The 67,631-nt window shown below is 43.2% G+C and overlaps 2 protein-coding genes across 12 annotated transcripts; one reads left to right on the forward strand and one right to left on the reverse strand.

Moving 5' to 3' along the window:
• Nucleotides 1-1,965: 1,965 nt before the first annotated feature.
• Nucleotides 1,966-38,743, reverse strand: mtss1lb (MTSS I-BAR domain containing 2b). Of its 10 annotated transcripts, none has more exons than XM_061705099.1 (16): nucleotides 38,365-38,743; nucleotides 26,888-26,949; nucleotides 25,950-26,023; nucleotides 14,994-15,078; nucleotides 14,721-14,812; nucleotides 14,431-14,505; nucleotides 13,303-13,311; nucleotides 12,644-12,801; nucleotides 11,628-11,735; nucleotides 11,296-11,393; nucleotides 9,621-9,771; nucleotides 9,428-9,502; nucleotides 8,863-9,021; nucleotides 7,767-7,967; nucleotides 7,227-7,392; nucleotides 1,966-6,616 (listed from the first exon to the last, which is right to left on the reverse strand). In XM_061705099.1, the coding sequence occupies exons 1-16, from the start codon at nucleotides 38,449-38,451 to the stop codon at nucleotides 5,787-5,789; spliced, it is 2,430 nt and encodes an 809-aa protein (XP_061561083.1). In that variant the 5' UTR covers nucleotides 38,452-38,743; the 3' UTR covers nucleotides 1,966-5,786. The 10 variants fall into 10 exon arrangements, with proteins under 10 accessions (XP_061561083.1, XP_061561076.1, XP_061561052.1 ...); XM_061705092.1 differs by having other exon boundaries at nucleotides 9,621-9,897; XM_061705068.1 differs by lacking the exon at nucleotides 8,863-9,021.
• Nucleotides 38,744-42,924: 4,181 nt separating this feature from the next.
• On the forward strand, nucleotides 42,925-50,094 carry dhcr7 (7-dehydrocholesterol reductase). 2 transcript variants are annotated; one of them, XM_061705786.1, is made up of 8 exons: nucleotides 42,925-43,043; nucleotides 43,910-44,020; nucleotides 44,232-44,454; nucleotides 44,771-44,861; nucleotides 44,932-45,145; nucleotides 46,617-46,821; nucleotides 47,582-47,713; nucleotides 47,845-50,094. In XM_061705786.1, exons 2-8 carry the CDS (start codon nucleotides 43,923-43,925, stop codon nucleotides 48,307-48,309), a joined length of 1,428 nt encoding a protein of 475 aa, XP_061561770.1. In that variant the 5' UTR covers nucleotides 42,925-43,043; nucleotides 43,910-43,922; the 3' UTR covers nucleotides 48,310-50,094. The 2 variants fall into 2 exon arrangements, with proteins under 2 accessions (XP_061561770.1, XP_061561760.1); XM_061705776.1 differs by having other exon boundaries at nucleotides 43,921-44,020.
• The last annotated feature ends 17,537 nt before the right edge of the window (nucleotides 50,095-67,631 follow it).

Genomic DNA, 67,631 nt, shown 5'->3' on the forward strand with positions numbered 1-67,631 from the left:
TGCGTCGGGTTCCGTGATTTTTTGGCTAAAATATGTACCAACGTTGCAAACTGATGTGTGTAACAAAAACATTTTAAAATACTGCAACCGTTTTTTTGTTGTTTTTGTTGTTTTGTTTTGTTTTTTTATAAACCACTTTTTACAGTAACTGAACAAACTTGGACGCCGCCGATTTATCGGCGAACTGTCTTCTATGCTGCTAAATATGTGTAGCGAGTTATGATGAAATATGGAGACGTTTCCCGCTTGATGTCGAAAATTGAAACGTGTTTTGGTTGCGAGGCGGTAGAGATCGCCGGCTCATTTGCATGGCGGACGCGTCCGCGCAGCACTCGGAAATGTTTTTATTCAACACACACGCGCGTATCTGTGCAGTCACTTAAGTACAGCGTTGGGAGTAACTAATTACATGGAACTAGATTATGTCATTTCATTACTGGGAGAAAATGTGTCATCAAATGACAGTTGCTTTTGGAAACGTCGGTGATTAATTTGAGTTACATGTTACAATTTGAAACGCATAAAAGAACATTGACTTTTGAACAGGTCCGTCTTTATAATTTTGGACTTTTGTACGGAACATTCACTTATCTACTGTCATATGAAGCGATATTGTCAAAATTGTGCACATTTGTCATTAGGTCAACATGGTATAGGATAATGGTTTTCTGCATGCTGTACACATATAATGCGACAAACATTTTTAAATTATGTATACAGTAATCCCCCCTCCGTCGCTGTGGTTAAGTTCCATTTTTTAATTTTTTTTAATTTTTTTTAAATCTCCTTGAGCCTCCGAGCTGCCAGTCCTTTTATGCATTTGATCACATGTTGACAACACAGGGCCGCTGTTACTCCGCATTCATGACTAAATAATAAGCACATTTAGAAATGGAATATTCGCTCTCTCTCTTTTTTTAATTTTTTTTTTTATGAATACTTGTCTTTGGATCGAGGCTCAGCATTTCTTGTTCTTTTTACGTGATATGAATTGTACACGCATTTAGCTATATGCAACATTTTTTTCATGCACTGCTGTGTCATTATTCGTTTGTCTGATGACTCGTGTTCACTGTCGATTCACATCCACACTTCACGTAAACATCTGTCGAGTCTTACACGCACACACTACATTGGGGTGGGCATCAAAAGCCTGAGAACACCATCCCAACTTTGAAATACAGGGGTGGCAGCATCATGTTGTGGGGTGGCAACATAAGCGACATCTCAAGACATCTGCCAGCAAGTTAAAGCTTGGGTGCAAATGGGTTTTCCAAATGGGCATATCCAAAAATTTTCCAAAAGCATATCGCCACATTGGTTGCAAAGTGGCTTCAGGATAACGAAGTCAATGTTTTGGAGTGGCAGTTGCAAAGCCCTGATCTCAATCCTATTGAATATTTACAAAAAGGCATGTGTGAGCAAGGCGGCCTACAAACCTGGCTCAGGAGGAATGGGCCAAAATTCCTGCCAAGTATTGTGAGCACTAAGGAAATCCCTAATGTACCTAAAAAAGGGAAATTATTTTTATATAGTGTATATAAATATCAGGTTTCAATATAAACAGTAAAAAAAAAGAGAAAGAGAGAGAAATGGATAGATATGTATAAAATGCATTTGACGTATTTATCTATCATTATAAAAGCCGAAAGGTTTGTGATTGGTCGGGATGCTGCTGACACTTGAAAGTCTTTGTCGCCCTCTGCCGGTAGATTTTAGATTTTGAAGAGCAAAAGCAGAAAGAAAAAAAAAAAAGATCCATACCTGCAGTTTCATACTACTACCATAGCTCCTGAAATAATCGAATAATTATATATGGAAAAAAAGCATTTTTTTGGTAGTATTTTGACAATTGTTTTCGCCCCATTTTTTGTGCAAATAAATGCTCTAAATGACAATATTGTTGTCGATTCATATCTATCCATCTCTTTCCAGTATGGGAAACACGGACACGTGATGAATGCACACAGTTGAAGTACAACCTTTATTAATAGTGGAATCATCACAGTGCGTTTTTTGTTACATCAGCGAGTGACTAAGGTTAACCCAAAGAGGGGGGGATGGGGGGGGGGGGGGGGGGGAACAAAAGAAAAAGAATTAAAATCTCCGTTTTACAAAAAACAAAAGGGAAGACGTGAAATAAAAAGTGAGAGCTGCAGCAGAGGCGACTGAACCTTAGTTTTCCCTTCACAGACAAAGAAGACGAAGACCGTCTTCGCATACCCAAAAATGGAAGACATGAGACTATTTTGGAAATTACACATTTTAGTGGGTTTTAGACCTTTTTTTGTGTTGTTAGTGTACTATTGTGCATTGTGTATGCTGTTGTGTATAGTGTAAAAGTTTTTGTTTTTTTTAATTCAATTAATTCTGCTTAGAGGGTAAAGGCCGTAACCTTATATGGGGGGGGGGGGGGGGGGGGTGACCAGAAAATAACCAGAAAAGTCACAAAATTAATAATCATCAGTCACATTTTACAGCGTTTTGATCTTTTTGAACTTCCTTTACAAGTATATTAAATTTTTTTTAAAGACGCGTGCCAGCACACGTTGCATGTATGTCACTACAGTATTTGAATAATTATAATGATAATCTTTTTGTCTTTTTTTTTTTTTTTTTTTTTTTGCTGCTTCTACACACACTGGAATTCAATTAACGATTCACTTTCCTGTTAGACATGAATTACAACACAGTCAAGCATGTTTAAAAATATATTAGATATTAAATATTTGTGCCCCAGGAGCTTCAACACATGACAATTCTTGTTCGGCCATGAAATGCTATTAAAATGTTGACCTTTTGTGGGATTTATGTGCAATTTAAGGGGGTTTGTGGCGGTTTTAATTGAACTTGAACAAATTGTGAATGATTTAGGCTCACCTAATTTTAACCAACGACTTTTTATTTTCTTATTTTTATTATTGAAGTCTTATTTCAACTTGCGAAATGGCCAACAGTCGTGGTGATCTCCATGGAAACGTAGGGCAGTGTGATGTAAAAACGCTTCACAGGAACATTGTCAAAACCCAAACCTAAAGAGCCTCTTAAGAGCAAACACGTACAACAGCTCCCCCTGCTGGAGAATTCTCAGACTTCCTCTCTTTCAATTAAACCAGAGGCGCGTGTTAAATCAATAAATTAACGAAAAACGTGAAGAAGAAGAGTTCACTCGCCTCTGATCCCGCACGTCCTACATTATATTACACACAGCTCTTTTTTTTTGTACATTAAAAACACAAATCATGAAAGAATGAAAGAAAAGAGCACACACTCGTTTCGTCCCTCTTTCACTCTGTGGTGGCGTAAAGTCCTCATCATGTCCACTTTTCATTTTCATCATCATGTCCACACCTCGCTTACGTCATACCCTCCGTCACGCCCACGTCGCGTCTCCATCATGTGATCAAAGTCTGATCAAACGTCATCATGTGATCAAACTCTTCTGTCCTGAGCTGTTTGTTGTTTTTGTTGCATTTGTGCCGACAAACGTGTCTATCTAAAAAGTTACATTCGTTTCCTATTACAGGTGAATAAATGCTGATTTAAATGCTTTTCTTTTTCTTTTCAAGTGTATGTGTCGACAATTGTAACTGTGCTTTCTTTTCTTTCTTTTCTTTTTTTTTCGGCTGATCAAACTAAGTAACCAAAGTGATCGTCAAAAAAAAAAAAAAAAATTTTTTTTTTTTTTATTTATTTATATGTATGCACCTTTTGAGGATTTATGGTAGTCTTTCTTTAACCTGTGGTTTTTGATGGATTTTCATCATCTTATTTTGACTGGTGCAATTTTTGAGGGATTTACCGAAGTCTTCATTTACCTGTGCAATTTTGGAGGGATTTTCGGACTGCTATTTTAACTTATGCTACTTTTGAGGATTTATGGTAGTCTTTCTTTAACCTGTGGTTTTTGATGGATTTTCATCATCTTATTTTGACTGGTGCCACTTTTGAGGGATCTTAATTTTACCTGTGAAATTTTGTTGGGATTTTTTTCAGCATTAATTGAACCTGTAAAAATTTGAGGTATTTATGGTCGTGTAATTTTAACTTATGGAACTTTTGAGAAATTTATGGTAATATTTTAGTATAGTTATTTATGGTAGCATTTTCGGAGTCTTGTTTTTAAGCAACTTTGAATGTGCTCTCCAGTCTTATTTGAACCTGCACAGCAGTTTTTTAGGCTGCAACTCATGACAAGTATGTTGAAAGATGTTTTTGTTGAGGATACAGTATTTGTTTGGACATGAATACAACTTTTTTTTGTGTGGACATTACGTAGCACAACATGCTGTCGAGGTATTTAATCTCCACTTCACCTCATCTATCACCCTCATCACTTCCTCTCTCTTCTTCTTTTTCCTCTGTAAGACTTCCTCGTTAATTCTGAACACACGGCGCTAGTTCACCGCCATACTTCCGCAACGTCCTCGACCGCCGAGCAAGAAAATAAAACACACTTATTGCTGCGTTTATGACTCTCCTCTCTGGTTCTAGAAAATATATATGTATATTATATATATTATATATATATATATATATATGAATGTATCTGTAACGACCGCTCGCTTTTCACCACATGCCCTCTCAAGGCGGCGCACAAGGAGAACGACGTCACGATAGAAACGAGGAAGAAAGAACACGAGACACGCGAAAGAAGACGCCGCATTGGCTCGCCGGCTGTCCTGCAGTGGCGCGGACACACACACACACACACACACACACACACACACACACACACACACGCACACACAGACAAGTGTGGGGGACACCAGTACAGTTCAATGCCAACAAGCCGGCCGACCCGCCGAAGGGCGGCGCACGATGTTAGCTCCCCGCGCTGGTACCCAAGATTCAGTGGAGTCGAAACAACCGGGACGTCATGTGACACTCGGAACCCGCACCATCAGTCCATTTTCGGTCCCGACTGGAAAGCGTTTGAGCATTTATTTTTTAGTTCACTTCCAGGCCCATGTACTAGTATCGTACGTAAGACAATTAAGCGCCTGGTAAAACAGTTGTGGATGATGGGCAATGTTTTTTACCACTACTAATGCTACATTTGGTCTACTAGTACGCAAACACATTTTACGAGTAAACAACTGCTGCACTAGTAGCCCTATTAGGTCCCACTTGTTGGCATATGTCATGCTCTACTAGCCACCTTATCAAGGTTGTCCAGCTTAAGGTCCGTATGCTCTTTGTCTTCACTATTAGGAAAACGACATGGGAGTCGTGACGAGTAGCATATAGTGTAGTAGTCCTTCTAGTATGGACCTTAAGCTGGAGCTCAAGAATATCAAATAAATGCTAAAACAATGTGAAACTTGCCTACTAGTTGGGCCTAGTAGTGTCACTAGTTTAGCATAGTAGTACACTAATAAGGTTTAATTTCATACTAGGCCAAACGTGGCATGAGTAGTCGGAGAAATGTCACTAGATGCAGTGCGTTGGACTGTCGCACTAGTGAAGAAAAAGAGTGTACTAGTAGTACATGGACCTTAAGATGGATGTCAAGGATACAGAATAAATGTTCAAACACATTTCCATAAGCGTAGAGAAGAGAAACATGCATCCAACACACACACACACACACACACACACACACACACACACACACGAGTTATGGTGCTAACATGTTAGAATTTTATAGTGTCGGCTCTAACGGCGTCTTTTTACGTTTTGTGTATGTTTTCATTTGTCTTGTTTAATATGATGAGATTTCCCTACGAGTTAAAAGTTCCCGTGTGGACACCCGACACAGGATCCTCCCCTACCCTGCCTGCGGATCACAAGATGCGCGGTGCCGAGCGATCGTTTGAGACGGTCTTGCGGAGTCGAACGCCCCTGCGGATGGTGGTCAGCATGTCGCCGGACGATCCCTCCGCCCCCTCCTGGGTGTCACCGAGCCCCGCGGTGAGCGGCGTCGGGTCGTCCGGGAGGGCCGGGAAAGGGAACTGACCCTCGCCGAGGGCGTGGGCGCCGGCCACCAGCTCCCCAATTTTCTCCACCAGGCTGTGCCGGTTGGCGGCGATCATCTTTTCCTCTTCGGACCCGGAGCCGCCGCCCAGCCCCACGGTTCCGTGTTGCTGGCCGTAGACCTCGAGAGCCGCCCCGGAGCCCCAAGCGGTGTTCGGGAGGCTAAGGCGTTTGGGCGACGCCTTCACGTAGTTGAGCGCACCCTGGGCGTCGTCCACCATGAAGATGCACTCCTCGCTTCCCACCCGGATCGGCACGCCGCCGACCCCGGGTGAGTGGGCGTCTCCGGGAATGGTGGGCGTCTTGACAGGCACAATGGGGGGTCGGATGGGAATGGGGCCCGCGCTGGAGAGCGTGCGCCTCACGCCCGGTTTGGTGGAAGGCGTTCTACGGATGGTGGCGGTGCCCGGGGTCCCCGATCCTCCGGCCGCCCCGGCTCCGGGGGCGCTGACGTGACCCCCGGGACCCAGGACCCCGCTGGGCAAGCCGGCCGTGCTGGCGGGCCGCTTGGTCTGGATCATGCGGCGATAATTCTGGGCGATGTTGGAGTGGCGAGGGATGGTGGACGACTTGTCGAAGTCCGTCTGAGCGTCTGGGCCTTCGGGATCGCCGTTCACCGAGTAGCAGTCGTAATCGGAACCTGAAACGTGCAACGCAAAGAAAAGATTACGCAGATGTTCTTTTTCTCCAGCGCCTTTCACATTTGTGGTAGCCCGATTTTAGGATAGAAAACTTTTGAGGGATTTACGGCAGTATGATTTTAATGTACCCGACTTGTTGGGGGATTTACGCTCGTCTTATTTTAACCTTTGCTACTTCTGTGGGATTTTCAGTGTTATTAAAACGTACAAAACCTTTGAGAGATTTATGGATATATTTTGAACCGATACAACTTTTTTGGTCGTCTTATTTTAATTTGTGCAGTTTTTTAGGGATTTATCTGGGTCTTATTTCATAGCCTGCACAATTTTGGGGGTATTTTTGTATTCTTATTCTAACATGTGCAACATTTTAGAGGTTTCTGGTAGTCTTACTTTAAAGTGCTATTTTTATCAGTGTTATGTTATCCTACCTAACTCTGGGGAGGGTTTACGATAATCCTCTTTTTTCTCTTATCCCGTTCAGAGTCACGGAGGAGCCGGATTTATAAAACCACACCTCAGAGTGATTTTTCAAATGGAAAATACGTGTCTCGGCGCAAGAATAGTTAGGAAACGCCGGCTTAAGGTCAAGGAGAAAATGAGTCTCACCCTGAGAAGGGATGGTGTCCTCCGAGCAGGAAGGGGTGGTGGTCTCGGTGCTGTACCCGCTGGAGTACTGCAGCGAGTCCCTGCTGCTCTTCTGCTGCTCCGCGCTCAGGCCTCGGGTCAGAACCATGGTCAGGTCGCTGGCGGCCGGAGACGTCTCGTCCCCGTACTGGGAATCGCAGAGACACACATTTTGTGTCAAAATTTCGTTCAGTTTTTCATCTTTCGTTTGGCCATTTTTGGGTAGGGGAAGTGTACATTTGCTCGAGGAGACCGGTAGCATAGTTGCTAACGACTGCAACAGAAAGGGAAGGGCCCCTCGTCGGTCTAGACTGATGGGCCAACACACTAGTAAAGCATTCTGGGATATGTAATATTAGAGGCGCATGTGCTATATACTGGCGGGCCAGCTCTAATACACGTTTGATATGGTCTTGCGGGAAATACATCGTCGGGCAAATTTGGCCCCCGGGGCTGAGTTTGACATATATACTCTAAATTTTAATTACAGTAACACTGCAGGAACATCTCAATCTCTGTTACCTTGGCAGCGGAGGACATCTTGACCCTCTGGGCGTCGTCGGCGTGGGATGGGCCGGCGTAGCCTTGCGCACTGGGCGAGCCCTCGCTCTCCCGCAGCCTATCGAGCGGCGGCTCCTTCCTCCTCTGGACGACTGGGGCGGTGCCGGCGGCAACCACGGTGGCGGCCACGGGCGGATCGTAGGTACCTGCTTTGGACCAGTCCTGAAGAGTTTGGAGTGTGGTTATTAGCCGACAAGCGGTAGCAGGGCAAGGTTACAGCGAGACTTGGCCGCTATCCTGCAGTTTGACGCTCTTGGATGCGCGTGGCGCTAAGGGGGAGCGGTCGCTCGGTTGGTTTGACTGGTCAGCTCGCCCACATCCTGCTTGGCTTTCCATAACATCCAGGCGCGGGGGCTGACGCTAAGGGTGCTTTCACACTGGCTCTAATTTACCCACTTTGGTACGGTTCGTTCGTGGAGCTGCGAACAGAGCAAACTAGCTCCGATGTGGACTGATTCAAGAATCTGGTTTCGCATGTTAGCGGTTAGTTAGCAGTTAGTTCGCCCAATCAACATGAAACCGGACGGGCGTGTCTAGTATCCATGCCCGAAACTAAACGGGAAGTCGCTCATTTTGGTTTGAAGCAGCAACTTTGAAAAGATCTCAATCAGGAGCACTGCTTCGAATTTAGGGGGTGGGGGGGAAGAATCAGCCCCTGACATCAGTATCACCAAAGGACATGAAATTGGGCAGATGTGCCTGTCCTGAAAGGACGCATGAAGTCTCAAGGACCAAAGGCCGAATATTTTACAGGAAGTCGCTCCTTTTGGTTTGAAGTGGGAATTGGGTGGCTGCGTCTTGTCCATCCTGACAGGAAGCATGAAAAAGTCTCTAGCACTCACGTAAGAAATTGAACAGGAATTTGGACATTTTGGTGTGAATCAGCCATTTTTGCCTAACTGATTCTGACCAGGAAAAGCCAAGCACGCGCGTGAAAACACCCTTAGGAAGCAAAACAATGGAGAATCGAATGAGTGAAAAGAAAGAAATAATGACACTTGAAGCGAGCGGGGATGAACAAACCAAGGCGGAGATGAGCAGGCAATGGGGAACAAACCTTCCAGGCGGGAACCTTGTAGGATGTGGGAGAAGAGGAGCAGGAGCCGGAGGGCCGGCTAAAGGGTGGGGGCGCAGTGACGGGGAGTGTGACAGAGTGAGGCCTGGGCGAGCCTGAGTGAGAGAGAGCGGGGCGGAAGGTAGCGAAGGACGAGCCAAACTGCGGGAACGAGAGACAAGGTCACATGATCAAGAGGAAGAGGAGGAGGATGGGACGGGTGTGGGGGGGCGCTGCGAAGGACACGCGACTACAACTTGCTGCTGTCGTGCACCACAATGGGACAAAGTAGCGTCTACTTTGTGTTAGCATGAGATGAGTTAAAGCAGCCCCGCACATTCAAATTCATATTCCAGTGTTTCCTGAATAACCCACATTAACCCATTCGTGACCCATCTAGCGTATAAGCGTATGTTATATGTAGTAGTGTGTACCGGTGCATTTTATGGTGCGTCAGAATGTATTAGTGTGTTCTAGTGCACTGCAATATGTACTAGTGTGTGCTTGTCATTGTCATCATAACAATAGGGATAATAGCAATCATAGTGAGTGAGCTTTGCGGACTTACAGTGGTTGGCGAGTTGCATTCACTGACCGACTGACACGTTTCGGACGCCTCCGATGACGCCGAGCTGGACGACTTCTGCTACCCAAAGCACAAAGAGGACATCAAAATAAAAAAAGAGAGCTGCAAATTGGTGAAGCAAATACGAGTTGCTCCACAGTTCAAAACACAAATTCAGCAGGTGCCAGAAATATACCTGGCTGGTGATGTCTGAGGGCATGGGCGAGGGCGGCTTGGAGTAGATGTTGGCGTCCTGAGACACGAAGCCCGAGTCGTGGGACGAGACGCTGCTGAGGCGGTGGGCGGCGATGCCCCCCGCGGGCCCCCCCGGCTGGCACGGCAGGCTGCTGCGGTAGCGATACGAGGACGAGGACGAGGAGGTGGGCGAGTGGGGCAGCGAGCCGCCGCCCCCCAGCCCCCCCCCGCCGCCGCCGGACGAGCGGGAGGCGCTGCTGTGGGCGCTGTTGACGCTGCTGTTAGGGGGGCGGGGGGTGGGGGGGTGGGGGGCGGGTGTGTGTGTGACGGTGATGTCATCATGTTGATGATTGGCGAGTGTGTGGGGGTTAGTGAGTTAGCAGGGGCCATTTAAGAAGCACGACAAGCCAGAAAGAGGGCGACACACACAACGAACGCACAAAATACACAGAGTGATAAAAAGAGAGGAAGGTTTTGTGTGTGTGCGTGCATGTGCGTGTGCGTGTGTGTGTGTGGGTGTGTGTGTGTGTGTGTGTGTGTGCAAGGTTGGGCGGGGCGGAGGGGGGAGAGTGTCAGATCAGGGCATCGAGGTAACACACACAACAAATGGTACACAATCACACAAGAACACACATTTACCCACACTAGTACACTATAACACGCTTACCGTAATTTCTCGTGTATGAAAAAAAAGAAAAAAAAAATCAAAAAATCTTCAATAGTCAATCGTGCATATTATACATAGGTATAGTAAAAGTTAGGTTCACATTTAAAATGTAATAATTCATCTACTCCATCATTGTGTGTATTGAGGCTGTGATGTACTCTAGTGTATAGTTTATTACTGTGGCGCACCCGAGTGTTTAGATATAACAACGATGATGTCATTGTAAAAACATGGCGGCTCGCTATAGGATTTCCCAGCATGCCTAGCGCCTTTGTATTTTTGTTAAAATGCTGTTTTAAGTCAGTTAGTCCCCAATACCATAAATAGTTGTAATAATGTGAATGCTAATCGATCTTATGCGTGTTTATCTGCCCTTTTTGTTGTCTTAACTTTTTGTTGTTGTTTGTTTGTTTTTGTTGTTGTTTTTTTATCTTGCGCCAGGAGTAATACATACAGTACTAAAGAATAAAGTCAACCACAGTAATAATAACAATGCTGATCAGACTTATGTAGAAAAACAAATTAGGAGGGGATCACCACAAACATTTACTGCATGTACATTTCATGGGTGCGCATTATACATAGGAAGAAGGATTTTCCTGATTTTGGGGTGTGCATTATGCTCGAGAGCATATTATACATGAGAAATTACGGTATGTTATTTGACACACCTAATATACAGTGAGACACTATAATGTTAATGGACATTGTAAGACACACTAATACATATTGGCAATGCATTATTACACATTAATACAGGCTGACGCAAATACTGAGACACATTCAGATACAATAACGCACACTAATACACGTTGACACGCACACAAGGTCAGGGTTACACACAGCGCCTCTTTCAACAGGTTAAGACCTGTATTGATTTGGAACTATGTCAAGAATTGTCACCTCTCGTGATTTTGAACAATGTCTGACATCTGACGCAAGGCGTATTGATTTGGAAACTGTTCCGTGTTCGCGCGTGTACTGTGTGTGTGTGTGTGTGTGTGTGTACCTGCACATGCTGCTCTTGCGAGAGCTGGAGCTGCTCGGCGAAGAGGGCGGAGTTTGATAGGACCAGCTGTAGTCGGACCCCTTAAGGTCCTTGATCACCTGAGGACACACACGCACGCGTGGTCACTGTTCTGCACGTGTGTGCATGAGTCTACATGTACAGTATGTTTCATGTGCATGCGTGTGTGTGTGTTGCTATGTTTCATGTATCTGTGTATCTGTGTGTGTTTGTGTGGATGTTGTGTGTGCTAATTATGTGCATGTGTGTTTAATGTGTGGATGTTGTGTGTGTTTGTAAGTGTCTATGTAGGTGTGTGTGTGTGTGTGTGTCACCTGTTCACTGGCGGGGGGCAACTTGTGTGGGTCAGTGGTGAGCACAGTGAGGTCATCAATGATGGCCTGCAGGTGCGTGATCTCGCCCAACATGGCAATCTCGCCATTCTGACAACACGAACATGGACAACGTCTCACAACCGCCGCCAAGGCTTACACACACAACAACACAACAGAACTGACACACAATATAACACAACGACACGGAGTGATAGACACACTGACGTAGACACATGATATCACAGACACATGCAAAAACACACTGACATACACAGACACTCAATAACACACTTCGATACACATCAACATGTAATGGCACACAATAACACGTATTGACACAAACTAACACACAATAACACAAAAACACACTGACACAGACATACGCAAAACACTGGCACACACACAACATTAATGCACAATACCACACACAGTCACACACTGACGTACACTATAACACACAGACAATTTTAACAGCCATTAACGCACACTGATGTACACTATAACACACACAGACACACACCGACATACACTACAACGCAAACTCACATCGATATAAACTACAATACACGAATACACACTGTTATACACTCTATAACACACACAGACACATGCCGATGTACACAAGAAAACACAGACACCAAAACTCCACTTTATAGCACACACAGACACACACTGATATGCTGTACACTACGACACGTAGTTACACACTATAATACACACTGATTAACACTGACACACACACAGACACACTTATGTACACTACAACACACACTAACAAGCATTGAAACACACAGACACACATTTTAACACACGTTGACACAGACCCACACTTGTGTATAGTATAACACACATATATACACGCTGATTTACACAACAACACACAGACATTCAGAGACCCACTATAACGCTCGCAGTCACACACGGACGTAGACTTTAACACACACTGATATGTAATACAAACACAATACTGTACAAGTGTTACATAACAGTGTCCAGACAAAAAAGAAGCGTCTGACCACGACGGGCTGCAGGAAAGCGCTGAACGTGCAGAAGCGTCCCCGTTCCTCTACCAGGGCCCGCCGCACCGCCTGCTTCTCCATCTCCTCCATCAGCAGGCACATGTCGGTCACGTCCTGCATGGCGCTGTCCAGCTGAGGCTGCAGGTCGCCGCGCCCTGGCAAACACCACCAATCACAGCGGAGCACATTGGAGCGCGGCGCCAAACGTAGAAATGCTAACGGCCGCTGCTAACAGTGAACGCTCCAAAGTCAAACTGGTTCAAAGCATCTGCTGGATTCATCACCTCGATTGATTTTGACATGTGTAAATACACAAATTATGAATTTTTAACCCAGTGTAAGAACTTTGGAGGCTCCAGCGTACATCGGAACGGAGCGGCGAGCGCATGCAGACGCCGCGAAGGCCGAGATGCGTCCAAACGGGGTCTAAAAACAAAAGTGATGTGGTGATGCAGTAATATGGAGACAAGTTGAAGTTGTTAAAAGATGGGCGACATACATGCAAGTGGATGCTGAAATGCAAAATGCAAATACATGAAGTGAAAGTGTGCATGCATACATTGTGTGTGTGTGTGCGTGTGTGTGTGTGTGTGTGTTCATCTACATGTCTTATTCTAGTAGGGAGGGAAAAGTAAGCAAAGGAGGCCCACACTTACCCTGGATCTCTATTAGAGGCCAACCAGTGCGGTGCAATTTGTTTTTTTTTTTGGGGGGGGGTTGTTGGGAGAGAAAGAGTGAGCACAAACTGTCATTAAGTGTTAGTCAGCCATCATTACAAGTTAGAGGGGGGGAAAACAGGCAGCACGAGACTCAATTGTCGCGTTTACATGCTTTTATATTTGGTAGTACTTGTTTTCTGCCTGGCAACTGACACGGGAAAACAATTAGTGCAGGGGAGGAAAAAGCACCTCTGATGGCCACCAGATGTCGCCCTCTACCGCCATCTTTAATTCAAGACGTCATTGAAAGAGTCCCTGATGACTCATGCTAGCTAACCAAGGCCATTGTTTCAGTTAAAAAAGAAAAATAAATCTAAAGTAATTAGCGACCGCTGCAGCAAGGTACCTGTTCTAAGAGTAAGAGTTATTACATTCATTTATATACAACCCTAATTCCAATGAAGAATACAATGATTTGCAAATCATGTTCAACCTATGTTTAATTTAATACACTACAAAGACAATGTTTAAAGCTTTTTTGGAACGTGTTGCAGCCATACAATTCTAAGTTCATGATTATTTGCTATCAGTTTGAACATTAAATATCTATTTTGCAAATCAGTGTATTCTGTTTTTATTTATATTTAACACAACGTCCCAACTTCATTGGAATTGTGGTTGTACATTCATAATGTTAAAATATAAATAAAAATACTGATTTTATTTTAACCTAGATGTGCACATATCATATTGTATGCAATCTTTTTGTAGCTATTTTTCGAAGTGTGTTTAAAACTATATGAATAAATAATAAATTATTAGTAAATCATATATTTTCAAATGTGTTATTATTTTTACATTTCATAACTACTAAATATACAGTACTAATACTACTCTTAATAATAATAATAATAATATTAATGCATGTTTATAATAGATCAATTAATAAATGGTATAAATATTTATGAAGAATAATAAAAAAATATATATATATATTGTGTTCAGAAAATCACTATGCGCACTTCTCATTGTATTTAAAAAAAATTTTTATGTTTTGTATTGACGTAATCTTTCCGACATCGTGCGATTAGTAATGTCTGATCTGCTCGCACGGCAAAATCTCACCTTTGCGAGCTTTCTTCTGGAGCTTCATGGTGTCCGACGACTTCTTCTTGATCTCGTGTCGCGACCGCTTGTACTCTAACAAAGACATCCATTTCGTTAATTGCAAAACAGGAGTTCGCAACATTCAGGGATCCTCCCGCGACAATAAATGCAACCATTCGCTGATGGCCAAATGTCCCCATGGTCACTCATAGGAATCCATTCCCTACTATGCGAGTTTATGGCGTTCTTCCAGTCGTTGCGCTTTCTCATATTCAGATAAAGGTGCACCGTGACTTGAGTACGGGTACCTTTGGCGTGGTCCTTGTCCAGCTGGTTGGCCGTCTTCTTCCAGTCCTCGATCTTGTCCTGCAGAGGCGTGATCAGGCTCTCCATCAACGCGCTGCCAGGGAAACAAAAAACACGTCCGCTTTGGTTTGTAGTGGAAGGAGAAAACCTTGGTAGTAGTAGTGGAAGTAGCAAGTAATAATATTCAGCAATATTCAGTCATTGTTGTCATTGTAATAAGTAATAGTAGTTAGCGAGTTAGCGAGCTAATCAGCCAGGCTGTGGGCGGGGCTTACTTGGTGAACTGTCGGAGTTTGGCCTCGATGCTGCGATGCCTCATGCACATCCTGGTCAGTGCAGAGCCAATGTCTCTGGTCGCCCCTGGAGACGGGAAGACCATCACTCACAGGTAGTAGTAGTAGTAGTAGTACAGACACACAAGGACACACTAATACCCAATGCTACACTCAAGCTTCGTCTCGATGGTAACGAAAAGCTTGCTCTGCATTTGCAAGACACAAAGCCAAACGATTTTTACAATAGTGTGACAAGTGGATGTCAAGTGTCCTGGAATTCTTTGTGTATATTATCTGTGTATGCCACAAATTTGCCAGATCGGGAGTGTCTGTGTATGTGTGTGTGTGTGTGTGTGTGTGTATGCTAGCGGCTAACCTGCTAACGTAAACACAAGAGTTCTATTTCTGGAGGCGGCGTGGAAAAAGTCGCCTGGTCGAGCGCGTGTGTTTCCCAAACAAGGTGCTGCGAGTCCAGCAAAAGGCCCAAACGGACCAGAGTAATCGCTAATGCTGCTGCTAATGTACACAGTGGGGAAAAGTCTGGAACTCAGGAAAGCATGGACGATTTTAAAGGCTTTCCACAAGGTTTAGGAGTGTGTTTACGGGAATTTATGACTAAATAAAAACTTCAATCGAAACTAAATATATGAGTAATGGCCTGTCGAAAAGTGAGTATTTCATTTTTTTGGGCGCACCCTGTGTAAGGGCATGTGCACTTTTGAAATGTCAGTGTTGTCAAAAGTGTCAATAAACACGATCCTTAATTAAATAATGTTTAAAACATTGAACAATTTATAAACCTCATGACATGTGCCGCCATACTGCATGGATGGAATCGTTTATAACGTATAAGCACCGCGTGTTTGGCAATGTTCAGCATTTCTTAGCAGCAATTAAAGTTATTTTGTTTTTGGTTTTTAAAGTCGCTTGTCAGTTGCCCCTCCTTGAGCCGTCACCTTATCGTGGTGGAGAGGTTTGTGTGTCACAATGATCCTAAGAGCTAAGTTGTCTGGGGCTTTATGCCCCTGGCAGAGTCACCCATGTCAAACAGGTCCTAGGTGAGGGACCAAACAAAGCACGGCTCCAAAAACCCCTATGATGAATACATCATCAAGTCGATGATCGACTTTGTGGTTGTGTCATCTGACTTGCAGCCACATGTTTTGGACACTCGGGTAAAGAGAGGGGCGGAGCTGTCAACTGATGGTGAGTTCGCTCCGATGGTGGTGGAAGATGCCTGGTCCGACGTGGCAGGCCCAAACGTATTGTGAGGGTCTGCTGGGAATGTCTGGCGGAATCCCCTGTCAGAAGGAGTTTCAACTCCCATCTCCGACAGAACTTTGCTCATGTTCCGGGGGAGGCGGGGGACATCGAGTCCGAGTTGAACATGTTCCGCGCCACCATTGCTGAGGCGGCCGACCGGAGCTGTGGGCCTAAGGTGGTTGGTGCCTGTGGTGGCGGCAATCTCCGAACCCGTTGGTAGACACCAACGGTGAGGGATGCCGTCAAGCTGAAGAAGGAGTCTTATTGGGCCTTTTTGGCCTGTAGGAAAAAAAACAAAGCAAAAACTCGGGCATGGGAGAACTTCGGTGAGGCCATGGAGAAAGACGTCCGGACGGCTTCGAGGAAATTCTGGTCCACCATCCGGCGTCTCAGGAGGGGGAAGCAGTGCATCATCAACACTGTGTATAGTGGGGATGGGGCGCTGCTGACCTCGACTCGGGACTTGTGAGCCGGTGGGGAGAATACTTCAAAGACCTCCACAATTCCACTGACACGCCTTCCTATGAGGGAGCAGAGTCTGGGTTTTCTGAGGCGGGCTCTCCTATCTCTGGGGCTGAGGTCACCGAGGTGGTTAAAAAGCTCCTCGGTGACAAGGCCACAGGGGTGGATGAGATTCCCCCGGAGTTCCTCAAGGCTCTGGATGTTGTGGGGCTGTCCTGGTTGACACGCCTCTGCAACATCACGTGGACATTGGGGATAGTGCCTCTGGGTTGGCAGACTGGGGTGGTGGTCCCAACTACAGGGTGATCACACTCCTCAGACTCCCTGGTAAGGTCTATTCAGGGGTGCTGGAGAGGAGGCTCCGTCGGGAAGCTGAATTTCTGATACAGGAGGAGCAGTGTGGTTTTCGTCCTGGCCGTGGAACAGTGGACCAGCTCTACATCCTTGGCAGGGTCCTCGAGTGTGCATGGGAGTTCGCCCAACCAGTCTACATGTGTTTTGTGGACTTGGAGAAGGCGTTTGACCGTATCCCTCGGGGGGTCCTGTGGGGGATGCTTCGGGAGTATGGGGTACCGAACCCCCTGATACTGTCATGGTCTGTGTTTTGGTTTGGGTTGTGTTTAGTTTTGTTCCATGTTTTCCTGTGTTCCATGTTTGTCGTGTGCTCATTAAGTTGTTGTGTCCACCTGTTCTCGTCTGCTTTGTGTCGACCAATCAGCTCTCTCCAGCCACTCATGTCTTGTCCAGGTGTTCCTCGTTGTCTCGTCTATCTGTTTGTATTTAGTTCCCTGGTTTCTTTCAGTTCTTGTCGGTTCATTGTCGTTGTCACATGTCTCTGCCATGTCATAGTCGTCAGTTGTCTTTATCATTTTCCCTTTCTATTCCACGTCTTACTCACAGGTCATAGTTTGTTTCCAGTTTTAGATATTTGAGTGTTTCTTTGTTACTTTGATTTGATTGGTATCTGTTGTGGGACTTTGTTCAGTTTTCCCTTTTCTAAGATTAAATATTATTTTGAGACTCCTGCACTCCTGCCTTGCCTCCCTGCTTCCCTGCAATTGGGTCCACCATGTTCTTACCTTGTGTTACTCGCCCTCGCCCTAACCACGTACGTGACAGAATGAACCGACCAGAACAGGACCCAGCGGGAAGAAGATGGCGTCACCCTGGACACCAACAAACTGCCTCCCACCGTCCTCAGCCTGCCATCCATACCTACCCTCCTCCAGTAAGCCCTATCGTTCAGTCTTTTCTGTCCTTTTCATCGGGTCCCCCCACTTGTCCTAGTTATTCACCATGCCCTACTATTTTACATCCACATGTTTCTTTAGATTCTGATTTTTCTGATTGTGAAGATGGCCCCGATTTAGTTAACCTTCTGTCTGATTCTGACTCTGACACAGACTTAGATTTTTCTGGTTCCTTCCCTACTTTATCCCGTCCTCGTCAGTTTTTGTCACACCTCCACATTTCCAACCCCAGTGAGTCCAAAACCTTTCCCTCGGACCTTTTCTTGGGCACCTGTTTGGCCATCTACCCGGGACCGCCGCGTGGTGGCCAACGGAGGCGCCCAAGTAAAGGTCAAATTTTGACCCCTCGTTTTTTCCCTGTTCACAAGTCACTTAATTTTTCACCTGTTCCCACACGATGTTCCACGGCTCCAATTAAGTCACGTCCAGTCAAACCTGCCCCCAAGCCACCATGTTCAGTACCAGCCATTTTTCCTAGTTCACCTTCCCGAGACCTTGTGCACTCTTCCACTCCCGTACCCTCTACTCCCAAACCTCAATGGCGGCAGGCTTAGGAAGCGACTGCAGCTCCCGTTCCTGCTCCTCGGCAGCTGCGGCAGGCTCCCGTTCCTGCTCCTCGGCAGCTGCGGCAGGCTCCCGCTCCCACTCCTGCTCCTCGGCAGCTGCACCAGGTTCCCGCTCCTGCTCCTCGGCAGCTGCGCCAGGTTCCCGCTCCTGCTCCTCGGCAGCTGCGCCAGGTTCCCGCTCCTGCTCCTCGGCAGCTGCGCCAGGTTCCCGCTCCTGCGCCTCGGCAGCTGCGCCAGGTTCCCGCTCCGGCGGCGCTCGTCCAGTGGCCGCCACCCGTCCTTGCTCCGGCGGCGCTCGTCCAGCGGCCGCCACCCGTCCTTGCTCCGGCGGCGCTCGTCCAGCGGCCACCACCCATCCTCGCTCCGACGGCGCTCGTCCAGCGGTCGCCACCCAACCCTATTGCCTGGCCCCTGCATTACCATTGGCTTTGGCACCGTGGCCGTCCGCCTGAATGGCCCTGTAAAGACCCTGGTGCTTGGCATCCTGGACGACCTCCTGAACTGCTCAGCCAGGCACCTCACCCTGGGTGGCCTGGATGGCCACCAGACTGACCTGAGGGGTGGACTCTGTACCCTCCTCCAGGCCCCCTTCCGCCCACCCTGGGTTGGTGACTTTTTGGTTGTTGTTTGGGGAACGTCTGGGATCCGTTCCTTTAGAGGTGGGGTACTGTCATGGTCTGTGTTTTGGTTTGGGTTGTGTTTAGTTTTGTTCCATATTTTCCTGTGTTCCATGTTTGTCGTGTGCTCATTAAGTTGTTGTGTCCAACTGTTCTCGTCTGCTTTGTGTCGACCAATCAGCTCTCTCCAGCCACTCATGTCTTGTCCAGGTGTTCCTCGTTGTCTCGTCTATCTGTTTGTATTTAGTTCCCTGGTTTCTTTCAGTTCTTGTCGGTTCATTGTCGTTGTCACATGTCTCTGCCATGTCATAGTCGTCAGTTGTCTTTATCATTGTGGTATGTCATTGTCAGGTGTCATTTTCCCTTTCTATTCCACGTCTTACTCACAGGTCACAGTTTGTTTCCAGTTTTAGATATTTGAGTGTTTCTTTGTTACTTTGATTTGATTGGTATCTGTTGTGGGACTTTGTTCAGTTTTCCCTTTTCTAAGATTAAATATTATTTTGAGACTCCTGCACTCCTGCCTTGCCTCCCTGCTTCCCTGCAATTGGGTCCACCATGTTCTTACCTTGTGTTACTCGCCCTCGCCCTAACCACGTACGTGACAGATACAGGCTGTTCGGTCCCTGTACGACCGGAGTCAGAGTTTGGTCCGCTTATCCGGCAGTAAGTCGGACTTGCTTCCGGTGAGGGTTGGACTCCGCCAAGGCTGCCCTTTGTCACCAATTCTGTTCATAACTTTCATGTACAGAATTTCTAGGCGCAGCCGAGGCGTAGAGGGGGTCCGGTTTGGTGGCCTCAGTATTGCATCTCTGTTTTTTGCAGATGATGTGGTTCTGTTGGCTTCATCAAGCCGTGACCTCAAACTCTCACTGGAGCAGTTCGCAGCCGAGTGTGAAGCGGCTGGGATGAGAATCAGCACCTCCAAATCTGAGACCATGGTCCTCAGACGGAAAAGGGTGGCATGCCCTCTCCAGGTCGGGGATGAGATCCTGCCCCAAGTGGAGGAGTTGAAGTATCTTGGGGTCTTGTTCACGAGTGATGGAAGAATGGAACGGGAGATCGACAGGCAGATCGGTGCAGCGTCTGCAGTGATGCGGACTTGTGGTAAAGAAGGAGCTAAGCCGAAAGGTGAAACTCTTGATTTACAGTTCGATCTACGTTCCTACCCTCACCTATGGTCACGAGCTGTGGGTCGTGACCAAAAGAACGAGATCCCGGATACAAGCGGCCGAGATGAGTTTCCTCCGCAGGGTGTCGGGGTTTTCCCTTAGAGATAGGGCGAGAAGCTTGGTCATCCGGGAGGATCTCAGAGGAGAGCCGCTGCTCCTTCACATCGAGAGGAGCCAGATGAGGTGGCTGGGGCAGATGATTCGGATGCCTCCCGGACGCCTCCCCTGTGAGGCGTTCCGGGCACGTCCCACCGGGAGGAGACCCCAGGGACGACCCAGGACACGCAGGAGAGACTACGTCCTTCGGCTGGCCTGGGAACGCCTCGGGATCCCCCCCGGAAGAGATGGATGAAGTTGCTAGGGAGAGGGAAGTCTGGGCGTCCCTGCTAAAACTACTGCCCCCGCGACCCGACCTCTGATAAGCAGGAGAAAATGGATGTATGGAAGTTGCTTGTCACTATTTTTTTTTTTTAATAATTGCTTGAGGGGTCAGAGAAGTCCATAAATTGGCAACACTGACTGTGTTATTTTTTTTGTAAACGTGCTCCTCTCTGTTCATGGCCATGTTGTTAGTGGAAGCAACGCACGTCAACGGACGCACTTAGAACTACTGACGCTGCAAAAAAAAAATACAAAAATTAAAAAAAATTTCATCCTGTCTCCTTCTCATATTGGATATTGGATATTGTTTTTTTTTTGGTTTTTTTTTGCTCTTTGTTTTCCCCTGTAAGTTCTGCCGTGTTCCTGGTTCTCCTCCTTGCTCTCTCTCATTATTACACCTTTTTTTTTTTACTGTACTTAAACTGTTCACAAATGACCTCGATGAATTGATGGTGCGTATCAGTATCACTTCATCATACACACACGCGCACACAAGCACACACACACACACACACACACACACACACACATACACACACACACACACTGCGTTGTTGTGATCCCCAGAAAAGTGCTCCATTCATAATTAACAAATTCCTCCCTTGCGCCTCCCGTTCTACCCGGCAACCATTCAATAAAGAAGAGCCACCAACACACACACACACACAGACACACACACAAACACACACATGCAAGCCAATCAGGCCTGTACAAGTAGTCAGAATGGAAGTCAGCCCATAATGGTGATGACAGTTACTGTATGATGAAGTCAGCATAAATAAAAAAAGGAGAAGAGGAAGGAAAGAAGAAAAAACAAGAACACTAAAAAGAAAGATGAAGAAGAAGGAGGAGCGGAAACCAGAGAGGAGGAAACGAGAGGGCTTGTCTCACACATTTTAATGAGCTTGCGGAGAAAAAAAAAAAAAAACGGTACTGCAGCGACTGCCAAATGTGCGCGCGCGTGTGTTGATGTGTTAGTGCGTTTGTGTGTATGTACGTTTGATCTCGCTCTCGTTTATGATGGTCCTCTTCCTGTTTGGCTGCCATTAACATGCCTTTCAAAGTCAGCCGGAGATCAACAACAAGATGAGGAGACCCACGCACACACACGCCTCACATCTGGAATCTAGCACTGTGTGTGTGTGTGGGGTGGGGGGGGGTTACATTATCACGTTCCAATCGCCTTTGATGCAGAGAGTGTATGTCATTGAGTTGTAATGAAGATTCCGCAATGTGACTCCGCACAGAAGGAACATAATGGAGCAGGAGGTGTGTAGGGCTCTATACATACGCGCTATGGTTCTAATAACACAAATGCAGCGCTTGAAGGAGGACTCCGATCATTTTGTTTGGTTTTTACGTCATCACACAAGGGAATAGTGGCAACCTGGTGACTTGGATTTGGAAAGCCCTCGTCAAGACCTTGAATTTGAGGTGTGACTCGGTGGGGTTTGTTGCAGATGGATGGAACGGACAGAGCCCGGTCTAGATCAAAGTGACCCATCAAGTTACTGGAAAAGCCCGTTTTCGTTTATTACGTCATCACACGATGACATATTTATGACATACTTGAAAATCTGAAAAGCCCTCATTGAGCCCGTTAATTCTAGGTGTGACTCCGTGTGGTTTGTCGCCAATTGATTTTTCACATTGTTACGGGGGTAAGTTGGACCCAATTGGATCGCATTAAAGTCCATCGCCCTCAAAAACCAAAACAGCCAATTGGCTCTATCCATGCTGTGTGTCTGTTAACTATACAGTGGATCAAATAAAATACAGGAACATTTCTGATTTTTATCGGTTTGACCTTGCTGTGACCTTGACTAGACCTGGAAAACACCTCAAAATGTTCTGATGATAGAATACATAATTTATTCTTTTTACCATTTCAGTCATGATGTCGTCTTCTTCTTTTCCTTTCGGCTTGATGTAAGAATGCAAAATGGTACAGTCCTGTCATGTTATGTTATGTTATTCTCTGTTAATAATGTAATAGTTTTACATAATAATAAAATAACATTTAATAACATCATAGTTCTAATGAACCATGTTGGCATAAAACTGCTGAGAATCATGCTGTGCTGTCTGGAGTCATCACACACACGCACATACGCACACGCACGCACACGCACACACACACACACACACACACACATACAAACACTGACTTCAGGCTGAGGGGTCGTGGCGCGGTCACTTCCTGTCACATCGCATCCCTCAGCCCAATCTGCTGTTGCCATGGCAACAAGAACCCCCTAGCCCTCCAAAAAAATAATAATAATAACAGCCAACCATTTCCTAGTGGGTGACAACATTACCGCCCAATGCTCTCAATAGCACAAAAAGGCCAACCAATCAAATTGTAATGATTGTACATTTGATTGGTTGATACAAAACTGCCAATTTAGCAGATCGGAAAAAAGCTGTGCAATATGTAAAAACAAAATCTTTCTGTGTATGAAGTGCTGCCTCCACAAGTGAAAAATATTGTATCGTCCTTACAGGTGTTTGCTTTATTTATTTATTTTTTTTTTGCAGACTGGGCTCTGCTTCAGCAACGACCAAACGCTCGTCTCGTCGTGACGCCCTGGTTGCCATGGTAACTCACTATCGGCTGTTTTGGTGTTTTGACGAAGAGTCTGTGAGACGCGTTACTAAGATGCGTGGGAACTTCTTTAAACTGTGGCAGGGGGTGGGGGGGGGAGAATATGTGTCCTTTACACACACGCACATGCGCGCACAAACGTCTCATGCAATCACGGAGGTCACACGGCAACACGCGAATTGCATCTGCATGGACGCGTCATATGTAGCAATACAAGCAATACATATGGCATACAAATACACGCAACCATGCACACACGCATAAACATACATAAACACGCATACACACACAAACAGGATCACACACAATCACGCGCACAATCATGCAGACACATACCAACACACGCACACACATACACATACACACACGCACATACACGAGAATGATATTTGACATATTCATCATCAAGAATCATGCAGATGAATGTCTCCATGACAACAGCAACAATGATGTCATCATCATCGTCATCATCATCATCATCATCCTCACCATCCAGCCAGGCAGCGCTGAGTCACACACTGCAGTGTTCTAAATTTAGCATTGTGGGTAACGTAGTCTGGGCCCAGGACGCCGTCGGCGCCTTTTTCACACGCTCTGCGTGACACACAAACGCATCGTTGGCCCTCTCGAATAGCCGATCGCTTCCGTGGAGACAAGCGCGCTTTTTGGTTTTGAAGCTCAAAACAAGAACACGATCGCTTTCGAAGGCGATCGGGATCGGTTGTTGAGCTCGAAGGTCAAATGTTCCGTCGATCGATTCCATTCTTCAACAGAACCCTATTGATTTTGAATAGGGGTCCTTTTGACTCCTGTGCAAATGTCAAAAGGGCAAGAGCGTTGATTGACACACGCGCAGCCCTTCGTCAGTCACGCAGCCTCTCGTCTCATTGAACACGACTCGGTGTCGCAGAAGAACAACTCGCCGGGCTTTCCGATTCCCATGCTCACTAAAGCCCCCCCCCCCCCTCACTGTGTGTTCTCGTGTGTGCGCGTAACAGAGCGCGTCTTGTGCGGCTGACCCGCTGGACAATGCTGGATTGTGACATGAGGAAATGTCCTTCCGGATCTGCCAGCTACTCACTGACCAGACTCCCGTATTTGGGGAATTTTGAGGATCACATTATGAATTAATAAAAATATGACTACTTTACTTCAAATAATTATTATTTGATAATAATATAAGAACATGAGAAAATTATGAATGTAGACAAATGATAAATGAAAATATATTTGAACTAATTAAAACAAAATAAATATCAATTAAAAATAAAATTTTACTTTAATTAATCATGAATAATGATAATAATAAGGATATGAGGAGGGGGGAAGGATACAAATAAAAATAGAAAATTTGGGAAAATGTAGAATTATAGATTTTATGTAAAAATATGTTAAAATATTAATTTTAGTCCACTCGAAAGACACCGTCGTTGACCCCGGTGGAGCTCCTGCTGCTGACCAAAACAGCAGCAACTGCAGAAGCACTGACTCTCAGATCAATTACTCAATCCAATAATTATTTTAAAAATCCTGAGTCTTCAATTATATGAAAATAATACCCGTAATAAACATTCAAAAATAGGAAAAGAAATAGACATTTAAAGAATCCAAACTAATAAAAATATTAATAGATTCCTTTTACAAATTCAAGAAAAATATGAATGAATGAAAAAAATATGGAAAATAATTAATAGGAAAATCATAAAAAATTATAAATGTGCATTAATCTCAGTCCTCACGAAGACGCCATCGCTGAGCCGTCTGCTTACCAAAACAGCAGCACCTACAGAAATAATTCTCAGAGGAATTGCGGCATCGGACATCTTGCGTGTTTACACGCGTGCGCCATCTGCGCCCGAACAGCTGACTCCAACAACGTAAGATCTCCCAAAAAAGTATTTCCTGCTGTGCTCTCAGCAACAAGGCTATTTTTTTCCTCACTTCGCTTGTTGCCTGGCAACCATACCGGCACACGTGACCCAGCCCGGATGCGATTGGCCGAGGCCGCGATGTCGTGTCGGAGGCAGCGACACACACGCGCCGTGCATGTGTGTGCATATGTGTGTTCTTTGATATTATTCAGTTCAAACACCAACCATCATCGAGCATGACACTGTTTTTGTTTTTGTGCTTGTGTTTTGCTCCAAATACTTACACTTAGTTACTTAACTGCAGATAGGGGAGGCCTCGATTTGCGATACTACGTAGTAATCTGACAACTGTAGAAAATTAACCCAAAAGCAGCATTAAAACCACACTACGCAACAATGCACAACAATGCTGTGCTTTTATAAACTAGCTTCTCTCTGTTAGCAGCCATGTTGTTTGTGTAAACAGACCACAACAGCAACGCTAATACCCCTTAGCCCTTCTATGCCGTTTCCCATTTCATGTTCGCGTTAAGCTAGGGAACAACTTGACTCAAGATGACTTTGCCTCTCATTTTTGGGACCTGGTAGCTATCAGCAAAATTCGACTGCACATTCAGGGAGTGCCGAATACTGTACACACACAAAATTGCCAACGTTGCTTTAAGAAATGAGTGTAAACAGCACAAAGTAACTCAGGAGCAAAAACACTGCTAGTGCCACAACAAAATATGCACCACAAAAATAATATGGCGCATTTCGGTGGTTCTACCTCTGGTGTTGGTCGCCATGTCCGCCACCTTCTGAAAAGCATCCAGGAAGGCCACCGCTGCCAAAACCGTCGTTCTACAAAGCCACAGACGCACATTTAATTCACAACAGTGCACATTTAATCATTGAATACACCATTTTTTTTTTTTTTAATACAGCTCAGTGAACGGACAAGCAAGAAAAAAAAAGCGACCTCTGGTGTTCTTACTGGGAAACAAAATTTTGAGACACGACATAGTACTACTGTACAGTCTGTTATTGAAACATAGACAACATGATGCAATTAACAAGGGAGAAGCAGATTTTGTCCTGCAGGCTCTTGGCAAAAAAAAATTATTATACTGTTTTGGAACAGACTATTTCTATTTATGTGATTTCTTATGGGACAATAGTAGTGCACATTTAATGCAAGATTTTATGTTTACATAAACAGTCGAGCATGGTGCAAACAAACGGATAATTGGGTCGATTTTGAGCCCCGATTTTCCCCTTTTGATGAAAGTCAGCAAAGGGATGATTATCAGATGATCCTGTGGTGTGGGGTGTGTGAAAAGTGATTTTATTTTTATTTTTTTCCCTCAGTTTATCTGATTGGCAAACAGTCAGGTTGATGATCAGAAATGTTACCATGCTCAATAATTATGATCAAAGCAAATCCAGATGCGTGCGGGTGACTTGGAATTCGATGTGCCATAAAGCGAATTAGATGGGGAAGAGTTAGCCACTGTAATGTAAATTACCGGATAAGCTAACAGTTAGCCTAGTAGCTGCTTCTATTTCTTCTTCTTTGTACTTTTTGTCAGTCTGGATGCCTTGTGGCACAATGCTGCCTCTCACGGGTCAGTCTTGGTACTACCACAGACACGCAGTATGTCTAGTGTGCTTTGTTCCAAATCTGAACCGGAACAGTTTTCTGACTGACTCGATCGGTAAACTCACCTGAGCTGTGAATGGAGCTTTGTGGCCTTTGCGTTGAAGTCCTCCCACACGGGATATGAACACTGATAACACACACACGGACACACACAGACACACACAGTGACACGTTAAATATTCTGCATGACGCAGTATGTAAAATTATATCATGTTAAAAATGTATTTCTTTTTCTGGTATTGTCTTCAGCGTCTTCAAAATGGCTTACACACATCACACACACACGCACACACACGCGGATGTAACACACACCCACGAACACACATATACTCAAAACACTCACACAAGTGCTGTATATTTTAAGACGCACACGTACATATACCATGATGCACACAAATGTGCACATAAACTTGTATATATACCACACTCGCACATGCACACATGTACATATAATGTACACAAAACACACACAGACCAGCATGAAAGCGTTCCTAATGAAATTCCGCCCCCCCCCCCCCTCCTCCCCAGCTGCATCCCAGATTACGTTACACTTGATCCACGCTGACCTCTGAACCCCCATAAAATGCCTGCAAATTGACTCTGTGTGTGTGTGTGTCTTTATCAGATGGTGTCATCAACCTGGCCCCCAAATAACCTGGCCCCCAAATAAGACAAAATACAACGGGGAAACGTGACCTACGAAGGTGGAAGGGCGTTCGTAGAGTATGCGCGTGCGTGTGCAAAGGTGTGGGGGCGGGGCTTTCCATGGTGACGTCGCAGAGAGATCAAACACTTTGATCTCGCCCGTTTCATGTGGCATCATTTGGGCTGGGATCCGAGTTCTCCCTTGGCACCAAAACACATGTACTGGCACACGCGCACAACGCTTTCCCCCCTCCCCTCCTTATGGTTGTTTGAAGTACACCGCAGAGATTTAGTGTGGACAAGAGAGATAACGCCGAGTGACGCCCTCGTCCTGGGACAAGCGCGCGCACGCACACGCATGCCACCCTACAGCCCGTTAGCATATTTAACAATACGATACAATAAAACTTTATTGTCACTGTCTTGAAAAACAATAACAAAAAGACAGTTTTACCACTGGGGGGGGGGGTCGTCGAAAGTGCACACAAAGAAGAACAGAAAAAGCCACAATATTTCGTAGGCATCCGGAATCATCTGGGGCAAGACGGTGTAGCGGTGGATCTGCCTCACAGTCAAAAGGTTCTGGGATTGAATCTCCCCATGCTTCCTCACACATTTGTGGGGGGGAATGCATATTAGCATCATTGAAGATGAAATTGCCCATAGGTGTGCTTTCATGAAGAAGCGCTTTCCCCAAAAACAGTTTAACACCCACACTTTTCTCAATGAAGGTTTTAAACACCCACTCCTTCTCCCATGCAAGGTGTCAACAGCCACTGTTTCTTCCATGAAAGGTTTCAGCACCCACACTTTCCCTGTGGAAAGGTTTCAATACCCACACTTATCCAGATGAAAGTTTTCAACCCCACTTTCTTCCCCGCTGAAAGGTTCCAACACCCACTGTTTCCTCCAGGAAATGTTTCAACAGCCACCGTTTTCCTGAGAAAAGGTTTCAACACACACACTTTTCCCAACCACAGGATTTAACACCCACAATTTTTCCAATGAAGTGCTTTCAACACCCACAGTTTTTCCTGTTAAAAGGTTTCAACACTCACACTTTTCCTGAGGAAAGGTGTCAATACCTACACTTTTCCAGATGAAAGTTTTCAACACCCACTGTTTCCTCCATGAAAGGTATCAACACCCACACCTTTCCTAAGGAAATGTTTCAATACCCACACTTTTCCCGAAGACAGGTTTCAACACCCACAGTTTTTCCAATGAAGGGTTTCAACACCCACTCTTTTCCCAATTAATGGTTTAAACACCCACACTTTCCAAGACGAAAGGTTTCAACACCCACTGTTTCCTCCATACAAGGTATCAACACCCACACATTTCCTAAGGAAATGTTTCAATGCCCACACTTTTCCCGAAGACAGGTTTCAACACCCACTTTTTCCAATGAAGGGTTTCAACACCCACTCTTTTCCCAACGAATGGCTTAAACACCCACACTTTTCGAGACAAAAGGTTTCAACACCCACTCTTTTCCCTGAAGAAAAGCTTTTCCCGTGTTGAAAGTTTCAGCACCCATACTTTTATCGAATGAAGGGTTTCAATACACTTTTCAATGCAACCCACTGCTTTTATCTTACAAGTGCAAGCTGTATGTTTCTATACGTTCATATTTCTCCTTCCCTTCTTCCTCTACCTCCTCCCTTCCTGCCTTCCTCTCTCAAGGACACTTGTCTTGCTTCCTGTTTATCATTCTGCACCCTCCCTGTGCCTTACCCGACTTTTTCCACTGCAGCATTTTGCGTCGAAAACAGATTGAAAAAAGGCAAACGCTCATTTGATGCACGAAATAATCCGATGGGAGTATATTTTTGAGTTTATTTTGTATCACAGTACATTCGAAATATCGAAGGAGATCAATAATGATTACATTGTGGCATTAAATATATCATTTCAATATTGACAGGCATCTATCGAGCTTTGCCTGTGACTGCCGAAGCACCGACTAGAATTAGGGATCCCACCAACTTGATACTTGAAGATGCGTATCTTCTCCACTTAGCTACTTTCTCCATCTTCCGTGACTGAAGGCCCGTATTCCTTCATTCATCTCAAAATGTGATGAAAACTCACGTCTGTTTTCAGAGGAGCATTTGTCTGAGAGAAGAGCAACTTTGAATGCTTTTTCCTTTGGCTTGAAACACAAAAGCCCAGCGAGTGGAAGTTCGAGGAGATCATCCTCATCATCATCCTCATCCTCATCATCATCATCATCCGCTCGTTAAAATGTTTGGCTCGTTAAGGACAGAGGATGCTGGGAGCCAGCCAAGATGGCCTCTTCTTCTGCCCCCCTCGACTGCCTTTGTGAAGCCTGTCAAATCTTTTCTCGTCACACTCGGGCTCAATATTCCTCTTGTTCTCCACAAGCGAGGCATTTCTGGACCGACATCAATGTTCAGTGCTTTTTGCCTGTTAGCGTGATAGCATCAATTCAGGAGCGTTTGCAAATTTTGCGGGAATATTTGTCCGATCGTGTTGGCAAAGTTGTAAAAACAGCTTTGAATGCTAATGCTAACACACAAGGGCGTCAAGGGCACCACAGTGGGTGGAGCAGGGTGACGATGTGAAGAAGTCACGTTAAGGCTGGATCACGACTGAGTGGCGCTTTAATTCTGATGTTAGGTTCGTATTTAAACTTGTGCTCAGATTAACATCGAAGTTTGCGATTTTAATGCTAACACCTCACGGGAAACGCCATAGACAAGCTAACAAATGGCATCAATGTCACGGTGGTGCAACCCATGAAGCAACGGATATTTGAACACGTACAGTATCCTCTGCGAAGAACGGCCAATATTACTGGAGCTAAGTGTTGGATTTATCTCACCAAACATTATAATGAATAAACACAAAAGGAATGAAGACGTTGGTCATTTTACTCATGAGGAGGGCGCATGGGAGATTGTTCAGGTTACAGCCTCTCAACACGCTCTAAACAATCTCTCCCGTCGCTCCTGCATTTATTTGAAAATAGGGAGGTTTCTAAGTTTACAAGACATAACATACTAAGCTACAAGACACAACACACTAAGGGTAGGGTTTCAAGGTGAAAACATGGGACCAACACCTGTCACATCCCGGCCACGTCCTTGTCTCTGATGATTCCTGCTGAGTCATCTTCTTGAAGGCGAGACATCTTTCTTTCTAAACATTGTCCATAATACTAATGCAAGCTAAGCAAATAAATGATAACTTCTACAATATATCTAACACTAAGTGAGCACAATGTCCATTGAATTGAAGTCAAACATTTTGCAAATACCGTTTCATTTCAAAATTTTACTTTTTGTTTGATTATGTCATTATTGTATGTCTTTTTTTTTTTTTTTTAACAAATACCATCCAGTGCTATTTTTCTGATTAAAAAACACATTTTAATCATGGCATTTCTATTCATCTCAACCGGGAAAGATGGTTTAAGATACAGGTGTTTTAACTTACGAGCGCAATCACACAACAAACTAAACTCGTATCTCAAGGGACCAATATAGTGGAGCTTTAATGCTGATGTTCATTTTACACTTGTGGTCAGATTACTTCGTCGTCATGAAGTCATTTGTTCATTTATGCGCAAATGAAAGAGAAGTGTCTCCTCCCCGACATGTTTGATTAAAAAAAAAAAAAAAAAAAACGATCGCCTATTTGATCCAATATGAAGGTTGTGAAATTAGCTTCTTTGAAACGTGTGAATTGGCTCGATTATACCACCAAAAAAAAAAAAAAAAAGGAAAAAGAAATCGGGGCTAATCCCTTCATTTCTCTCCATCGCTCTCTCTGTGGCTCTTTGCTGGATTTCCTCTGTTTTGCTTGGCGGCTGCGGGCCAAACAAAGGAAACAAAAGAGCAGAGCGAGGAGACGCTAAGCTCCTCATCCTCCACTCGCTGGTGGACAGCACTGAAACACTGGGAGCCCGAGAAGCGGGAGCCGGGCCAGAGGACGAAGGAACGAGGATCGAGTGTAGGATAACTCTCGAGTTGGGAGATTTGTCTCATGCTTTTCTCGCAACCTTGCCACAGTCGAACCCAAGCAAAATGTTCAGTCTCAGAGGCGAAACGGGTGATTTTGGAGGGGCTCGAAACACACGTTAAGCGAAAGTTTCAACACCCACACTATTCCGAATGAAAGGTTTTAACACCCAGTTTTAAATCCCGCACCAGATGGAAAGTGTTCAACACCACCCACATTTTCAAATTCAAATTTTAAACACCCACACTTTTACAGATAAGAGGTTTCAACACCCACACTTTTCCTCATGAAAGGTTTCAACACTCCCCATTTTCCCAATGAAAGATTTCAACATCCACACTTTTACAGATTAAAGGTTTCAATACACAACTTTTATCCATTTAGGCTTTCAACAACCACAGTTTTGCCAATGGAAAGTTTGAACACCCACACTTATTCCTACAAAAGGTTGAAACACCCACACTTTCTCAGATGGAAAAATTTCAACACCCACACTTTTCCATATGAAAAGTTTTGATAAACTGTTTCAATACACACACTTTTCTGAGGGTTTCAACACCCACGGTTTTCCCAATGAAAGATTTCAACACCCACACTTTTATCAATGAAAGATTTCAACACCCACACTTTTACCGATGAAATATTTCAACGTGCCTGCTATTTCAGATGAAATGTTCCAACACCCACACTTTTCCTGATTACAGGCTTCAATACACCCTTTTATCAGTTCAGGATTTGAACACCCACACTTTCCCAGATGGAAAAATTTCAACACCCACACTTTCTCAGATGGAAAAATTTCAACACCCACACTTTTCCATATGAAAAGTTTCGATAAACTGTTTCAATACACACACTTTTCTGAGGGTTTCAACACCCACGGTTTTCCCAATGAAAGATTTCAACACCCACACTTTTATCAATGAAAGATTTCAACACCCACACTTTTACCGATGAAATATTTCAACGTGCCTGCTATTTCAGATGAAATGTTCCAACACCCACACTTTTCCTGATTACAGGCTTCAATACACCCTTTTATCAGTTCAGGATTTGAACACCCACACTTTCCCAGATGGAAAAATTTCAACACCCACACTTTTCCACATGAAAAGTTTCGATAAACTGTTTCAATACACACACTTTTCTGAGGGTTTCAACACCCACGGTTTTCCCAATGAAAGATTTCAACACCCACACTTTTATCAATGAAAGATTTCAACACCCACACTTTTACCGATGAAATATTTCAACGTGCCTGCTATTTCAGATGAAATGTTCCAACACCCACACTTTTCCTGATTACAGGCTTCAATACACCCTTTTATCAGTTCAGGATTTGAACACCCACACTTTCCCAGATGGAAAAATTTCAACACCCACACTTTTCCACATGAAAAGTTTCGATAAACTGTTTCAATACACACACTTTTCTGAGGGTTTCAACACCCACGGTTTTCCCAATGAAAGATTTCAACACCCACACTTTTACCAATGAAATATTTCAACACCCACACTTTTACCGATGAAATATTTCAACGTGCCTGCTATTCCAGATGAAATGTTCCAACACCCACACTTTTCCTGATTACAGGCTTCAATACACCCTTTTATCAGTTCAGGATTTGAACACCCACACTTTCTCAGATGGAAAATTTAAACACCCACACTTTTCCCCACGAAAGGTTTCAACACCCACCGTTACTTTCAACTTGCAGCAGTTAATATTTTTATGTCAAAGAGTAGCAGGGATTTTTATTGTCCAACACAAGATGGAAACGTCGCGAAATTCAAAGGTCATCGGGTTGTCGTCAGTACTTTAGCGGCTCCAATGAAGACATAGCGCTAGGTGAGTCATTTTTTTGTCAGTATCTCACCAGTCGGAGACCATTTCTCAATGTTATTCTGCGATCTTGAATAAATAACACTTGTGATGATTCAGCTGTCCAGGATTCGAGGCAGCACTTTACCCGTCACGCTTTTCCACCAACTCTACAGACGCACGCTCACAGATCGTTTTGCGGTGTAAAAGCATGAATACTGTTCCTTTTTAAGATTTGACACAAGACGGAGGAAGTACAATGTCCAAGTTGCGATCCGTAGCCACTTCGCTCTTGCCGGCACTCTACCAGTCACCGCACTCACTCGTCAACCAATCTTTATTTTCACATCACTCTGATTCTCTGCGATCACAGAGACAGCTCTTTTCGAGCCTTTTTTCCATCACACACACACACACACGCAGTATATACAAAGCATCTTCAGTCACATGACACACAGTAAATCAGTCTAATAAAGGCAGTTCGGAGCAACAAAAGACAGTGAGAAGAAACAGGCTCGTTTTTCATGTCGCCAAATTTAATGATCCACTTCCACGGGAGCAGAATACTGAGTCCACTTTGTTCCCCCTTTGTGCGACGACGACAACTGAAATCAGACATTCGCTGAATTGTTCGTATTCGAGTCGCATCTCTTTTGTGGCGCGAGGGACAGTGTGTCAGTCCTGTTGATTTAGTGCAGCTGCACTGAGCTGTGAGGAGGAGGAGGACGAAGGTCACGTGGCGCGGCGAAATACAGCAGGACTAAACACACGAGGTACGACCGCTGATTCTCGTCGGCGCTCGGCTTCAAGATCGGTAGATACCTGAATTTTGTCCCTATCCTTCTTGTCAAAACGTGACTACAACTGATTTTAATAAGACACAACACGAAGATGCTATCAAAGTTCAAATATGAGGTCGGCGGATCTCTAATTCTAGTCAAGTTGTACAATTGCTTTTTTTACACTCTGGGCTAAGCAAGCAGTAACCCTCTAGCTCCTGCCAGAGTCGTCATGGTAACGGAAGAGGTTCTGGCATTAGCGCACCCACACCCACCCCACACCCCCAGATCGTTCCGCTTTCCATTATTTCATTGGAAAAATGAGAAAACAAAACAAACAAACAAAAAAAACAGATTCGATTTTTAAAATACCTGTGATGTGCACAAAAAGATGTTCAATAGGATTCATGGAAATCACTTTTTTCCTCCTCCATGGCATCGGCCCACCGACCGTGACTGTGACCCCGCGTGTGTTGTGTGTGGTTGTGTGTGTGTGTGTGTGTAATTCAGCCCACCCTCCAGGGATACATACTGCCAGACATACATTTCGCCATGGTTAAAAAAAAAACACACACACACACACCAGATTTACGAGCATCGGGGAAGGTTTCGCGGACTCTGTTTGTGTGTGTTCATGTCTAGCAGCACAAAAGAAAGCTACTTTGCATGTTCGACACACACACACACACACACACACACACACGTGCTCGCATTGGGTGGAGTGTGTGTGCCGACGGCAAAGAGGAAGGGAGGATTGCGATGGGAGGCGAAGAGGAAGTAAAAGCGGCATTTTTTTGTTTTTTTTCTCAGATACATAGCACGTCCAAGCTGCTGACGTGACATTTTGTGCTGGGGTGGGGGTGGAAGGGATTTGGGGATGTGAGTTGGGGGGGTGGGGAGGGGGGGGGGGGGGTCAACAAGCTCGTTAACAGTTTCATCATCGAAGCTAAACTGTACGCACAGGCAATCACAGAAGCTAGCAGGGTCGAGAAGTATATGAACGGCAAGAAAACCCCCCAAAAAACAAGAATGTCGGGTATGTTTGGCTGCATACAATTTTTCAAATGTTATGTATTGATAGCACACACTTTGACATTGACAAAAAAAAAAGTAAATCTCATGAGAAATGAGTATGTTACAGCTTAATTTCAGTGTCCATGCATCGCCTTTGATAGGAACTTCGACCTCTCCAACATGGCCGCCACGTAGCCAAATCTAATCTGCATATATCGATGGAGACAATGTTTGACGCAACAGTCACCCAAGCATAAAAAAATATATATGAACCCATTTTTAAATGTATTTTAGTTCACTCATTTAAATGTATCTTTTAATTTCAAAATTAATTTAATTTAGTTTGTTTTTTTCATAAGTCAGGAATGCAATATTTTCAGTAAATGTAAGCAAGTGTCAATATGTATATATATCCATCCATCCATTTTCTGAGCCGCTTCTCCTCACTAGGGTCGCGGGCGTGCTGGAGCCTATCCCAGCTGTCATCGGGCAGGAGGCGGGGTACACTCAGAACTGGTTGCCAGCCAATCGCAGGGCACATAGGAACAAACAACCATTCACACTCACAGTCACAGTCATGCCTACGGGCAATTTAGAGTCTCCAATTAATGCATGTTTTTGGGATGTGGGAGGAAACCCACGCAGGGACGGGGAGAACATGCAAACTCCACACAAGCAGGGCCGGGGATTGAACCCGGGTCCTCAGAACTGTGAGGCTGACGCTCTAACCAGTCGGCCACCGTGCCGCATGTGTGTGTGTGTGTGTGTGTGTGTGTGTGTGTGTGTGTGTGTGTGTGTGTGTGTGTGTGTGTGTGTGTGTGTGTGTGTGTGTGTGTGTGTGTGTGTGTGTGTGTGTGTGTGTGTGTGTGTGTGTGTGTGTGTGTGTGTGTGTGTGTATATATATATATATATAAATTACTTTTTTTCTTAAACTACCCAGCCTATTTTAATTTGCTAGGTATTTAATTTATTAAAATTATTTAATTTGAATGTTTAATTTTTTTCCATTTGGATTTAAGTAGTTTATTACATACAGGCAATATTTACAGTATCTGTCATACTGTTTTAAAACATATATAAACCCATAACTACTCATACTCAACTGAATTTAATTTACATATTGACTTTATGAATTAAAATAGTTTCATTGCCTAAATTTTAATTAAATACTTTGCGTTTAACCGCATTGAATTTTCATTTATTAAATACATATAATTTGTCATTTATTTTAATATTTATTTTAATTTGGACGTATTTATTTGTACCGCGTCGATAATAATCGCGAGCAAAAACACATTATGAAGGACAATGATTTAAACGTTTTTTTTTTTTTTTTTTTTTTTTTGTTTTTTGTAAATGTTTGTTTTTTTCTCCAAATTAGACCGCTTTGCTGTGTCACAGGTGCCGATGTTGCTAGGCGACCAGGCCACGAATGACTGCGCGCGTCTCAAAATGGTCGCGGCAGGAGCACGAGGATGGGTGCCAGCTGTCACCATGACGACCGCTTGTCGCGCATACAGAGTGGCGAGGGTGGACAAAAGTATCGGGACGCATCAAAGTACCCGGATCAGGTGTGTCAGCAGACCACTGACCAAGTAATTAAGGGAGTATAATGCCGTCCTGGCATGTGGGCAAGGGGAGCCATCGTGGCTGAGGCACTGTCAGCTGTTTATTGCTGTAGGTTACCACTCACACCCAGACGCTCACACGCCGACGAACCCGACTCCAGCTCCTGAGCGCACGTTCACGGGGCCATGCCCCTTCAAGGCACACGCCCAACACTGGGCTATTAGAGTAGGTACCGCAAATACACTTTGTAAAACCAGTGTATTTCTTTACATTCTCTTATGTTAGGGTTTATACAATGCATTACGATTTGACATGATTTAAAACGTAACAAAAAAAAAAAGGAATTGTAAGAATTTGCGGATTCCAGTCGACGAGATCAGCACCCAATTCCCAATTTGGATGATTGGTGCAAATGTCTGTCATCTGCGTGGCATCACCTCCATCCTGTTCTCGTTGATGGCTGCTAACTGACTGTGTGTGTACGTGTGTATGTGTGTGTGTGTGTGTGTGTGTGTGTGTGTGTGTGTGTTTCTGTGGGCGTGTACTTAATAGCTGACCTTTACAAGCATCTGTTTCCCTTTTGTCAGGGTAAAATAGCAAAGTGGTTGTTTTTTTTTGTTGTTGTTTTTTTTTTTACTTCAATTGATGAAGGAGGCAAACGTGCCTCTGTTGAGACAGACTTGACTTACGAGTTTACTTTGCTCCATGACTCCATGACTGAAAACATGCGACTCAAGCGTTCATTTTCCGGAATTGATGCGCATTCATCCAAAAGGTTTCGTAAATTGTGTTTAAATGGTTCAACAGATGGCAAGCCGTATTCCACAACGCGAGATTTTATGAACAACTCAAAGCAATAATTGCTCGGCAACACTCAATGCAAAATTGGCCTACAGTTTATGAAGCTCCAAGGATTGCATTTTGGGTCCATAAAGTCTGTTTTTTTCTCATAGGAAATAACGTCAAGTGACAATAAAAGGGATTTTTTATTTCCATAACTTCCTTTAGAGGAAAAAATAAAGCAGCCAATGATAATCTACTCTCAACTCGGCCATAAAATTAGGTACACCTCCACCATCCTGCAAAGCTTTTTTAAATGTTTTTTTATGATGTTTGTTTGTTTGTTTGTTTGTTTGTTTTTTATGTGCATTTATTACTGCGGTGCAGCGTTGCCCTCATAATTAGCTGCATGGTGAGAGGACCACAAATATGAGAAGCAGCACTTTCGCAGCCGTTACATTCAAGATATCGCGTTAAGTGAATATCAAAAAGTGAGTGTATCTTTTAAAACCAAAATCTCGACAAGATGCTGGGAGGTGATCACGCACACACACACACAAAGAGAATGCTGAGGAATGACACTCAGAGCTCCTAGACAGGAGTTGTTGTTTTTTTTTTTGGGGGGGGGGGTGGTCTGCGTGACGGCTGGGGGGCTTCTCACGCCGTCATGAAGCCATGACAGGAAATCAATGAGGTTGTGAGATGAATGAAATAATGAATGAGGCAACATTGGAGGCATGGATGGATGGATGGATGGATGGATGGATGGAGGGGGGGGTCAACAAAAACGGTGATCTCATTAAATGAATTAAAAAGCTCATTTGGGAACCTTTTGGGTTTCAATTCAGCTCAAGGTTCTTCCCATGGAGGAGAAAGTGAGGGGGCGCGAGGGGGGGTACATGTGTCGTTATTAAGCAAATCACGGAACACACGTACACGTATTTACCTTCATGTCGTTGACAATGGCCTGGAAAAGACCCCCGAGGGCCCCGCATTCCTTCTCCACGGTCTCCATGTTGGCCAAGTCCACCATTCGCGCACGCACACACACACACACACACACACACACACACACACGCGAGCGCGCGCCCCGAAAGCGCGCGACAAATTAGATGAAAAATAAAAAATAAAAATTGAAAAAAAATATATATATCTATATATATTTCCAAGGAGATCTGCGCTCCGGTTTTTGTCCCTCGAGCAGCGACACGCGCGCGCGGGGGGGGGGGGGGAAGAAGAAGATGAGCAAGAGGAAGAAGAGGAGGAACGACGTGAGGACGAGTGAGGCGCTCTCTCTCTCTCTCTCTCTCTCTCTTTCGCTCGCTCAGCGTTCACGCGGTACCGGGACGCGCACGGCATTGGCGCAACGTGGATTCGTCGAGAGCGGACGCGCGCGCGGACGGGTGGCGTGCGCGCGACCGGTGTGCGTGGGCATGCCTGCGCGCAGTCGCGGCCTCTGATTGGCTGCCGAGGCGAGGGTGTGGAGAGGAGGGGGCTCCAAGCGTCCACGGTTGGTGTCACGTGGTCATAAGCAGACACGCGCACACACTGGTCGCCACTTCGTGTATCCGCGTCCGTGCGTGTGTGTGTGTGTGTGTCACTTTCAACAGTTTTTTTTCTGCCCCCGAAATAAATAATGGAGATAATCAGTTCCAGGGTCAAACTGTGTGTGTGTGTGCATGGGGGGGGGGGGGGGGGGGTCACTTTCAACAATTTAAAGTCCCTTTGATTAAAGTTCAGATGCTCTTTGATAAAAGTTCAGATGTTCTAGTAGGCTTTTTTTGTCATCAGCTCGTACAGCACAAGCCGGAGAGCTTCCACAACATCTTGTTGCTCAAAGGAGCACATCCCCATCTTCTTCACGTGTGTTGTGCGGTAAGGACGCCTTATCTTACAAAGTAAAACATCCGCTTGAAATCTAGCAATGTGTGTGAAATGTGTTACGGTGTGAAATGGTATGTTCGGCACAAACGCAACAGCGTTCATCACCAGAAGAACACCGTACCAACAGTGAAGCGTGGTAAACGGATCATGATCATCATGTTCAGCTGGAACTGGGGCCTTAGGCAAGATGGAGCAAATTATAAACAGTTCAAAGTTCCAGTCAGTGATAGCACAAAACCTCCGGGCTTCTGCTACAAAATTTGAAATGTCGGGGAAAGCCTACTGAAACATCTGAACTTCATTTGAGGTTCATCAGAGGCACTTCGAATGGTGGCAGGCGTTTGCCCACTTAACATGAGTTTGAATTGGATTGCTTGACACTCGCATCCCTGTTATGTGAGGGTGTGTACACTTATGCAACCACACCTCAGTTGTCTATTTGTACTTTCCCTCTGAAAAGTTTTTTTCTCACTGTTTGTAATGTCCCGATTGTTGTGCTGGGGCTGGGGTCCCTAATGAAGTGCCCGCTGAGTCTGTATTTTCGTGTGTGTCGGCGTCACTTCCTTCCCGCGTGTGTTGTGTGCTGAGTCAGCACCGTGCCTGCCTGGCTGGCAAGTGTCAGCAGCAGAGCGGAGGAACCCTGAAAAGTCTCGAAGAAGAACGTGTTTGGTCATACGCCGGAGGGGAGTGGGGGTACCCTAATTTTCCTCACCCGTCCACCACCCACCTTCCTCATGCCCCCCCCCCTCCTCCTCATCCTCGTGTATGAGAGCAGAATGTAGGTCTGCGCTCGCCTACAGCCATCAGCAACAATCAGTTCTGCCCCAGTTACTGACGCATCTCACACACCAAAACGCACGCTCTCACGTCACAACACACACACACTGAGATGCACGCAATATGCTGCCCGATGTACACGCACACACACACACACATACACACACACACGGATTGACGTGCGGTTGGCGAGACATTTGTGAACATTTGAAGCTGATCATGTTAACACTTTGACCCAGCGAGGATTACACTCTGCTCGTTTTTTGTAAAGAATGCAGAAACACAAGTTATAGAAACATTTAAGACAAACAGAGGGGAACATCCGCCCGCATCAATATTCATTCCCAGTAAATTATTGAAGAGACCATGTCGGCCTGCTCGCCTTCATCCAGATACTCCAACAAAAGGGGCTCGTGATCGCATGTACGCGCACCGGTCGTAAATGTGAATATTTCACACGTGCACACACGTGCAGCATCCCGGGGGAGGTGATTAGCGGAAGATTTGTCAGGCGTCCCACCGCGAACGAACACACGCCCAACCCCCCCACCCCACCCCCACTCCCCCAGTCTGCCTTCGCATTGCCAACACCAAACCCTTCTTGGGTCCATTGATATAATGTAATGCAGTGTTTCGCCAACCATAGACAAATGGAAATGCCATTAATCCGTTCTAGCGCTCCCAAAAAACACCAACGATTTTTCTTAACACTTTTCTCATCAGAAAAATAGCACTCTTCTCTATCACACTTTTTTTTTAAACATACAGTAATAACAACATTAAAGAACTAAACAGTTTGTGCATCATGATTTCATGCGTCAATGGCTATTGACATTGGTCGCCTGCTGCTATAATATAGAATATATAGAATATATGCCTGTGAGTATTCCTATACTGTCCGTCTACAAGGGTTGCTGCACTGTTTGTGTTCAAATATCCATTGCTTCAAGGATTCTAACTACTGCTATGCTCGTTTCATTAGCCCATCTATGGTGTTTTGCACTGTGTGCTGGCATTATGCTAGTCGACGTCTGTGAGCTGTGAGTAGCACTACATGCACTGTAATTCTTTTTTTAATGTTTAGTTCAGGTACCAACTGCACATTATTATTGTTTTAGTATTTATAGTATGGTATATATTCATGGTATTAGTGTTTGGCGATGCCTCCGCTGCATGCGCCACATGCCTGGATCTGCTAGACTAATTTGACAGCGTGAATTTCAGTGACTTGGCGATGAAGTGCGGTCTCTAACTGCCCTAGCCCTCGCTTTGTAATATTATTCCAAAAATGTGGGGGGGAAATAAATAAATAAGACGTCCTGCGGCCATGTTTGTTTGCGATCGCTCTTCTGCCTCGAACAGCATTCGGTACAATATATTCATTGTGAATATATACGTGTTTGTCGTCGTCTGCCGCGTGGGTTGAAGACGTAAAAAGAGGTAACAGACAGTGGAGGGTGATGTGCGTGGGTGCCGTACCAACCGTGCAAAAAAAAAAAAAAAGTGTTGCGCTTGGCCCAGATACGAGTGAACATCACACGGCCTTGCAGACAGCATAGCAACTAGACAAGTCTGATCACACAGTCTGGAGGATGAAAAGGAGGAGGAGGTGGGGAGGCACCAGCCGTCCATCCGCTCCAGACTTGAATGAAGGAAGAAAAAAAAGGAAACATACTGCAGCTAAGTTGACGCAGAGTGGAAAAAAGCTCATGTACAGAAGAACTGTGTTCATCTCTTTTTTTTTTTTTTTTTTGATGAGTGGAGCACGCCGATGTGATACACTGCATACTATAAGTGGGGAGCAGTGAAATGCACAAATCCCGATTTTCATTGTTTCAGTACGTTTTTGCACCTCGGCATTCACTTCTTTGCCTTTGTGTGGCTCTTCCGGTCTCTCTGTTGCAACCTGCTGGTGACACACCGCGACACTCTAAGGTCGGTGGCCACTTCCTCTTTGGTGGCGAGGTATAAAGTTGATCAACGGTCCGGTGTCATCTTGGTCTCATGATGTCAAAATGTGAGCAGCATGATGAAGAGGACTGTTAAAATTATCAATTCAAGTACCAAAACATTGAACAAATGGACATGTGCAATCATCAAAATTTCACCAATATTCCAATATTGTATTTACTCGACACATTTTAATCATCTGGAAAAGAATAAAATAAAATAAAAAATAAACAAAAAATTATTACAACTATTTCATAACGTGTTCACCTGAAAATATTTAGTAAAACTAAAAAAAAAAATAAGTAAAAGTGCACATTTTCAGCATTGCGTTCCTTTTCAGAAAGGGTTAACCCAGCTAAAACAAAATTGTATATTTTTGTTTTAGAAATTACGATTTTGTAATCAACAGGGATTCTAATAATAAAACTGGAATTTAAAAGGCTCACTTTAAAAAAATATATATATAATATAAATATATATCTAATGTGTGGTAGTTTTAAGCAAGTCTGAAAATGGCTCAATGATTTATGGAGGGAAAAAAGCAGAACGAAATAATATATGATGATTCAACAGAATAAAACAAATAAAAATAAAACGTTTTAATGAGCATAACTATAATGATAAATTGTCCACGCATAAAATGTTATATTTTTTAATTCTACCGAAATCATGTAACATGATGGTTTTTTTGGCCATACAGGCTGAGCCATTCAAACTGGAGCAAATTCGTCAGGCGCTCGTGGCTTCAGCGAGTCTTAGCCAATCAGCGAGCAGCGTCACCGAACGGTCCCGCCTTAAATCGGGTTCTTGTCCACCCATTGGCTGATCCCCAGGGGCCTCCCGTATTGGGGGCGTGGCTCTTTCATGACGGTGAGCTCCATCCGGAGGTGCCAGGGAGAAGCAGGCAATCTGTAGCCGAGAGGAGAGCGACGACTGCTGGGTGGATCGTAACGGTTGTCCCGCGGAGAAGAGAAGAGAAGGGCGGTGCTGTTAAAACACATAAAAAAGTGTCAGGTAAGGAAGTGGAACAACTCTTACTATGGCTTTTTGTTTTATAACATCCGCCAGACATTGTATGTTTTTTCTTTTCGGGGGGGGGGGAGCCAGCTAACATGGCGAACTTCTGTCACTGTTCGTGCTGTTTTCCAATTGTTTTACCGGCTGCCCAAAATAATAACGTTATAATAATAACGTTCGCTTTAACGCGGAATTACCTGTTGTCGGTTTTTTATTATCATTATTATTATTATTATTATTACAGTTGGTCTGACACGACCTTGAGTTACGACATAACACCTCGACCTGTTAGCGTTTTCCCACCCTTGAATGGCCAATCAATAACAAATCAAGTTTATTACACAATAACAGGGTGGACGTCATGTACAGCATGTGCTAATTAAAAAAAAATAATAATGTCAGACTAGTGATCAAGGTTAATAAATAATAAATAGAATGGATGTCATGTACTATATTTGCTATAGTGGCAGCAGCAGACTTTTTTTTTTTTTTTTGCAGTGAAATTAAATACTATTACAGTGAACCGACAATGAGTTCCAGACTAATATGGAGAGACATTATTAAAAAAAAAAACCTTCCTCATCCTTTAAACACATTAGAACATATTAAAACACACTTAAAGTTATTTAAAAAAATACTTTTTAAAGTATCCCTAAGTAGCTGTACTCACGCTCTCGCTGTCAAGAAACTGGAAACTATCGTATAACATCACTTTGAGGAAACAAAATGAAGACTCACTCGCCGCAGTTCTCCAAATAAGAGGCCCAGTGTGCGTGCTTCAAGCTGTTGTCACTCCCAGTTGAAATGTACTGTAAACCTGATTTACAAACGCAGCATACAACAATACTCAGAAGCATAACTAGTCCTTCTGCAGATATGAACGGTTCCACGGAAGTCACCAGGAGGCGAGTGCAAAATGAGGGCCGCGGCAGGTCGGACAAGATGGCGGAGCCTGTGCAGTGGGGGAGAGCCTGGTGAGTTGGTCGCCAGAATGTCAATCCCTCAGCACTCACCTTTTTTTTCTTTTTTTTTTTTTTTCTCTCCATATTTTATGAAGAATACGTCCCGCTCACCATACACACATTCGGAGGAGAAATACTTTTTTGTGCTCTGTGATTATGATTGGTTGTTTCGCACGTTGAAAATGCTGAACCACGTGCGTTTCTGTGCGCTGGCGTTCATCAGGGAGGTGGACTGGTTCTCTCTGCTGAGCGTGGTGGCTCTGCTGTGCTTCTCGCCGTTCGTCGTCTTCTTCTTCGTGATGGCATGCGAGCAGTACCGGTGCTCGGTCACGCAGCCCCTCCTGGAGCTCTTCGGCGGCGAGACCACCCTGCCCTCCATCTGGGCCCGGGTCCCCTCCGTCACCCGGTCAGCCGCCAAGATCTACGCCGCGTGGGTCACCTTCCAGGTACGAGTGTGGAGATAAAGGCCGTAGCATCCTTTTGGCCTGTTTTAATCCAATTCTTGTTCGCTTTCCACCTTGTTGCGGTTGGCCATTAGTCAGTTGGAAAATTTATTTTGCCACCGACACCAGTTTGACCAATCGCGACGAAATCTCAACGAACCATGACCAATATCAAAGAGGAAGGTGACCAATTTGGCTTGAAGCAGCCATTGTGGTCAAATTTGTTCAATAGGGCCTACTGCAAAGTTTGAAAAATTAGCACCCAGCGCCATTTGAACCCATCAACATGGATAAACAGGTGTAAACAAATTGTTTGCAGGTGGTGTTGTACATGTGCGTGCCCGACATCCTGCACAAAGTGCTCCCCGGTTACGTCGGGGGCGTTCAGGACGGCGCTCGAACCCCCGCAGGTACCCGGCGCACTTTCCTCGGCACAACAATTATGTGAGCTGTCCCCTTGACGGCGTGACCTCCCCCAAGGCCTCGTCAACAAGTACGAGATCAACGGGCTGCAGTGCTGGCTCATCACGCACGTGCTATGGCTGGCCAACGCCCGCTACTTCCTGTGGTTCTCGCCCACCGTCATCTTTGACAACTGGATGCCGCTTATGTGGTGCGCCAACACGCTGGGCTACACCGTGGCCACCTTCGTTTTCGTCAAGGCCTATTTGTTCCCCACCAACGCGCAGGACTGGTGAGGAGCTCTGCGTTTTTTTTTTTTGTGGTTTTTTTTTTAACACTTCCTGCATCAGCAGCAGGAAGGGTGTGCATCGGCAAATTAGAATAGCCAACAAAACCTAATTTAGTTCCACATAAAAAAAAATTCATGATTTTGTTATGTTTTTAATGTTATAGCTTACATCTGTAACCCAGATCAGGAAATTCGAGTTTGATATAAAGAAATAAAAAACATATTTTTGATATGGAAATTAGATTCTTGGATTCTGAAAACTAACTTATATTAATGACTTTCACTTTTTACTAAAATAAATACAATTATTATTATTTTTTTTTACGAGAATACAAAAATGCACAAAAACAGGCTAAAATGTAGTGCAATCAAGTTATTCGGGAGATACAGGTGTGGGCTCAAAGGTCAGAATATTTTAAATACATTTGGCAATTATATTTTAGTACCACATCGCCATTAAAACAAGAACTCAATCAGGTAAACAAAACAATTGAGGCACAGTTTATATTTCAAAAAGTCATCGAGGCATATATATAACAGATTGATTATGATTAATTGATTGATAAGCACTTAATTTAGTAATCCCCTTTTGGGGAAATTCAGAAAATTCTTTTTTTATTGTCGTGGTTGTAATTTGCAGTGGTGGGCAACTGTACTGCATCATTCCAGTGTCTTTTTATTAAAGGATTTTTAAAAAATCACTTTTTCTGAGTAATTTTTTTGAGGGCTTTGTTTTTTTGAATAATTTTTTTCTGTTTTTCTGACTATTTTTTTCCCACCTGTTTTTCTGACTACGTTTTTCTCTTTTTCTGACAATTATTTTCCACCTGTTTTCTGACTATTTTTTTCTGTTTTTCGGACAAAAAAAATTTCCACCTGTTTTTTTGACTAATTTTGTTCTTTTTTTCTGACTAATTTTTATGATGAGTCACATCGAACTCAGGCGAGAACCTGGGAACTCAAGTGACTCTTTTAGTCAGAAAAACAGGTGGAAAAAAAATTAGTCAGAAAAACAGAAAAAAAAGTCAGAAAAACAGATGGGAATTTATTTTTTCAGAAAAACAGGAAAAAAAAGTCAGAAAAACAGGTGGGGAAAAAAAATTGTCAGAAAAACAGAAAGAAAATATTTTTAAAAAAAAATACTCAGAAAAACAGGAGGTTTTTTTATCCAAGTGAATGCAATACGCTTCCATATATTAGTTTATTATCCTTATAAATACATATTTCATACTATACTGACAAAGCCTTCATGATGCACGGTTTTTGCGACTCACGTTGAGCAATACTCCCTCAGGGTGAGTGCTTTTGATTTATTTGGTTGTCTAATTTTTATACTTGCATGAGTTACGAATGTTGAAAACGTTACTTAAAAGTTTGCCTCTACAGTTAATGAAGTGAGAGGTTCCACTGTAATAGTCCCAAATTGCTCTGCAGTGACAAAAGGAGTGAACAGTTATCTGTTGTGTCTCCACAGTAAGTTTACGGGCAACATATTTTACAACTACATGATGGGCATCGAATTCAACCCGCGTGTGGGCAAGTGGTTCGACTTCAAGCTGTTCTTCAACGGGCGCCCGGGCATCGTGGCCTGGACGCTCATCAACCTTTCGTACATGGCCAAGCAACGAGAGCTCTACGGCCACGTCAGCAACTCCATGGTGCTGGTTAACGTCCTGCAGGTGAACGAGCCGATCCACAGAGTTGTAATTGCAGCCGTGGCTCCACGTCGAGAAATTTGAGTCGGGGGGCAAGCTTCAGATGGTGTGAAGTGAACGGAATGGAACAATTGAAGGTACTGTAATGCCCTCGCATGTGGGCAAGGGTAGCCACAGTCGCCGAAAACAACATTTTAAATACTTTAGCGTCAAACAATCATGTAATCTAACCATAGTCATGCTCGTTAGTGTAGCATACATAGGAAGTGGGTTTGGTCACGTGACGTTCCGCATGGAGCGGATTGCCTGTAGTTGCCGCAAGACGGCGGCAAAGCACTATTTTTTGTCAAATGAAACTCCTCAACTCAGTTCAACATAGTTTCTTGGCAACAAGATAGTGGCAAAGTGTTACTTTTGTCTAAATCAAGTCTCAATCACTTCGACATTGTTCCTTGACACCGAGATGGCACAAGATGGCAGCAAAGCTCTACTGTATTTCTTTTAAGAAGAAACTCTTTCATCTCACTTCAACATAGTTCCTTGGCACCAAAGTAATGTTTTTCTTGCTTTGGACTGAGCACAAAAATCGTGAATAGGTGAGTTTTTCAGAGAGTAGCAGAGGATGGGTTCCCCCCAAAAATCTACAAATTGGTGTTACAATGGGGGAAAATTGATTTGATATACAAGTAAATGAAGTTACAAGCTTGGTCACGGAACAAATGAAACGCTGATGTCAAGGTAGTCAATCGCGATGGCTCTCTTGGGCTTTTATTTTTGATTTCAGGCCATCTACGTGTTGGATTTCTTCTGGAACGAGACGTGGTACCTGAAGACCATCGACATCTGCCACGACCACTTTGGCTGGTACCTGGGCTGGGGGGACTGCGTGTGGCTGCCCTACCTCTACACGCTACAGGTCAGTCCACAAGCAAGTACTTCACATTTCCTTTGTCGGAAATTGAAGGAACGGTACCGTAATATATTGCTTTATGAGTGTAGAGTACATTCCCAAAATAGATTGCTGTATGACGTGTTGACGTTGTCCAGGGTCTGTACCTGGTGTACCACCCGGTGCATCTGTCCGCGGCTCACGCCGTGGCCGTGCTGCTGCTGGGCCTGGCGGGCTACTACATCTTCCGCGCCACCAACCACCAGAAGGACCTGTTCCGCCGCACCGAGGGCGCCTGCGCCATCTGGGGCCGGCCCCCTTCCTACATCGAGTGCTCGTACCGCTCCGCCGACGGCGGCGCGCACCGCAGCAAGCTGCTGACGTCGGGCTTCTGGGGCGTGGCGCGCCACTTCAACTACACGGGCGACCTGATGGGCTCGCTGGCGTACTGCGCCGCCTGCGGATTCGGCCATCTGCTGCCGTACTTCTACATAGTCTACATGAGCGTCCTGCTGGTGCACCGATGCGTGCGAGACGAGCACCGATGCGGAAGCAAGTACGGCGCCGACTGGAAGCGCTACACGGATGCTGTGCCGCACCGACTCGTCCCCGGAATCTTCTAAGCCAACTCCCGGGTTTTTTTTTATTTTTATTTTTTTTAACCATATCATGGGCCCCCGATGAGAAAAATGTGCCCAAGCCCTGAACTAAAGACCGACACTGTGGACCAAATGTCTTGTGGTCTCATAACTTCTGATGATAATCTACAACATTCTGAGACCAAAAACGATTTTTCGCCACACTGTCGAAGTTCCTCAAATGACACGCTAGTCACGTCTTATCCAGCTGACATCTACAACTGCTTGTTATGCCAAAATACATTTTACTTTTCTTTTTTTTAATTCCATATCTTTTACAATCTATTTGATGCAACACTGAATTACTAGCACATCTTGTTGCATACCATTTTATAAAATCTAATTGCTAATTACAAGATATACAACGTGTTTATATATAATAATAAAAAAAATACAGAATAAAAAAACAAAAGCAAAATCATGTAATAATACGATGATGAGGGAATGATACATTTTAAGGGTTACAAAGTGGGCTTTTTTTCCCAGCATTAACAAATTTAACAGAACAAATAAAAAAAATCAATAAAAAAATTCTTAACAACTAATATTAATTAAATAAGTGCTCACTTGGCAATGTTCAAGCGTGACTGACTCGAGTGATTTTCTTCCACGTTAAGACGTAAAATAACGTGAAAATTGGTATGCTTGTCAGTTTCTTAGCGGGAATTTAACTACCAACTTTTCAGAAAAAAATAGAGGCATCATAAAAATCACTTATCATGAAATATAGCAATCACATCACAAAGTTGTGTCAACACTGACTGCTTTTGTGAAGTCGCGCTTCTCTGTTCGCATCCCTATAAAAAATGGACATCAACGACGATGTACTTTGAACCCTGGGAGTTGCTAAAACATTTAGTTATGAAAAATCATCCTCAATTCGAATGAATTAATAGTTGAAAGTGAGCTCTGCTTCAAGCTGATATATATCACACATGGGCGGTAGAGGGCAGCAAAGGACAAGCAAAGTCTCTTAAAATTTGATTTTGTCACCTGCTAGTATGATTATTTTTCAGCATTAAAACATTAGCAAAATAGTCTTGTGCTATGAAATACTTGACGATAAATAAAGTCATAAATACATTGATACAATGTCTTGATAAGAAACAATAATTTTTAATAATGTCAAGTCCAAAATGCGTCATTTTACATTGCAGGACTGTGAAACATTTTTAATAGTGTATACTAAATATGATATAGTGTATTAATATTATTATTTCTTTGTAATATTACATTATACAAATAATTATTTTATAATTCATTTCAAAATAAAACTTTTTTTTGACCCCATCTACAAATGACCTGGCCTGTGTGTACATTTTAAAAGTCAAATGTGGCTAATGATCTTAAAAGTTTGCACACCCCTTCGGTAGTTGTTCAAGTTCCAATGCTTTTGTCTTCCAGACTTCCTAACTCATTCACTGCCATTTGACGGCTGTTGAATTCCAATATCCATGTTAAAATGGAGGCCTGGCAGTTAATAGAACCAGAGGTTGCAATCTTTTTTACACTTGAATGACAGTTAAGAATACTAAAATTTTACTTCTACAAACCTGTAAATATGCAGGCAACAATAAAATAAGAATAACCTACTAGTAATAATAATTTTAAAAAATTGCCTGTACTGTATGGTTACTAAACTGATTATTTCTATTTCCATGATTTCCTCTAGGTATAAAATGTCTCTGCGTCCAAACAAATGCATTCCAGAATGGATTGTATTTGACCTTTTAACGTTGCGTCGTAAATCTCTTGTGATAATAAACTGTCAATAAGGCCTCCTGTCTTTGTTGCAGTATTGATTTATGATTCTGATACATGGATGTGAACTACTCTTAATTCTCTTATCAAGTTAATGGATTCCCAAAGGATCCCTGACAGGCAGGAAGTGCGGCCCGCCATCCACCATGACAAACGGCCTCATTCAACCAGAACCGATTATGAATTTGCAAGTCTGGATGTGAAAGGCACGCATTGTCGGGCAGGGGGGGCCTCTGGCTGCAGCTACTCTAAAGGGAAGCAACAAAGTACAAATATTTCATTACTTCAGTTCAGTTTTCAGGTGGCTGCACTTCAGTAAACATTTTTTTTTTCCTGACAACGTTTTATTTCCTAGGTTGAAATGAGGCAACTACACTCTTATTGGTTGAGTTTTTGCGTTGTTGTTTTGTTTTTCTTTTTCTGAAAACGTTCAAATACAGTTCAGGCAACGATGCCATTAGGTTAACAAGTTATCAGCTAATTAGCACATTTTTGCGGGGACAACGTTAAAGCTTTGTGAACAAGCTGTTTTGAGATCGTGTCAGGTGATTTTTTTTTTTTTAGTACAAGCACTATGCAAGAGGTCCTTTAGTTATCACAACAGTTACCGCATGTAATTGACAGTAATAATTGTTTACTTTTGTACTACGACTACATTTCAAATGCTGTACTTTTTTAAATTTTTACCTCAGTACAGGAGTTGTATCAGTACTTTTTTTTTCTTTCTACACAAGTATTTGGATTTCTATTTAAGTACTTTGGGGGGAGCTCAGGAGGAATTTATAGAAAGAATACGTACCAGGGGTGGGGAGGAGGGACACAATAGTCTTGGCTGATTTCCCCGGGGGCCAAATGATTTTTTTTATGAGACGTTTTGTAAGGCGAGCGCTCATGCCAGTGGGGAAAGAGGGCACTTCTGTAAGAGGAAAGTACATGATTTGTCAGCAAAAAAAAAAAAAAAAAAACATTCGGGGAACACGTAAAGAACATTCCAGGCATGATTGGACTGAGTCTGCTGGAGGAAGAAACTCAAGTTGTTGTGTTCAACTTGAGTCGTTGTTTTATTCTGCACCAAAATGCTTTATTGTTATTATTTCGTTTACGTTTGTCCTTCGACGTTTCTCAATCAATTCAAATTATTCACAACATTCGCTGAAGTCAATATTTTCAATGTTCGGGAGACTTAAGAGCCTTTCTTTTACCTTTTGACCCGTGGCCTGCTAATGGAGTGTCAAGAGCCACTTTGACCATCAGACTAAACATAAAGAGCCTCCACTGTGGACCGGGGAGGTCAGAGCTCGCTTTATCGATTGCGAAAAACTTCGTTGGAGGCGAGACGTCTGCTGCACGTCAACTCATCACCGCCTTGAACTTTTTCCACCTTTGAACCACAGCGGTCATGTTTAGCCTGGAGGTGGAAGACAGCCTGGGTGGTAGGAACCCCAAAGGTCAACCGCAATCCGTTTACTGGACTTTCAAAACAAGCGGCTAGTGTGAGATGCTAACGTAGCAGGGAACATCATCTTCACAGAAGAATCCACATCCAATTCTTCTGCTTACAGAAAGCTTCACTCAGTGATCCTTCCTGCCAAATATAATAAACAGAATGACTTAAATGTAGCACACCCATCACAGAGCATCCAAATCTTAGTTTACAAAAAGCTGCACGAAACCGCCGTTGTCCCCTAGCGCGGGAAAGCAAACGTTGCAGTCTACACTTTCACTCGCAAACAGATGGACTCAAATACACAACACCAATCACAGAAGATCTAAATAAAAGTCATTTGTTCACAAAAAGCTGCTGAGAGATTCCTCTCCAGTCAACGGCAAAGGAGCAAAATCAGAAAGTAGCAAACGACCAAAATAAAACCAGTCACACTTTTGCTCAGTCATCAATATGATAGATACTGGCTAAAACAGAAAACACTCTACTTTTTGTTCACAAGTCACACATGCATGGCATGTAAGCAGTCGGCAGCTAGCGCAGGAAGCTAACATAGCAGTCCACATCTTCACTCACAAACAGTTGGACTCTGTTTGATACCGCTGGGCGAGAGTGCGATCGAGCCGAGGGAAAGAGAACAAAAACAGTGGCGAACGTATGAGGAGTCTACATCTTCACTTGGTGCTCCTTCTGGTCAAACATCGCAATCAAGACCGAAGGACTCAAAGTCACAGAAACTCTCCAAAACGTTATTTGGTTGACAAAAACCTGCTCGATATCGCCTGTCCGAGAGTCCTATCGAGTCAACGGCAATATACAAAATCAGGAAGTACTAGCAACCAATTAAAATAAAACCAGTAACACTTAGTCACCAAAAACACGGCTACTGGCTAAAATACAACACACACATAAAACACTCTACCTTTTGTTCACATGACTGTATGCGTAGGGCAACTAACCAACGGGAAGCTAGCATGGAAAGCTACCGCAGCAGTCTACATCTTCACTTAGTGGTCCTCCTCAAATATTACGAACTGATGGACAACAGATCAACATCGTCTTTTTTGTTCACAAAAAGCTGCTAAATTTTTACTGGCCGAATGTCCTCTCAAGCCAAAGGCAGTGAAACAAAAACAGTAAGTAGCAAATTATCAAAATAAAACTAGTAACAGCGCTAAACATCAGAGAACAAATTCTACCTTTTGTTCACAACTGACAAGCATGTGGCAACTAAGTAGACAGCAGCAGTTAGCACGTAAAGTTGATGAAGCAATCTAAATCCACACTCACAGAAGAGCCCAAATCAAAGTCATTTGTTAACAAAAAGCTGTTTGATAGCACTGGGTGAGTCATCATTAACAGCACAAGAAGCTAACCGTCTCCATTTTTCCCAAAAAGATGGACTCAGACGACAACAGTCACAGAAATCATTTGGTTTACATAAAGCTAATTTTAGTGGAATTGTACAACTTTGGGAGTGTTTGTACCTCATGAGCACAGTGTGAGTTATTAGGTTGTTATCTTGTAAAGTTTGACTTGTTGTAAAACAAAGCTAAACAAACGAGGGGGGGGGAAGGCTTAGCAGCGCCAGGAGGGATTAAAAAGCAAAATCCCCAAATCCTCGTGTGATGAGGTAAAAATGAAGTCACAGCAACAAAACGCAAGTCACGGATCAGCACACCGAGCAGCAGCAGCGAGACAGCTCAAAACTGCTCCATTAGAAAAAACATAATTAGCGGTGGGAAGTAACTAAATCTGTGTCCCTTTTATGCCGAAACAGTTTTATTGTGTCACAGTGGAGTTTTTAAGCTTCCGCTGTGGCATTATAATTGAGGTTTATTGAGAATCAGACTTGATCAGTCGAACAGAATAAAGTTTCGAGAAGGGAGAAAGAAACAAAGACAAAAGACAAAGCAATAATTGTAAACAGGATGAGAGAAGTAAATCATTACGTTATCAACAACAATGAAACGTTAAATATGAGTGTTGCATGGGGCTGAAGTGCCTACGCCCTGTGAGGGAAGGACAGGACAAGATAGAACAGGACAAGGACAGGAGAAGAAGCATGCAGGACCAGGGTCGTGAACCCGGCTGTACAACTGAAGTGTGGTGGCATTAATTATGTAAATTATAAAAGTGTACAGGACGAGAGTATAAGTGAGGGGATACACAAGCGATTTGCATTACCATGAGTTATTTGTTGCAGTAAGGGGTGTGTGCCTGCGGATACATGCAAGCGAATTGATACCGTTTTACATGCACAAAGACTGACAGAAGTGTCCTGTAATTGCTGTGGTCGCACCGCGGCGGCTGAGGACCCCACCCGATCAATCGAGGGGCGGGATCAGGCCCAGGGGTCCACCCGAGAGCAGCCCGGCGGAGGGGACAAGTCCCACACCGAGGGACCCAGGGCGGTCCGCCGACCCCACCGAGGCACCCCGACAACCGACCACCCAGCGAATTGTATAAAGTTGCTATCCAATGTATAAATGAATCTCCAAAGCCAAATTTGCAAAGTACTACAAACAGGAACGCGCAGTTAACTTTATCGAAAGCTTTCTCTGCGTCAAGTGACATGATGTTTACATTTTTACGCTGTGACATGCTAATTAAACTCAACAGAGGTCTGACATTATTTGTGGAACCTCTACCTTTAATGAAGCCTGTCTGGTCATAGTAGATTGTCGACGGAATTTTCCCTTTTTATTATTGTACTCAAAGTTTGTGTATCTTAACTGTTGTTGTAGAAAATCAGTTATTTTTGATAAGATAATGTCTAATTGATGTTTTGCCTTTTGAAGTTGGTTTCTAAGCGTATCTATCGGATTAATTGCATATTCTTCGGTGAGGTGTTTAATTCTTTCCTCAATTCCATTTTCCAATTTTTGTTCTTGTTTTTTCTTATACGAAGAATATGATATGATTCGACCTCTCAAAACAGCTTTCCCGGTTTCCCACAACAGAGATGGGTATAGGGTTGGGGAGTCGTTGAATTTCAGAAACTCATCCCATTCCTTCTTCACGAAAGAAACAAAATCTGGGTCCTCCAATAGGGACGTGTTGAAGCACCATGTTGGTGAGGGTCCCAAATTTGATTCAATTTTTAGATTGAGAGAAATCGGTGCGTGGCCGCTGATGATGATTGGATGTATTTTGGGAGTAATTCTTTGAACTGCCTAATTGTTCGAAAGAAAGAAATCTATTCTTCAGAAAGAGCGGTGAACTGACGAGAAAAATGTGTATTCTCTTTTTGTACGGTTTTTCAGCCTCCATATGTCAACGAGACCAAAGTCATCCATATACTGCTCTAGTATATTGGAGCATTGTGGCTGATTACCATTTCTGAGATTTGAGCGATCTATTAGGCGATTTAGCGTAAGGTTAAACTCACCTCCCATAATAATTGTACAAGTGGCCGAAAAGTTTAACAAATGTGAAAAGAGCATGTGAAAAAAGACTGGATCATCTTTATTTTGAGCATTTACATTGACAATTGTATAAAGCTTGTTAAATATTGTAGCCTGTATAATTATATATTGGCCTTCTGGATCTACAACTGTACTACTTATTGCGAAAAGTAGTCTTTTATGGACTAGTATTGAGACTCCTCTTTGTCTACAGTTATAAAAGGCCGAGATAACCTGAGTGAAATTAGAGTCAGTGAGGCATTTTTCTTCTGGTTTAGTAAGGTGCGTTTCTTGTAATAGGAGGAGGTCTGTTTTAAGTTTAGTGGTATAATCCATAACCTTAATTCTCTTTGCCTGAAAATAAAATTAAATGTGTTTCGCCTGGTCCTCCATGTTTTCGTTAAAGAATTGTACCCATCTTACAAATACTGCCTGGGTAATGAAACATGAGCACAACTGTCATTTACCAAATAAAAGTAGGGCTGTGAATTTCAAAATAAGAGCAAGTAAATAGAAAGTATTACGTGGTCAAATAAAGTGCTTAATGTCAGAATAATTCAGAATAATTGAAAAAACTAACACCATACAGATAATACTGCATGTTTTGATCATATGGATAGAAGCAAAATCATGCATTGTAAAAATGCATTATACATAGGTAGAAGGGTTTCCCAGAATTTTTAGGTCAACTTTTGGGGTGCGTATTATACATGGGTGCGCATTATACACGGGAAATTAGGGTAGATAGATGGAATATAGAGGTAGATATATTACATATTCTAGTTTTTTTTTTTTACTTTAAGTACAGGAGTCTTTATTTATGTATCTGTATTTCTACTCAAGTACATTAGTGTGAGTACTTTTGCCATGTCTGAAAATAATGCAGAATCAGAGCATCGGCAGGGATTCCACTGTCTTGTACGGGCTCGTGACATGCCGGCCGGCACATAAACACGCCGGCGAAAACAACAGCTGGTCCAGTCCACATAGAAGGGGATTGCGCGCAAGTATTTGGTTGCCTTGGAGACAACCGGTGGAAACCCAGTTGTCCGAAACTGCCGTACCAGATATTCCGGGCTCGCCGCGCCCCGCCAAAGTATGCCGGCTACATGGCGAGCCGTGACGGAGGTCGGCTGGAAATATGGGACGCCCACACAAAGTGACTGGAATACATTGGATGTTTTTGTTTTTTTATGTACTTTTAGACCTCTCTGATGTATCTAATATTTTTTGTCACCATAGTTATTTGTCTAGCAATTGTGTATTTCTTCACGGTCTATTTTTTTCATGACATTTATTTTTCTATTTTTCATCTAATATTTTTGTATTACTTTATACTATTATTTGTTGGCATTTTTATTCCTATTTTTGAATATGTTGTCAAATATTTGTATATTGTTTCTAACATTTAGGCATTTTTCATTTAATATTTGTATCTAATATTTATTTTTTATTGTATTTTTTCCTATTTTTTTATATTTTAATGTGCCTAATATTTGATGCCATTATTTGTCTAATATATTGTGCTATTTTGTAATATTTATCTTGTAATGTGAATGTATACTCTCTAATATTTGTGGATTTTCTTTTATATTCCGTCTAATATTTATCTAGTATTTTCTATTATTGTCTTCTATTTTTATTGCAAATGCAATATATTTGTTTTTCAGATTTTTCCGATATTTCTAAGTATTTCTGTGGCAATATTTAATATATTTTCTAATATTCACATATATTTGTCTATTTTCGTATTTTGTGTAATTTTTTTAATGTGTTTTCATATTTTGGATGGTTAAAAATGTTGTATTTTTGTCTTTTTTCAAAGTGAATTGAAAATATGTTTTGTATTCATATTTGAGCATTTCTAATATTTGTGTATTTTCATTTTTTTTCATTTTAAAATATTTTTTGTCAAATATTTTGGTATTATTTAATTGAGTTGCATCTAATATTAAATTTTTGTTTAAGTATTAGATAAAAATTAGGGTGTGACGATTCGTTTTAACAACGATTCGATTCATCCACGATATTGATTGAAAAATGATTCAGTACCTTTCGAGCCAAAAATTCTACTAGTGCGACGGTGAAATAAATACATAAAATATGCTTCCAATATTTTATGCAATGTCTCATATTTTCTTGTCAAAAATTTTGTGAAATGTGTCTTTCTTCTAACATTTGCATATGTTTGTTGTAATATTTGTATTTGTTCTCGTAAATGAATGAGTCTAGAATCTTGTCCATTTCGTATTTGTCTATTATTTGTATAGTTGTCACGCCAACATTAGCACTAATCGCCTTTGCCATCCATCTCCCCCCCTCTTTGTCTCACATATGGTATCAAGGCAGCTTTTGACTCCCACGTGTCCCATAATGCTTTGCTGTCCTTTTCCTTTGTTTCACACATCAACTTCCGTGCTGTGAGCCTTCCTCCTCGTCCAGGAATAAAAGCCAAACACATGTTAGCGTTTGTGAATGAGATGATGATGACAGGTCTGTGGGAGACGCTCCAAACATGCCGGCCGCTCCCGTTCACGCCCAGCGACTCGTGTGGTTGATTATATCACATAAAGTATAAAGTAACAAACATACGAAGGCAATGCAGACGCTAACGTAGCAGTCGACTTCTTTCCAACAACAATTGAAGAAATCAATTCATTTTGAATGCTCCATTGAAGTCCCATTAGTGTAGTTAAGAGACATTTAAAATGTGTTGGACTGCAGTAGGATGTCGGTGGCTTTGTCGTCACTCGCGCTGCACTTCCTCCCACCGCGTCCTACTTCCTGTCTGGCCACAAGCGAAGCTCCTCTTGTCATGCTGAGGAAGGAACGTATTTGTTGATTTTCTTGTGATGTTCAGGAAACTTCCCGTCTTGCTCACTTTGTGTTCACATTGTGTGCATGAACACACCTGATGAGGTAATCTTCAAGCCTCCTCCTCTTTTTTTTTTTTTTTTTTTTTTATTATTTCCTGCTTCTATATCCTTGTGCATAAAGTGCTCCATTAACTAACAATTGCCCCGACTTGCAAGTCTTTCCTGTTACGAGCCATCACCTGGTCGATTTTTTTTTTTTTTTTTTTTTGGAGCATTTCAGGAACTGTGATGCCTTTGCATGTGGGAAATGTCGTTTACTGAACAGGACAAACACACAAATACAAAATGAGAACATGCGCAAGGAGCTGCTGTAGGCCACCACTCACGCTTAGACACTCACACACAAACGAACGTTTAATTGAATATACTACAAAGACAAGATATTTAATGTTCAAACTGATAAACTTCGTTTAATCGTTTTTAGCAAATAATCACTAACTTAGAATTTTAAGGCTTCAACACGTTCCAAAAAAGATGGGACAGGGTCATGTTCACCACTGTGTTACATCACCTTTTCTTTTAACAACATTCATATAATAATAACAATAAACCTTTGGGAACTGAGGACACTAATTGTTGAAGCTTTGTAGGTGGAATTCTTTCCCATTCTTGCTTGATGTACAGCTTCAGCCATTCAACAGTCCGGGGTCTCCGTTGTCGTATTTTAAGCTTCATAACGCGCCACACGTTGTCAATGGGAGACAGTTCTGGACTGCAGGCAGACCAGTCTAGTACCCGCACACTTTTACTACGAAGCCACGCTGTTGTAACACGCGCAGAATGTGGTTTGGCATTGTCTTGCTGTAATAAGCAGGGGCGTCCATGAAAAAGACATTGCTTGGATGGCAGCGTATGTTTCTCCAAAACCTGTATGTACCTTTCAGCATTAATGGTGCCTTCACAGATGTGTAAGTTACCCATGCCATTGGCACTAAAACAGCCCCATACCATCACAGATGCTGGCTTTTGAACTTTGCGTCCCTAACAGTCCGGATGGTTCTTTTCCTCTTTGGCCCGGAGGACACGACGTCCACAATTTCCAAAAACAATTTGAAATGTGGACTCGTCGGACCACATAACACTTTTCCACTTTCCGTCAGTCCATCTTAGATGAGCTCGGGCCCTGAGAAGCCGGCGGCGTTTCTGGGTGTTGTTGATGAATGGCTTTTGCTTTGCATAGTAGAGTTTCAAGTTGCACTTACGGATGTAGCACCGAACTGTATTTACTGGCATTGGTTTTCTGAAGTGTTCCTGAGCCCACGCGGTGATATCCTTTACACATTGATATCGGTTTTTGATGCTGATTATTTTCTAAAAACAATCAAGTTTATCAGTTTGAACATTAAATATCTTGTTTTTGTAGTGTATTCAATTAAATATAGGTTGAACATGATTTGCAAATCATTGTATTCTGTTTTTATTTATGTTAAACGCAACATCCCAACTTCATTGGAATTGGGGTTGAACAATACAGTGCTACTTTTTCTTTTCTTTTTATCTTAACAATATACGACTATTCTCATAAAATTAAGACTAAATCTTGAAAATATACACTTTAATCTATAAAATAAATTTAAAAATTCCCAAAATATACGACTTTTGCCTTGTAAAATTATGACATTATTCATGAAAAAATATACACGTTTTGTTCTTAGAGATATTTAACTTTATTCTCATACAATTAGGACTTTAATCTTGACATACATAATTATAATAATATAAATTTTCATCCCAAAAGTATACAGCTTTATTCTTGTTGTTGTCTTGTTTATTCTTGTTGTCTCGTTAGTATAATTGTCTGAGTCATGTTTAACTTATTCAGTCACAATATCACAAAAAATACTTGCTAAAATGTAAAAAAAAATAAAAAATAAAAAAAAAAGATTTGTTTTTTCACTTTATAGTTATTCGTGTAATATTTAGTAAAGTAAATATGTATGAATTTTAATCTAAAAACTATAAAACTTGAACATTTACAACTTTAGTTTCATATGACTTTTTATCGAGAACACATGCTACTTTATTGTCACAAAATTCTAACATTAATCTTAAAAATACAACTTTTTCTTTAAGATACAGTATATGACTTTATAGCTCACCCAGTAGGCCACACCATTTAAAGGTATACGAATAACATGAATACAACAATACAGTAATTACATGCTATAAATCATGGCTATTTCTTTACATTCTCATTTATCATGATTTACACAATGCAGTTCCATTTTTCTTTATTCAAAAGTGTTGATTTTTCAATGGGGAAAACTCATTCGACGGGCGAGTAAATGGAGTTTACAAACTTGCTTACAGAACTAATTAAACTCCTAAGTCAAGGTGCCACACCGTTTATGACATGCAGCCGCCAAAAAATAAAAAAATAAAAAAATCGGGCGGAATGCTAATAGCTTCCCACGCTCACTAGCTACAAATACAATGTACAGACGTGTGTGTGTGTGTGTGTGTGTGTGTGTGTGCAGGAAGCTCAGCGGTCAGTCCATTAGCCTGATTGAGTTTCTATTAAATTAAAAAGTCTCTCTCTCTCTCTCTCTCTCTCTCTCGCTCCCTCTCTCTCTCTCTCTCTTTCCTCCTACCGGCCCCCCACAATCACATTAGTGCCGTTATCTCGTTTGCTGAGGCCTTGCAGGCAGTGGGGGGCGGGGACGTTGGGGGTCATGGGGGGGGGGGGGGGGTGAAATGGGGGGGGCGGAGTTACGATGCCTGCAGTAGGTAGGACGAGACTTCATAAATATAGAGGTTAATTGATCGGAATCGACAATATGCGTGGGTGTGTGCGTTTGCGTGCGTGCGCTTCTGTGTGAGTGTCTACGCTATTGTGTTGCTGCGCTAATTAACGTTCATAGCAACGAGCACCTTGGAGGCAATGGCACCTTGGAAGAAAAAAAAAAAAAAAAAGGACGCGCACATACACGACACAGTAAGTATATACCGTACGCTTAATGCTAACATACAGTGAAAAAAAATGCAATAGACGGGCTAAAGAAACTGACATCGATGGAGCAGTAATTATAAGCCTTTTAACAACTTATATTCAAATACAAGCAGTCGCAACATACATAGTCAAAGCATATAATACTCACAGGCATATATTCTTTATCCTCTGCAAAAAACAACTAATATTATTTCATCTTATTTTTTCTGCGTTTCATCTTTTGATCTTCAAGTATTATGTCTATATGTACGACCCACTTTGATTTACCTCAAATAAATGATGTTCGAGTCAGCTTTTCCTGACATTTTGCGTTGTCGCGTCAATCAAGTTGGACACACGGAGACAGACGGACATCCTGAGACTACGTGTGCCTGGAATGTACCATTATGACTGTGTGCGTGTGTGTGTGTGTGTACGCAGACGACGGTGTGCCCTTAACCAACTTTAAATGAGGGTGTACGTCAACAGCAACTATTCAAATAATGAGCGCCCTGGACACAGACGAGCTAATGCACTGGTTTGGCGTCTTTCTTGTATATATGTGTGTGTGTGTGTGTGTGTTGCATACCTCTTAAATTGTCCCAAGGTGACACTCGGTCTCGTCTCAATGCGAACACGTGCATGACATTATATATACGTTGGCCATTACCCCCCCCCCCCCCTCACTGTAATTGCATGTCGTACTGTTAGCTTGTACAAACAAGACGTGAATTAATGAATGAATTAGTGCATAAAGTCTAAAAAATAAAAAATAAAAATAAAAAGTGGTTACAGGAAGTGACATCATCGATCAGTACTCTCGTCATTGGCTAATGTTTAATCCTGTGGGCTTCACTGACCTTGGCTAATTTGGCCTTCAGTTGTCCATTTAGCATGCGTGTGTGTGTGTGTGTGTGTGTGTGTGTGGTTGAAAGCCCCTTTCATGCAACCTGTAACAAAACAGTTTTTTCCCCACAGGTGAGGGTTAAATACCCCCCCCCCCTCCCCCCCGAGATAAAATATGACTTTATCCTCTCAAATATTCTGTTTTTCAGCCACTGAAGCTTTGGCATTATTGGACAATATTGCCTCGCCTCAGTGAGGGCTTTGAGGTCAAAGGGCAACACGGTGATGGATGGTGACGAACCCCAGCGAGGTTCAGGTGGTTAGAGGAAAGACAAAGAACATCACAAACGCGTCAAACTTCTTCACCGCCAGGTCGGAGAAACAATGAGCACACACACGTGCACACACACACACACACACACGCACACACACACACACACACACACACTCTAGCACACACGTTCAGGTTTTTGCCAAACAGGGTGTGTGTTTCCTTTGGTCTGGTTCCGGGCTTTTAAAGCCAAGGTGAGGACGGAAGCGCCGTAACGGGCCAGCGAGATGGCGGGAAGCCGCAGGAAGTGCGGAAGCAGAAAGGGTGGGACGGTGTGGTGTGGCGTGACATCATCCCCTTCCCACCGCCTTGGAAATGTACGCGTGGGCTTGTGCGCACTTGTGTGCGTGTCAGAACAAAATTGAAGAACTAAACTATATACAGTACTACTGCAAATTTTCAAAGTTATGTGGGTTCACAACCAGTACATGGTGTACCCCGCCTCCTGCCCGATGATGGCTGGGATAGGCTGCAGCATGCCCGCGACCCTCGTGAGTTCAAATAAGACTACCATAACGCAGGTTGAAATAAAATGTCTATAAATCCACAAAAATAAAACTATGAGAAAGCCACAATCAGTGGCAGAGGTTAAAATAACACGACCGAAAATCCCCGCAAAATTGCAAAGGTTAAAGTAAATCCCCCCAAAATTTATGCAGTGAGGGGAATAAAATGCTACCGTAATACCTCTAAATGTGGTGCAGGTTAAACAGGGATTACCATAAAGCCTCCAAAAGGTGCGATGATAAACTAAATCCCCCGAAAGTGTCAGAGGTTAAAATAAGACTAACTCATTAGCCGTGCTTTTACGAGAGATGTACTGTAGGTCCGAAATTTCCCATCTTACTGGAATGCATCGTTCAGGGAGCGCATCATCCAGTGAGAAAGTTTCATGTTCATCATCGCAGCTGCACGCCACGAATAGACGAAGAGCAGACGAGGTGGCAGATAAATAATAGCCTGTAAATCTGCTCACGGGCGTGTGTGTCTGCATTCCACAGGCCGATGAAGAAGACCCACGGGCCAACATCAGAGATTCCACGTCACAATAAGTATCGTCTTTGAGACCCTAATAACATGAACCCCCAATATGACCTCAAGCACACATCGTTCAAATTCACTAATACGTTTGATTTCATGCGGTACAATACGCCCCGAAGAACACAACTGTACCAGATCGTACAAAATTTGGCTCAAATGTAACTAAATTGCGCTAGTGTGGAATCAATTATACAAAAAAATGGCCCAACTTCATGGGACTTGTAATATAATGTTCTAAACTGAAAACAAAGGCAATGTTTTTATTTGACACGGAAATCAAGCAACACATGTGTGGATAAAAAAAAAAAAAAAGAAGATTCCCAACTGAACAACATCTGAAATAAATAAGTATTTTCCACATAAAGCTCACCTGGTGTGTGATGATTTCTCATTTCCTCGCTCGTGCACACACACACATATGCAGCTGGCATCTGCAGGCTGGTATTCGGTCTCCTCATTCTTGCACCAGCTGTTTGTAAAACATGAGCACCAAGCGGGTTGCCGCCCACCTCTCGGCCCGCGAAGGAAGCCTCTCGCTGGGCTCGACCCGCTCCAGGTGCCCCCTCCTCTTCCCCAGACGATGATGAGTTTCTTGGATTGGACTCAACCAATGCGCCTGCACAACCAGTACCAACAGGTGGACCTAAAAGTCTCAGCTGCTTTGGTTTTAAAAGCAGTTGGTGCATAAAGTGACATCACCAACTAGTGGCCTGGCATGCACACTGCACTTGTTATTGCAGTTCTGTGTGGATGAGCCGTGTTGTCATGTACTGTAAACATATGGCGAATGGGGTCCAGTTTTTATTTTCTTGGTGGCGTTTTGCAAAATGAAGGGGGAAAAAAAGTTAAATTAAAAAGTTAAAACTCAAACATTTTAAAAATGAACTTAAGAACTAATGAATCCATAAATAAACCTAAAAAAATAACGCATTTTAAAGGAAGACGTAAACAATTAATACATTTAAAAATGAAGGTAAAACATTCAATACATTTTGAATTTTTTTTTTAACTTTTTGGAATGAATAATTCAAATGAAATAAATCAATTAAAGTAACAAATAAAATCAGTTTTTAGAAATTAAGTTCAGCTAAAATAAAATCCAAAGAATTAAATACATTTTAAAATGAAGTTCGAAAATGAAATAGGTTCCTAAAAAATATTTACAATAACAATAAAATAATGAAATAACATATTCAATATTTTTTATTTAAATTTGAAGTTGAATTTGATTAAGATTAAGAATTAAATGAATTTTGTAGCATTGGTATAAGAGCCTTTTTAAAAACACAAAGAAAAGTTTTGCTCTTCTATACAATCCCCCAATTATTATTATTTTATTTTTACTTTAGCGATTTAAGTTCAAAGGTAAAGAGAATTAAAATTATTTTAAAATTCAATTGCGTTTTTCTTGATGGTCTTACACGCACGCACACGTAAAAATACGAATTGACCGCATGTGTCATGTGATGTTTTCCTCATCACCTTTACTGCATTTTATAATTTTATGAACCGTCTCGCCGTCTGTTGTTGTTGTTGTGTTGATAACCAGTTGAAGAAACGGATGCTATGCACACAGGTGGAATGTGTGCGCTTCTTTTTTTTCTTCTTCTTTTTTTACGGGAGACAGGTGGACCAGCGACACGTCTTAATGAAAGCCAGACGCTTTGCAAACGCCTCATCTGGACGTGGAAACCGTCTCGCCTTCGATTGTCTTAGTTTAAAATTAGAAGGCGGCATGTTTTTCATTTGTGTAAACCGGAACAGTTGGACTTAATTTAGTTTTAGTTTTTTTGTCTATTTTTCTCTTTTTTTTTAAATATTTTTTTGTCAGTATTTTTTAATTTTTAATTTGTTTTTCGTATTTTTAGGATGTTTTTTTAATGTGTTTAGTCCAGTTTTGTCTGTTTGTCTTTGTCTGTTTGTTAGTTTTATTTATTTTTTTGTTTCTTTCGTTTGCTTGCTTGCATGCGTGTATTGGCAACTGACGTCTCCTGTAGAAACCTAAAGTGGGGGAAAATATATATATTTGTGAAAAAAGTCCAAAAGAAGGAAACAAACTTTAAACTTTATTTCATTGAAGAAGGCCAAAATAGCACTTAAAATGTTGCCTATAGAGTTAATAGAAGGTTTTAAGATAGCTAGAGTTTGACCCTGGAAGAGGTCACTTTTATTTCCATCATTTCCTGAAGGAAAATTGTTTCCAAGTCCAAACAGGAACAGATTGTGTGAGCATGTGTGCGAGAGAGAGAGAGAGAGAGAGAGAGAGAGAGAGAGAGAGAATGTGCACCTTAGACTATTGATTCACGTGTTTGACTTTCAGTGTATTTGTGTGTTGATGATTAACTTCCTGTTTGAAGTTCTCACTGTGAATCTATTGAGATGGAAAATGCATTTCATTGTACTGCCCCCGATATGAACAATGAGTGTCAAACTGGGGATGAATATTGCAAATTACAAATGCCTTGAAATGTTTTGCTTTTTAATTATATTATTTGACATGCGGCAGCACGGAATGTTGGGGAAAGTGTTTCAGAGAGAGAGAGAACAAAAATCAATATCTGCCACTGTGAACAATGTACTTCCTGTCACAGCAGTCCGCTGTCGTGGCTGCTTTGTGTCTTCCAGGCTGGAAGTGCTGATTCTGCTTCCTGTGAGTGGCACACAAGGCCCCGGCGTCCCGTGTGAGACAGGAAGTGAGGCCCTGCGGACCGTGACCTCAGCGCAGGAAGCCGGGCCGAGGGCCGTTGCTCGGCCTTAAATTTAATGGAAGCAATCAAATACTCTCAAATACTGCATGTTAATACTGATCGATATAAGAACAGAGATATTGATGATTTATTTATTTTTATTTATTTTTTTTTTTTCATTTTTTTTTTTTTTTTTTTTTACTAATGTTGAAAATGTGCCAATCAGTGTCCAAACTAAATAAAGCCTATGCTGTGGTATAACTGGGCATGAGAATAACAGTTCTGCCAGGCTTTCGGTCTTGGACACTATAATACTAAATTACATAAATGTGTGCTAAAATTGACTAAAATGGACCAAATTGCACTCAAATGTACAGAAATGTGCACATAAATGTTGTAAATTGTATTAAATTTGACTAAACTATACATATAAAAAGGTGAAATAAAATGTGAACGCTCTCCTTGAGCCATCACCTTATCATGGTGGAGGGGTTTGTGTGTCCCAATGATCCTAGAAGCTAAGTTGTCTGGGGCTTCACGCCCCTGGTAGGGTCATCCATGGCAAACAGGTCTTAGATGAGGGACTAGACACAGTACAGCTAAAAGAGCCCTATGATGTAAAATATGAATGGATCTAGGTTTACATTGCCCGGACGCGGGTCACTCCCCCCTCTGGAGCCAGGCCTGGAGGTGGGGCTCGAAGGTGAGCGCCTGGTGGCTGGGCCGGGAGTTTCAACTCCCACCTCCGGCAGAACTTCACCCACGTCTTGGGAGGGGCGGGGGACATTGAGTCCGAGTGGACCATGTTCCGTGCCTCTATTGCAGAGGAGGCCGACCGGAGCTGTGGCCACAAGGAAGTCGGTGCCCGTCGTGGCGGCAATCCCCGACCGAACCTGTCGGTGGATACCAACGGTGAGGGATGCCATCAAGCTGAAGAAGGAGTCCTATCGCGCCTTTTTGGCCTGTGGGAGCTGGCAGCTCATGGGTACCGGCTGGCCAAGCGGAATGCAGCTTTGGTGGTCGCTGAAGCAAAAACTCGGGCATGGGAGGAATTCGCTGAGGCCATGGAGAACGACTTGCGGAAGGCTTCGAGGAAATTCTTGTCCCCTATCCGGCGTCTCAGGAGGGGAGAGCAGTGCACCATCAACACTGTGTATAGTGGGGATGGGGCACTGCTGACCTCGACTCGGGACGCTGTGAATCGGTGGGGAGAATACTTTGAAGGCCTCCTCAATTCCACCGAGACGCCTTCCTATGAGGAAGCAGAGTCTGGGATATCTGAGGTTGGCTATCCTATCTCTGGGGTTGAGGTCACCGAGGTGGTTAAAAAGCTCATCGGTTGCAAGGCCCCGGGGGTGGATGAGATTCGCCCGGAGTTCCTCAAGGCTCTGGATGTTGTAGGGCTGTCCTGGTTGACACGCCTCTGCAACATCGCGTGGACATAGGGGACAGTGCCTCTGGATTGGCAGACTGGGGTGGTGGTCCCCCTTTTTAAGAAGGGGGACCCGTAGGGTGTGTTCCAACTGCAGGGGGATCACACTCCTCAGCCTCCCTGGTAAGGTCTATTCAAGGGTGCTGGAGAGGAGGGTCCGTCGGGAAGTCGAATCTCAGATTCAGGAGGAGCAGTGTGGTTTTCGTCCTGGCCATGGAACAGTGGACCAGCTGTACACCTTCGGCAGGGTCCTCGAGGGTGCATGGGAGTTCGCCCAACCAGTCTACATGTGTTTTGTGGACTTGGAGAAGGCGTTCGACCGTGTCCCTCGTGGAGTCCTGTGGGTGGGTGCTTTGGGAGTATGGGGTACCGAACCACCTGATACGGGCTGTGACCGGTGTTAGAGTTTGGTCCCCATTGCCAGCAGTAAATAAAATTTGTTTTCGGTGAGGGTTGGACTCCACCAAGGCTGCCCTTTGTCACCGATTCTGTTCATAACTTTTATAGACAGAATTTCAAGGCGCAGCCGAGGCGTAGAGGGGGTCCGGTTTGG

This window comes from Phycodurus eques, chromosome 2 (assembly GCF_024500275.1).
Source record: "Phycodurus eques isolate BA_2022a chromosome 2, UOR_Pequ_1.1, whole genome shotgun sequence".
Classification (NCBI taxonomy): domain Eukaryota; kingdom Metazoa; phylum Chordata; class Actinopteri; order Syngnathiformes; family Syngnathidae; genus Phycodurus; species Phycodurus eques.

What these genes read in the sequence shown, in the direction of transcription:
- mtss1lb (XM_061705092.1), bottom strand. Translation starts at nt 38,451, where the DNA reads ATGGTGGACTTGGCCAACATGGAGACCGTGGAGAAGGAATGCGGGGCC. An exon ending in ACAAGGTTCCCGCCTGGAAG is followed by an intron (nt 7,968 to 8,862) that starts GTTTGTTCCCCA and finishes CAAACTCTTCAG; the next exon opens with GACTGGTCCAAAGCAGGTAC. An exon ending in GGACACCATCCCTTCTCAGG is followed by an intron (nt 6,617 to 7,226) that starts GTGAGACTCATT and finishes TGCACGTTTCAG; the next exon opens with GTTCCGATTACGACTGCTAC.
- dhcr7 (XM_061705786.1), top strand. Translation starts at nt 43,923, where the DNA reads ATGAACGGTTCCACGGAAGTCACCAGGAGGCGAGTGCAAAATGAGGGC. An exon ending in GTGCAGTGGGGGAGAGCCTG is followed by an intron (nt 44,021 to 44,231) that starts GTGAGTTGGTCG and finishes GGCGTTCATCAG; the next exon opens with GGAGGTGGACTGGTTCTCTC. An exon ending in CGGCGCTCGAACCCCCGCAG is followed by an intron (nt 44,862 to 44,931) that starts GTACCCGGCGCA and finishes ACCTCCCCCAAG; the next exon opens with GCCTCGTCAACAAGTACGAG.